Source organism: Helianthus annuus, chromosome 3 (genome assembly GCF_002127325.2).
Source record: "Helianthus annuus cultivar XRQ/B chromosome 3, HanXRQr2.0-SUNRISE, whole genome shotgun sequence".
NCBI lineage: Eukaryota > Viridiplantae > Streptophyta > Magnoliopsida > Asterales > Asteraceae > Helianthus > Helianthus annuus.
Window position 1 is genome coordinate 30,899,167 of NC_035435.2, and position 72,089 is coordinate 30,971,255.

The window sequence follows — 72,089 nt, forward strand, 5'->3', positions numbered from 1 at the left end:
AAAAGGACAAGTGATAGCTGACTTCCTAGTAGAAATGCCGGAGGATAAAGAAACGGAAGAAGTCGAAAAAGCTCCAGAGAAGCCTTGGTCCCTGTATAGTGATGGAGCTTCAAGGGCCGAGGGAGCAGGGGCAGGCCTAATTCTCACCGATCCAGATGGAACGAATATGACGTATGCGCTCCGGCTGGAGTTTAAAAGTTCAAACAACGAAGCCGAATACGAGGCCCTCTTAGCTGGCCTACGTTTAGCGCTAAAAGTCGGAGCAAGAAATGTCGTAGCCCATGTAGATTCGTTGCTCGTAGCAAACCAAGTAAACGGGGAATATGAAGCAAGAGAAGCCAACATGATCGAGTATCTCGAGCAAGTAAAGCAAGTTATGGCATCATTCGAGGCATGTAAAGTTGTACACGTTCCCCGTAGAAAAAACAAAAAGGCCGATGCATTGAGCAAGTTGGCGTCGGTATCATTTAGTCACCTAGCCAAAGAGGTGAGGGTGGAAGTCTTAACCGCACCTTCAATTGCAGTTCCGTAGGTTATGCAAGTAGAAGCTCCGTCGCAAACATGGATGACACCTATAATCAACTACTTGGTGCACGATGTTCTATTGGTTGACAAAGCAGAGGCAAGAAAGATCCAAATCAACTCTCTTCAGTACCAGATGCAAGAAGGAGGGTTATACCGAAATACTTTTCTCGGGCCTCTGCTAAAATGTCTCCACCCGGAGCAAGCCAGTTATATAACTAGGGAAATACACTATGGCATTTGCGGTATTCATGCCGGACCAAAGATGATCGTGACCAAGGTCAAAATTGCAGGGTATTACTGGCCCGGGATGCACGAGAGTGCAGTCAAGGAGCTCCAGCAATGTGATGAGTGCCAAAGGCACGCACCAATAAGCCTTCGGGCTAAGAACGAAATGATTCCAGTAACCGCTGCATGGCCCTTTCAAAAGTGGGGCATCGACATAGTCGGTCCTTTTCCACGATCGAGCGGAAGCGCCCAATACTTGCTAGTCGTAGTAGATTATTTCACCAAATGGGTGGAAGCTCGACCGTTTACAATCATCTCCGGCTACAATGTAACGAGATTCTTTTGGGAGCAAATCGTGTGCCGCTTCGGTCTTCCACTCTACATCGTAAGCGACAATGCAAAGCAATTCGCGGAGAACCCGTTTAAACGTTGGTGTGAAAACTTGAAGTCAATCAAATCTTTTCTTCGGTTGCCCACCACCAAGGGAACGAGCAAGTCGAGCAGATAAATCGAAGAATTGTTGATGGGATAAAGGGAAGGCTTGGTTACGAGGGCAAAGGTTGGGCGGATGAATTAACAAATGTGCTGTGGGCCCACCGAACGTTGCACAAGACCAATAACGGAGAAACACCGTTCAGTCTTACTTATGGCACAGAGGCCGTAATCTCCGCACAGATCGGATTACCGAACCAAAGGTGTAAAGCTTGGGAGGAAAATGAACGTGAGCTCCGATCCAATCTTGATCTGCTCGAAGAGCGTCGGAACATCGCAGCGATCAAAGAAGCCCAATACAAAAAGAAGATCGAGAAGTACTATAACGCCCGTGCTAAGCTTTACAAATTCAAGGTCGGAGACTACATACTCCGAAGCAATGACGCGAGCCGCATTGAAGTCCCGGGCAAGTTAACCCCAAAGTGGGAAGGACCGTACCGAGTCAAAGAAGCTAGTGAAACGGGCTCCTACATATTGGAAAAAATAGATGGAACCCCAGTCCCCAAGACATGGAATGGGGTGCACCTAAAGAAATGCTTCATGTAAACAGCCGGGTACGGCTAAAAAAGATCGCTGTTTCTTATGTTATTTTCAAATTCCTTATGTAAGTCGGGAGGGTAATACCCCGAACAAATTTCTGATTTCCTTGTAACCGGGAGGGTTTTCCCCGGATCTATGATTAAGTAATCAAATAAAGCGATCCGTACTTTTGTAAGTATAAAGCATAGCATCCGTGTAAGTTCGAACGATATCAAAAAATGTGCACAAACGGGCCTCGACCCATGCCTCGCGCCGATCGAGAAGGCTTAAATAGTTCCAAAAACAATAAAATCTATTAAGCAAACGGTCCGTCCCCAATTCGTTTCGACCGCTAAAATCTACTAAGCAAAGAAAGTCAACAAAAACTTCTTGCTAAAACTCAGTCACCTAAGTGAACCGAAAAAAAAACCTGGATGAACAGTGAAGTTTGGACGCAAACTAAGAACTAAGTAGCCAGGAATGAATATCTATTATCAAAAGTCATGATATCATGCAAAACATGTTAGTCGAATACTCCAAACAAAATAAATTGTGCAGATTACATGCCAAAAGAAAGAAAAATTTAAAATTGTACGGTTACAATGACGAGGTAAAAGTCAAAAGTTATACGATAAGAAAGATCGAATTTCAAGCTTCAAAGTCTTCCTTCATGATTGGGAGCTCGCTTTTTTGCTTAATGACGGACAGGGGTTTATCCACCAAGTCTGCAACCTTGTCAAGCATGGAGATGTGGAAATTGTCGAAGGCCTTTATGGCAGCTTCTAACACCTCCTTAGCCCCGTCATCATATCCATGAACCTCTTCAGCAGATCGAATCGAGTCATGGGCGACTTTAAAGCCTTGCTTAATGCCCTCGTTCACTCACACCGCGTTAACACTATTGACTAGGTCAGCCACGACCTTCTCCAATTCCGGGCTCTGATGCACTAGCTTGACCACCCACGCAATCCCCTCCGTCAAAAACCACTGTTTTGTTAACATAAGCTCCGACACCTGGGCGTATAACTCAACCATCTCACCATCACAGCATGTCAACATACCTTTTGCTTCGTCAATTGTTGTCGTGTGAGATTCGATCGCCCTGTCACGAGCCCTTTCAAGTTTTTCTTTTTCTACAAAAGATAAGATTTAATTAGAAAGAAAAAATACGGAACGGATAGAAAAATGCAAACGTACCCTCCATCAGACGATGATGGTCCGCCAAAAGCTGGTCATAAGATGTTTGCATCTCCTTCAGTTCAGCCGCATGTCGTTTCTCCGAATCAGATAGCTTTCTCTCCAAATCACCGAACTTCATCTTGAGAGTTTCCAAATCTTGGAGGGCTTTATCTTGAGCCTCGTAAGCAACCGCAGCCGAAGCTTGGGAAGATTTATTAACTTCTTTCGCCTCTGAAACTTGCTCTTTCAAGTGGTCGACTTGAGATCGGAGGGAAGCCAGTTCCTGTTTCGTTTTTGATCGGACATTATCTTCACTCTTCAAATTAGCAACTTCACGCTGAATCTTGTGACAAGACGACTCCGACTCGACCCAGCGCTTATACGTCTCCACCACTAGAGAGTTCGACTGAGTCTGATTCAGCATTAAGGCGTTCCCAAGCTCCGACCCGCTCATCTTCCGATAGTGAGAATGCTCAGCCGGGGTCCCCAAATGAAATAATGCCATCTTGGCTGAAAGAGCGTCCGCCATCCTATCCTTGTTCGCTAATGACCACTCCGGTACATATTTCTCCAACGCTCGAGCCGAGTCCATTTCTTCAGTGTTATACCATAAAGGGGAAGAAGAGGCACTGTCCCCGCCATCAATTGGCTTAGGGCTTGACCTTGACACGTTAGAAGCAACCCCCGTTGTAGGCTTACCCGAAGGAGAAGGTTCGGTCTTCTTAGGATCGGACATGCGGACATCTGTAACAACCCTGGTAGCCCCTCCTCCGAAGGATAACGGGCTTGATGGAATGTTTACCGGGTAGTCCCTTGGGGTACGACCCCCATGAAGATGGGCATCCAAATTTTCCAATACGCCTCCGGCAGTAGAGAACTCGGTAACTTGATCATCATCGTCGAGTGTGATAGTCTTGAATTCTGTTTTCTTCTTTTTCACCTACTTAAGTTTCGGGCCGGATTTAGACGGAGCAGCCCGCTTCCTTTTCAAGCTAACCTGAGGATGCTCCTCCTCGTCCTCTTCATCCTCATCTTCGTCGTCACCACCCCTTTTTACGCCTTCACCACGCACTCCTTCATCTCCAACAGAAAGATGGACTCCTTCATCTTCGATAACAAACTTAGAACCGAACCCTTTCGTCCCGATCGAATTGGTTTTCCTACCCTTAGCATCACCAACCACCACCACAGCTTGGCCCGGAACAGTATTCGCTATTTGCGCCGCAGGAGCCAAACCCGAACCTCCTTTACCGGCTGAACCTCCCTGATTATCCGGAGCCTCAGGTCCCCGAATCTGGTAAAGGTTCTCTTGCACAACGCTTTGGTACGGAGGATCACCCTTCGGCGTCCTAGTAGCTCGGATCTCAAACTCCTTGGGCTCAAAAGATTTTAGCCTCAAGGCTTCTTTCAAACCCATAGCTGCATAAAAACAAACAACAAATAATATCTATAGTCCGTCGCGATAGTGAAACTTGCAAAAAAAAAAGAAAAAAAAAAACGAAACAATCAAAATAAATTCGAGGAACACCGCACAACTAACCCTTGTTGTTCCACTTGAGGGTAGGATACCACTCTGGTTCGGCCCATATCGTGCTGATCCGCCCCATAACAAGGATGTGTTCCGGATACTTCTGTATGCGTTTGGCTTCTTTGACCAGGTTCGCATATAAATCTCTATTGTATTCGAAGTCTTCAGGAAGAGGAGCGAGAGCTTCAACTTCTTTAACCACCATGTCATAAACTCCGGAACGCACCGATCATCAACCAGCAAGAAGTGATCTTTCCAATCCTTAATACTTGTGGTAATCCACGTATAACAACAAGAGTTCTTGTCTCTAACCTCGAAGGTATACCAACTGCCGGACCGATTCAACCTGTAAAAAGCCCGGAACACATCCAAATCCGGGTCGGATCCCAATCCACGACAAGATAGCTCAAAGTGACACACCTTGGTAAGGCCGAAGGGGTTCATTTGAGTAAGGTGAACCTCGTGAAAAAAAAGCACTTCGATCAAAAACTTCGTCAGAGGAAGAGCGGGGTGCAATGAGGATAAATGGGCGGCACAAAAGGATAAATGGGCGTATCCTTTTCGGGGAGAGCGGGGTGCAATGAGGCAGGAATCGCGTATGTATCTATATACCACTCTAAACCATTTTTACTCAAAATATTAAAGCAACCGGACAAATTGCTTTTGTTCGACATTGTGACACCTCGGATCTTTCCGGATAACCTTTTGATGTAACAAACGTGTACGTAATCGACTAACAGTAAAAATGTATGAAAAACTATTTGTTATTATGTGTTATATGCCGATTTGCTTATGTGTATGTATATATATATGTATAAGTGTTATATATGTAAACCGAAACCTCGACCCGACTCGAGACCCAGAATGGTCTCGAGTGAACAAGTGACTTGGGCCGTTTGGGCCTTGTAACCGAGAACCCAACCCGGAAACCCTTAGCCCAACTCGGTACACTATATAAACCCAACCCCACCTCCCTTAGCCATTTTTACACACTCCCTTCTCACACTCTCATCTCTCACACAAAACCCTAAAGTTCTAGCAACCAAGACCACTCTTCTCATCCTTCTCCTTCTTCTCGGGTTCAACCAACATCAAGAACATACTCGGCTTTAGCTCGGAACCGCCAACCGGAAGCTCATTCATCGATCCATCATACCCGCACATCTTGAATCTATAACCGGACGTGGTGACCAACACACTTAACCAAGTAACGTATCATACCGAGCAACCCAAGGTGAGTTCACAACTTAAAAGCATGCGTCCCGGTGGTTTGGGACACGAGACTAAAACAACCCTATCCCCTTGTAAAGGGGATACCGTCTACACTCCTTCCCTAGTTATTGGGAAACAAACTTACTTTATCTTCCCTTGTATTGGGAAACCTTTTTAGTTAATTTATCCGTTTATACATGCCATGGGGAGCTACCCCAAAAGTTAGCGACTAAACTGTTTTTCCAATACCGAACACTAGGTAACCGTTTGCGTTTCCGCAGGATGCCCCGATGTCAATGTTCTATCATCATTGACGGATGCCTGAGTACATTAGTTCACGACCGATCCCATACCATGGCACGGTGTGAGGCTGGTAAAACCTAAATAGCGCTATCAACTAATAACCCGTTCGCCTGGCACCGGCGACTAATCGGTATTATGTAGTAGGGACTTGAGTGATAGAGTTGCGTTTAGTGCCGTTAGTTGCAATCCGTATAAACAGAAATTAACTAAAAAGGTTTCCCAATACAAGGGAAGATAAAGTAAGTTTGTTTCCCAATAACTAGGGAAGGAGTGTAGACGGTATCCCCTTTACAAGGGGATAGGGTTGTTTTAGTCTCGTGTCCCAAACCACCGGGACGCATGCTTTTAAGTTGTGAACTCACCTTGGGTTGCTCGGTATGATACGTTACTTGGTTAAGTGTGTTGGTCACCACGTCCGGTTATAGATTCAAGATGTGCGGGTATGATGGATCGATGAATGAGCTTCCGGTTGGCGGTTCCGAGCTAAAGCCGAGTATGTTCTTGATATTGGTTGAACCCGAGAAGAAGGAGAAGGATGAGAAGAGTGGTCTTGGTTGCTAGAACTTTAGGGTTTTGTGTGAGAGATGAGAGTGTGAGAAGGGAGTGTGTAAAAATGGCTAAGGGAGGTGGGGTTGGGTTTATATAGTGTACCGAGTTGGGCTAAGGGTTTCCGGGTTGGGTTCTCGGTTACAAGGCCCAAACGGCCCAAGTCACTTGTTCACTCGAGACCATTCTGGGTCTCGAGTCGGGTCGAGGTTTCGGTTTACATATATAACACTTATACATATATATATACATACACATAAGCAAATCGGCATATAACACATAATAACAAATAGTTTTTCATACATTTTTACTGTTAGTCGATTACGTACACGTTTGTTACATCAAAAGGTTATCCGGAAAGATCCGAGGTGTCACATTATCCCCAAGTTTTAGGAACTTTCGTCCCGAAAGTTAAGGCAGCCACTGTCAAGCTAGTGTAACTGAAAGCGTTTCAACGGGGTGTCACAGACATGCTGAAAAGACGGGTACTAACCTGCTCAGTGAATAAGTTTCGGCTCAAAGAAAAGAGTGAAGAAGATGATGAAGTAAAAGTGAAAATGAAAACTTATCTTTTCTCCTTTTTTATAGAGATATGAAACCGCCTCAAATCCGCCAATCAGGGTTTGACACGTCATGACAACTGACGCACATCAAGCGGGAAAATTAAAGTGACCGTCGGTCACCCAGCAATAGGTCACCGCTCCAAAAATTTAAAATTCAAAAAGCTCAACAAAACGACAAAGCAGGGATACAGGCCGCCAAAGTTACGCCGTTATAGTTGGAAGCTTTTACCTAAGAAACGCTACGAACTAGGGGGACTTGATGAGGATACGTCCTTGGTCGGATCGAAACATCGCCAAACCTAGAACCAAGCCATAATACATCAAGGTCGGATCGCACCCTACGCCATAAACGGAACGGACAAATGCACTGGTACGCCATAACTAACTGGGCCCCACGGACATAACCGTCATGACAGTGACTGGCCCGACCCTAACTAACTCGCCACGTCAGCATACCCAAAGACTATAAATACCATACTTAGACCTCCAAAACGGGTAACCCGCTACTTTCTCTCTCTAAACTCTCCTCTCTCTCTCCCTGACCTATTTCCTCCCCACAAATACTTATTCTCACGCCCGAGCTTGGTCACAGAGAGGCCCCCCTCCCTATGATGAGGCTAACGGTGTGTTTGTTTCCTTGTGATCTTGCAGGTTCTTGCTAGGTCGTCTGAAGCTCTAGCTCTAACCAGGTCAGACTGACTGGTTTTGAGTCTTCACTAATAGACTGATATGTTCACGTGAATGACTGAAACAAGATATTAAACAACTATCACATGCAATGGATCCCAACAATTGTCAAAGATTATGGCTTGCAGAGGATCGGATAGAATTTAAATGTGCAAGGTCTCGAACGGTGATCCGTTCGGATCGTGATCCGACGATTTGACCTCAACTAAAAAAACTTGCAGTGAATCGGATGGTTGAGTGTCGGATGATGATCTGATAGTTTACATCTCCAAGTGTCGGATAGTGATCCGACGATTGAACAAATGTCGTGGATCCGATGGTGATCCGATGATGTGCTATCCGACACTTTGACCTGTGAAACAAACAAATAAAATGTTTAGGATCGGATGGCAATCCGTTCGGATTGCCGTTCGACGATTTGCAAAACAATTGAAATGTGAAAGGATGAAGAGGATCGGATGGCAATCCGTACGGATTGCCACTCGACACTTAACACTTAACAAAGCTTGAAGTTAATGCACATGGATCGGATTGTGATCCTATCGATTGGCGGTTCGACGATTGGTATCACTTTGTAAATGGAACGAATTGTAAACAAACGCACAATCTTTCACGCAATGATATTTAAAAATTGATTACGAGACTATGGCCGACAACTATAGTTCACCACACAATCTAATTGGACCATCTGAATAGTGGAATCTGACATATAATTCTCATGCAACAATTAATTAGCTGCTATTTTGTGTGTTTAATCCGTGCAATCGAGCTCCTGCTCTGATACCACTTGTAGAATCGGTTTTTGACTCCCGAATGATTGCGAAACGATACGATACGTGTGACATGCGGAATCCATACACGAATGTGGACCGAACACAAGAATGTAATACAAACGTGATCCTATAGAATATACGACAAGTACAGGCACCACAAATCACCTTGAGCAATAGTTTCTCTCTCTACTTTCTCTCTCTAAGCACCAAGCTCCAAATCTCTCAAATGGCCAAAAGTTCTAAAATGAAACACTAATGCTCCTATTTATAGGCCAAGGCATAAGGGATTTCCCCTTGTTTACAAGTTTGCCACCTTGCCTTTTTCTCTACTTATAACACAATAAAATTACGTTTACTACTATTCTCTGCTACGAACTGGATTGACGGAGGCGATAGACATTACTGCACTAACATTGTACAAGAAACCATTGACTAGATAACCTAAATCAAGGAAAGATTAAAAACGGAAGGAGATCGCCAAAAGAGTTATGCCTACCATCGACGTAAGCCGTTAGAATTTCAAGTTGGAGAACATGTGTTATTGAAAGTTTCTCCATGGAAAGGAGTAGTCCGATTCGGTAAGAAAAGAAAATTAAGCCTAAGATATGTTGGACCATTTAAAGTTATCCAACGAATAGGACCAGTCGCCTATCAGTGACAACTACTAGAGGAATTGTCAGGCGTACATGATGTATTTCATGTATGTAACCTGTCACACCCTCAAAATCCACAAGCCGAGTATTACCGCGAGGCGTGTGACTGACTAGGATCAAACCACCAATCATACTGAACATTTAATCAAAGTAAAGTAAAGTAAAATAAAACCATAGCAAACCAAATGTTTAAAGTTCAACAAACCAAAATCCGAAACCAAATTTAAAAGTTACCGGAAGCGTAAATTTTAAAACCCATAAATAATTCAAAACATAAAGTTTAATGTAAGGAACCCCACAGTAGGTTCCTTGCCACAACGATCACTCCGCATGCAAGCCCCTGCCATGTACCTAATTGGTTGCAAGGAACAAGAGGTGTGGGTTTGGGCTTTAGGTTTCGAATAAGGGGACTTGGGGTGGGGGTTCAGGCCTATAAGTGGCACAAGAAGGGGAGGGGTGGGTTTGGGTTGGGTTTGCTAAGTGATGGTTTCGCAAGTTTCACGGAATAATTAATTGAAACGTTTCGTATCGCAAGACAATATTTTACAACGTTTCGATTCACAAAATAACGTATTCCAATATCTCAGTTTCAGCTTTCGGTTTCTCGTAATTCACCTTACACATTACGAAGTTTGGTCATTATTCAAGAAAATAATCAAAACAACACATTCAATTCACATAACTTACGTGTAATTACAAAGCAAAGCGAAACATAACAAGGATTTATATGAGTTGTCACATCATCCCCAAGTTGAAAGAAATTTCGTCCCGAAATTTAGCACATAGTCACTGGAGCAGCTAGTTATGTTGTGCGTTTTCCTGGGGGATCACATCACCCCCCGGTTGGTTTGGAATTTCGTCCTGAAATTCCGAAGTAGCTTCAGTATTGGACTCACCTTTCTTAAACAACTGGGGGTATATGTGTTTCATCTGGTCCCCTCGTTCTCAGGTGAACTCTAGGCCACAACGGGAGTTCCAACGAACTCAAACAATAGGTATCTTAGTTCATTTTAGAGTCTCGATTTCCCGATCCATAATTTCCACCGGTTCCTCGATGAAACTGTAGCTAGTCTTCGATAGTGAGTTCCTTGAAAGGAACAATGAGGGTCTCATCTGACAGACACTTCTTCAGATTCGACGCGTGAAAGACGTTGTGAACACCACTCCGTTGTGTCGATAACGAGTTATGGGCCAGTGATTTGGCTGCCGCCAGCTTCTACCCAACATAGAGGTGATCGGCATTTCCGCCCGTACAACGATTCGAACGGAGGAGCCTTGATGCTGGTGTGGTATCTATTGTTGTATGAAAACTCCACTAAAGGTAGATGCGTTCCTAGCCGTTACCAAAGTCGATCACACATGCTTGAAGCCTGTCTTCTAGAGTCTGGATGGTGCATTCAGTCTGCCCATCCATCTGAAGGTGATAGGCTGTGCTCATCTCTAGACGTGAGCCAAAGGATTTGTGCATCGCTTGCCACAAATCAGATGCAAAGCGTGGGTCTCGATCAAAAATGATGGAAGTTGGCACTCCGTGCCTGGTGACTACCTCTTTCAGATAGATGTCTGCGAGTGTAGAAAACTTGTCAGTTTTCTTGACTACCACAAAGTGTGCAGACTTGGTTAGTCGATCCACGATCACCCAGATGGTGTCGTTTCCTCCCTAAGATCTAGGTAAGCCAGTGATGAAATCCATGGAAATCTGCTCCCATTTCCATGTTGGGATCTCTGGTTGTTGGAGTAGTCGTGATGGCTTCTGGTATTCAACCTTAACCCTAGCATAGGTCAAGCATTTACTAACATATGTCGCTATGTTGGCTTTCATGTGGGGCCACCAATACAAAGCTTTCAGGTCCTGGTACATCTTGTCAGAACCAGGATGCACCAAGTAACGAGACTTGTGTGCATCGTCCATCATAAGCTCTCGTAGGTTTCCATAGGATGGAACCCAAATACGTTCCATGTAATAGTAAGTAACATCTTCCTTGCGTACGAGTTGGTTTTCCATGCCCCGCTTGGACTCATCTAAGAGGTTCTCTTCTTTCAATGCTTCAACCTGAGCGTTGCGGACCTGGGTAGGAAGATTAGTGGGAATAGTAAGCTGTAACGTATGTACATGCTTAGGTTTGGTTTCCTTCTGACCGAGGGCATCGGCCACCATGTTGGCCTTGCCTGGATGGTACTTGATTATGCGCTCGTAATCGTTGAGGAGTTATACCCATCGACGCTATCGCATGCTCATCTCCCTCAGACCCAAGATATGCTAGGGACTCTTGTGATCAGTGTAGATGGTGCATTTGGTACCGTACAAGTAATGTCTCCACATCTTGAGTGCAACCACTACTATTCCCAACTCCAAGTCATGGGTAGTGTAGTTCTTTTTGTGACCCTTGAGTTGGCGTGATGTGTAAGCAATGACTTTCTCACGTTGCATCAACACACAACTAAGTCCATGGACAGACGCGTCACACTAAACAACGAAATCATCTGTGCCTTCTGGTAACGAAAGAATGGGTGTACTTCAGAGTTTCACCTTCAACTGTTGAAACGCAGATTCCTAAACAATCTTTCGAGGTAGAGTTGCGAGGGTTTGTGCATACGATCAAGAAAAGCGGGCTTCGTAACATCAAAAGTCGTTCATTGGAAACTAAACATAAGGTTGTTTGTGTTGTAGAGGCTCCATGGTAAGGTGTAGATATCGTTCAAATTCCTACTAGTTCTTTGGGTAGTTTTTGATGTCGTCGAAGAAACAAGTGGTATACCCGTCAAGGTAGGCTAAATTCGGGTGCCGTGACTGAGAATCTATATCGGTCGCACCAAGTTCCATGGACAGTGCTTGTGATATTATCATATCTATGATATTTATGGCCCAATGCTCCTCGAGTAAAGTTCGTAAGGAGTAACTCGTCCAAGCGAGAGTTCACGAAGAATGTTGTTAGGATAAGGATCATAGGATTCGAGGAGTATATCATGAATGGACGTGGAAATATGCAAAAAGGGTAGTCACAGTCGGTAGTAAGCACGTAAGGATCCGTAGCAGGGGTTTACCTGATGTCGAGGGTATAAGTTAGTCGTACGCGAGTTGTACAGGGTTAAAATAAAGAACGCCGTTTGTCAAATAGAGATGTCACGTGGATATATCAATCATAACAAGTATTTACCATAGATGAATAGTTGTTGTACGAGTTTGTAGTGTTAAGGTTCACTGAAACTTCCGTCAAAGTTGTCGGGCTCGCCCGCATGCGAAGGAGAAATAATTCACCTTGATCCATGAAATTAGACGAGTTTGCGATTTATCTAGTCGGTAAGCAACCAAATTCGGAGGAGTTTCTGTAACAATTCTCATTAAAATCCATAATTAGGATGATAATTTGATAATAAGAAAACCCTAATTAAGACAGCCAAGTAATTCTGCACTAACCCTAAAATTTCCAGAACAATCGGAATTAGGATCAGGGCCCCTAAAACTCAGGGGGGATTAAACCCTATTGATAATTATCTTAAAAATGTGTTGTACAGATTGAATTTCGATTTTTAGATGATTCATGCAAGCTAGTCCCGTTTCCAGCTAGTCTACGTAATTAGACTGCACCCTTTACGGACCGTAAAGGGAAAAGCCATACGGTCCGTAAGCATGTCCAAAAATCACTATAAATAGCAGACATTGGCACTTGCCTTCTGTTGTTAATTCGACGCATAAATTCTGTGTAGACGTCAAGTTATAAGCAGAAACAGTTCAAAAACACACTTAGTATCGAATTGCTGCCGCAAAACAGGGTAATCACTCGATCGCTATTACGATTCATTTTCCGACTAATCAATATATCCAATGAATGTTTAAGTGCCGCCCACATCAGGGTGATACTTTGCCGTTCGTCGTTAAATCAATGGATGTTTAAGTATCGCACTTTGTCGTTCGTTGTGAGAATTTGATCTCGTGAGTTATCGTAACTGCTGTATTGATTACTAACCCGGTTTTGTGTGCATTATTATTAAATTAGGTTAACAAGGCTAAATCCATATTCTGCCCGTGTTAAATCTGCAATGTGAGTCATTCTCTTTTTATCAAATGTTTTACAATACTCCAAATTATTTTCAGAATTATAATTACAGTGATTAAGTTTATGTAATCACCAAATTACAGCCAGTATGTGGGGTATTGTGCACATTACTACTGTTTTAATCACATTAGGTGGGCGAACCTAAACTTAACTGATATACGTCATTCATTGGGGCAGCCAATGGTGATATGACCACAGTCACAGATACGGTCGAGTGACAAATACTGTAGGTAGTTGGTTGATATCTGAAACATATGTAAAAACTCTTAATACTGTAAATTATAATAAATGTGTCTTTTTCAGTAAACTGAATGATTCACTCAGTATTTCCCCGCTGACAAAACCTTTTTCAAACATGTTTCAGGTGATCTATTGTAATTCAGGAAAAGTGCTGGGAAGCAGTGCAGGCTTAAAGTAGTGGCTCATTATAAAATAAAGAAATATGTTTTGTAAAAATAAAGATTTCTCATTGAAACCATGTTATTGTAAATTACCGGGGTTTTATCCCAAGTTGTGAAATAAAATAATCAGGAAAAATTTTTAGCTTTAAAACGATCCTGACAATAATAAACTTACGCTGCTAAATAAAATCACATAATTAAATATCACAGGATTTCTGTCCCGCAGCTCCTGAAACGGGTCAAACCGGGTCGGGGGCCGTGACAGAAATGAGGTGGTATCAGAGCCACTGAGTTAAGCTAATTAAGTATTTAGAGATACTTAATTTTTTCCTGTTTACTATTATGTGATTATGTGTTTTATTAAACTGATTATTTGTTAGTTACAGTATGGGTAAGAAAAAGCTGCAAGATATCTATCTTAAATTAGATAGGTCAGTCTATGAAGAGGGAAGTTCATCTTCAAAACTCCCTACAATTCCTGAAGAAGGAATATTTGTGCGAAAAGCACAATATGAGAAACCGCTTTCTCCTAGAAAAAGGAGTATGATTATTAAGAAAAGTAAAGAGCAAATCCGAGAAAAGAGGATTAAAAAGGAAACCCAGGAATTACTTAATAAATCACCCTGGGAAGACAAGCTAGATGAGAAATGGGCAAATTTGTGTAGGATCGTTTACTGACCCGAACGAGTCGTTCAGAGGCTTTCTCCTGAGTTTCAGGTGTGGAATTACAAGAAACTAAGGTAGAAATAGCATGCAAATCACTTTAACTACTTGTTTATTGATCTGACAATCTTTTACAGTTCAAATCTCGCACCGGCAGCACTTCGGTACGATTTCAACACACACGTTACATCTGAATCGCTCAAATGACCTATTTATAGGCGTTTGGGTTCGCTTATAGGTCATGGTCCAATAAGCGAACCAGTCACTTGCCACTCGAGCGAACCCATACTTATGACACTCGAGCGGACCCATTATGTTGCCATATGAGCAGACCAGCTGACATGCCGTTCGAGAGGACCACCCATATGTCCATTCAAGCGGACCTATGCTAATGGGCCTATAATTGGACCTATCTATTACATGTTTTCTCGTTTTCCGTTCATTATACAATCAGTCCTATTCTAAGACTCGAACGAAGATGTAGTCGACAGACAACTGCACCAACAGACTCCCCCTTGAATGTTGACGGAATCTTCAGTGAGAGTCTTCAACATGACATTCTCGGATATTGCTCGGTCTTCTTCAGGAATTCTGCCTGGATCTTTCTTTGGCTATAACTATCATCAGACTCCCCCTATCATCAGACTCCCCCTATCATCATGCTAGGATCGCCGTCTGGGATTTGTTACCACCATTGAAATCATCTCCTGGCTTTATCTCTTCAAACTTCTTCTCAGGTTCTGATGATTTTCCTGGCTTTCCGTAGCAACAGGATCAGAAACCTGCACAACTCAAACAATCTATCACAAACAAACACAATTGTGATTCAACTTAATGAATCAACTAATCATTTGATACTTTTTACAATTAAAACTGATAAAATTTGAAACATTCCAATTTCTAATTCACATTAATGAAATTATCTTAAACATTTCAAACCATTAACCAACCTGTCTGTTCATCATGTATAGCCTTTGAGATTTTGAAAATCAGCTCTCCAACATCAGTTGTCGAAAATCTTTTTGTGTTTTTTTTTTCAAAATATGAAACGTAAATGCAAAGACAGAAATTTAAATGCAGAACAAACATATTTTTGTGAGATTGTGCAAGAGGATCAAATCAGTTTTTGAGACACATCACAAGCACCGTTAAGCTTCTAATCGTTTTAAGTTCTAAACGATTCACGTAGATTGACGATATAGTTGTCCTCTTAAATTTTCATACAATTTTCAATCTATTCAGGATACTATTTAAGTGTTTTATGAACTTGGTTCAATTCATGTGTCCCACCTCTTGAATATACTCCCGTATCCAGAATCCCAATATTCAGTCTTACAGGTATGAATACTACAATGATATCTGTACATAAATTAGGGGAAAAATGCGAGAACTGAGGGATCTTAGGTCAGAACTTCCGTTCAGCAGAGAGATATCAGCTTCGACTTAGCAGTGTGTCCCCTTTAGAGGATCTTTTCAGCTACAACAGATGATTATCAATTTTATTGTCTAATCAGCTGAGGGCTTTATGCTATGTTTCAAGCATTTTGGATAAAGTATTAGCCAAGGACTAGGTCAGAACTACCGTTCAGCAGAAGTCCCGGAATAATACCCCAGACATCATAGAGTATTAACACCTAGTATATCAGAATACGAGACCTTTCAAACGAGATTTCAGGGGTTACCTATATATCCAAGTAGTGTTCCCCACAAATTTCACAAGTTTGAAATTTTAGGTTTATATCCCGAATAAATCTACTAAATGTATAAAAACCTATCGTCACATCATCAGTGAGACCGTTTATCACATTTGGCATTACATTTCTTTAGCGTGCTGTGATAGTCCAACTGATTTACTATCATTTCCTCTTATTTCGCAACAAAACTCATTTTTACAATTTTTCAATGTTTTTGACATTTTCTAATTTTCTAATTTTTTTTAAAACTTTTTCTCCCCCTAAAATCAAAATATGTTTCAATTTTGATTTTCTGGGAAAATTTGAAACAAACTATACAAATTTGACAACTTGATGAGAATCACTTCAATTCTCCATCCACTTGGCATAAACAATCAGAACTCCCCCTCACAACAAACTATTTTCCCATTATGATTTCAAAACATTTAAGTTTGTTTTAATCAAAATGGTTTTTCCGGAAAATATAAGTTTGTTTACCAAACATTTTAGGTACGGGGTTACTTCATCATCTTGTTTTCTACACAAAAGTAGGAAAATCCAAGTACAAGTTAATGTCCTTGATTTACCATTTGCAGTCCAGAATCCTCTGTACCACTTGAAAAAAAAAACATATTTTTTTCTAATACCACTTGTAAGAAAAACACATACAAACCTTTTTACCGTTTGTATGATTGACATTACCGAATAGAATTAGAGAAAGATGCCGATTCATGACCCACGATACCATCTTGGGATCTCCGGCAAGTCAGGATTTTTCATTTAAACAGATTCACCCAAGCCTGACCAGCCTTGGGTGATTTCGAATTCTTATTCAACAATGGTGGAAAGTTTTTCTCATCAATTGTTAAACTAGAATTCTCGACCTTTACCTCAACACATGGCTCTTCTGGTTTTAACGAACCAGAATCATTGCCTGCAGATGGCTTCTCTGACTTTGATGAGTCAGATTCATCGCCTGAAGGTGGCTTGTCTGACTTTGGCACGTCAGATTCATTGCCGACCTTATCCTTCTTCTTCTCCTCTTTTGTCCCCAGATTTATATCTGATGAATTCTTTTTGCTTGTCTTTATAACTGAGAGAGTAGATTCATCAGAACTTTTATTCTTCTTGTCCCGTGAATCCGAGGACAAAATCTTTTCGAGATATTCTCTCGCTTTCTTTCTCTTTTTCCTCAGTCGATCTTTCTGCCCCTGAGAAAGCTTCACTTTTGTTTCTTGAACTTTAGGTTTTTTGACCTTCTGTTCTTTGACGTTTTGGCCCGAAGCTTTCAATTCTTTGGGCTTGACAACAACTGGTATTTTCTTTGCCATTTTCTGAGAATTAGCCCTCAATCTGTCATTCGATCTTCTTGGGCAATCTCTGGCAATGTGACCTTTGATGTTACAGTTAAAGCACCTCCTGGTCTCATACTTCCAATACTGGCAGTTAACAGCAATGTGTCCGTGATATCCGCAGCTGTAACACACTCTGTTATCGTACCAATCACCATTTTGAGTCCAAACGCTCAGATCAAAGCATTGTTTGGCTTGGTGATATTCTTTCCTCAAATTTTCTGGATTTGCCTTAGAAGCACTGTGGTCCGACCTGCACCACTTATTACCAACATTTTTTGAATTTACATTTTTTACTTTTTGTAATTTTTCATTTTGATTGGATGATCGATCTGATGAGCTTTTATTATCTTTTTGAACAATTTTCTCATTTTTAATTTTTTGTTTCTGTTCCGCTTTCTTCTTCAAAGGTGTTTGCTTCGAGCATTCACCCTTTTCAGTCGATTGCAGAACAGTTTTCTAAAACTTTTCCTTTTTATCAACAGATTTCTCATCACAATCTTTAACTTTGACTTTGTCAAAGTTTGTGACATTGTCACTTATTGGAACAAAATTGATTGGTTTTGGACAGGGAAAATTCAAATTGTCTGATTTAGTCACAAAACCTATCAATTTCTTCTCAAGTTCATCAATTTTGTTCCTCGAATTCTCAGCTTCACTTTCAAGCTGAGATATTCTCCCAAAATGAGACTTGATTGTTTTCTCATTATCATTCTTCAAATTTTCAAGGACAGATTTTTCATTCATCAAAACTTTTATCTGTTCCTGAAATTTTGATTCATTCGCTTTCAGATTCTTGTTTTCAAGCTTAATCCAGAAATCTAAATCTTCTGAAGATTTCTGTTTGCTTTCAAGCTGTTTTTCCAAATTTTTGATTTTCATTTGAGCACATTCACCTTCTTTTTCAAGTTCAATAATTTTCTGAAGATGGGAATTTATCATTTTCTGTTTTTCAATGTTATTTTTACTGAACCCATTTCTTCCATCTTCAAGAATTTTCATTTGCTCTTCAAATTCTTGATTTTTCAATGTTAAACTGTTAAAATCATTTAACAGTTTGTCATTTTCTGCTTTTAGGTTTTCACAATTTTCATGTAACCAAAGAATCTGGTTTTCAGCAGTGTGCTTCTCGTCTTTCAACTTTTTGACTTTAGATGCCAAACTTCCCATGTCTTTCATGAGTTTTTCATTATCAGTCTTGACGTTATCGCATTTTGAGCACATTATTTCATTCTTCACCGATTCTTCAGCTTTTGGAGCTTCTTCTTCCTTTGCTATGAATGTACCTGCACAAAAGATTTTAACAAAATCAAGAGGATTTCCATTATTATCAATATAACAACCTCGTTTGAAATCGTATTTCTGCACATATTTTGCCCTGACACATTTAGCAACCCTTTTGTGCATCTCTTCAATCACATCTGAACTCAGATCTATTACATTATCCTCCAAAACCTTGATCATTTCTTTCTTTTTCTTTCTGGTTTCAAGTTCATGGGCTTTAAGTTTGCTGATGAATTGATTTAGAGGCAGTTTTGAAAAATTTGAGTCCTCCCTTAAATTTCTCAAACATTCACCCTATTCAATCGGTAATGCATCTGCAAACTTCTCTAATTTCTCAGCATTTGACGGATATATCTCATGATCTTTCAAATAATTCAGTAAGACACCATATCGGTCTTTAAGATCTTCCAACGTTTCGTCTTTCAGACATACAAAATATTTAAACCCTTTTGCCCATCCATCTTTGCTCACTTTTCTATAACCCTCATCTAGAAATCTGTGATGCCAATCATTAAATCTTTCAAAATAATAATTCTCCTGTTCATCAAACACCATTGCCATTTTTCGCAAAAACCTGACACGTATTTGTTGACTGATAAGCGAACTAGGATGTCAGAAAAGCGGACCGGATTGTAACTCGGTCGAATAAGCGGACCAGATTGCAACTTGGACACAAAAGCGGACCGGACAAGTCAAATAAGCGAACCGTCCGAATGAGCGAACCGGATGAATTCCTTTGGAGCAGATCGAATAAGCGGACCGTTTGAATGAGCGAACCAAACGAGCGGATCACTAATCGTCTGAATAAGCGGACCACTATTCGACCGGATAAGCAGATCTCCTGGTTTGACCCGTTTTTCCTTCGAATTTCAACACCAAACTTTCCAGGGTTTGTCTCGATTCAATTGCGCACAATCTGTGAAAATTTTGACCAATTATTACCGTGAAATCTTCCCGAATCAATAAAAGAAGGTGTAGAAGTAAGAAAAAGTGACGAAATCCGGCTATTTTCTGCAGAGAACCTCCTCCTGAGCTCTGATACCAATTGTAGGATCGTTTGCTGACCCGAACGAGTCGTTCAGAGGCTTTCTCCTGAGTTTCAGGTGCGGAATTACAAGAAACTAAGGTAGAAATAGCACGCAAATCACTTTAACTACTTGTTTATTGATCTGACAATCTTTTACAGTTCAAATCTCGCACCGGCAGCACTTCGGTACGATTTCAACACACACGTTACATCTGAATCGCTCAAATGACCTATTTATAGGCGTTTGGGTTCGCTTATAGGACATGGTCCAATAAGCGAACCAGTCACTTGCCACTCGAGCGAACCCACACTTATGACACTCGAGCGGACCCATTATGTTGCCATATGAGCGGACCAGCTGACATGCCGTTCGAGAGGACCACCCATATGTCCATTCGAGCGGACCTATGCTAATGGGCCTATAATTGGACCTATCTATTACATGTTTTCTCGTTTTCCGTTCATTATACAATCAGTCCTATTCTAAGACTTGAACGAAGATGTAGTCGACAGATAACTGCACCAACAATTTGTATATGCTAGCTACAGTAGCAGAACATGCAAATCTTTAAAAACCCTAAGTCTAGTAATAGCACTTCCCATTAAATAAATAAATAAATCCGAGTGTGTTCTTTCCTGTATTTTGTACAAATAGTGTGCAATAAAACTTTGATGTTTATTTGTTAAACTTTGTTCCAAAGTTTTAACTTAGTATTTTGTGCATTTTGCATATATGCTACACAGCATGAATGAGATATCTGAAGCCTTTCAGAACCTCGATCTTTACCCAGTGAATGTAGAAGTTTCTCAAGATTTCACTGGATATTTTGCTGATGTGGAACAACCTGTAGAATTCAAGGCTCCACCCTTGACAAAGCCAAAACGAAAGAAAAGAAAGAATTATGTATGGGGTAGTCGTATCCGTAGGAAAAAGCCAGCTCCGAAACTTCCTAAAATAAACAACCATTTAGGAAAAGGAAAAGGAATTGTAATCAAAGAAAATTCCAAACAGCAAGAGATAGAAACTGAAGTCAAGAAAGATTCTAGGCAAATGGAAAAACAGTTTGAGGAATATTCTAAAGATATAGAAATGGAAGTAGGACAAGGTTCTAGACCAACACAGATAGAAATTGGAGAGAGCTCCAATCAAAACCAAGACCAGGGAATAACTTTTCAGGATGAAATAGATTTTCTATTGGCAAACTGTGAAACTATTCAGCCTGTCAATACGAATGTTTTTACCTATCCTGCTGAAAATCCACTTCCTATGAACTTTGAACCAGCAATTCCAGAACCAATAGTCCACTCCCAACCTGTAGAAATGGAGGAATGGTGGACAAATGATTGGCAATTTCAAAATACTGTCAACGACCCTTATTCCTTTTTTCCACAATTCGATCCAGAACCCCTACCTAATCCACCAATGAGTAACGAAAATATGGCGGAACTCCGTCATTTTGGTGAAGAATTAATGGATGCAGGAAATAGAATCAGGGAGATAGGGGGACAAATTGCCTGGAAATATGATGAAAGGGAAATGCGTTTTTAGAACGACAAGTGGTGAGAGATAGGAGGGTAGTAAAACTATAGTTGTGTAAATAGTGAAATCAGTCTGTAACATAACTCCGAATAAAACTTTGTAAAATATCTGTGTGTAGTGATGCATACTATAACGGATATAAAATGGAATCGAGAAATCGATAGTTTTGACTATATGTGTATTTTAAATTGTCTGATTGTTTATGTATGATTGCTATTTATCAAATACTAATAAAAATTATATATATATTATCAGATGGCAAATATTGGTAATGAACCGGTAAATGAGGTTAATCAGTCGGAGCAACATCTAGGGGATCAATATATGACTAGACAAGATATTGAAAATATTGTTGCTCAAGGGATAGCCAATGCTATTCCAGCATTCGTTGCTGCTGTAAAAAGTCCAATCGAACCGCAACATATCGTTCCTAGTAAACATACTTCTGAAGATAACTTCAGTAATAGTATAAATGGGGGCAATAATCATGATAATGAATCTCAGCACACGCCGCTCCCTAAGAAACAGAAAGCTGCAACACCTGGTTGCACTTTCAAAGAATTCCTTGCTTGTAAACCCACTGAATTTGCAGGCAATGAAGGGGCAACTGCATCACTGCGTTGGTTAGAGAAAACCGAAGCAGTAATTGCAATAAGTAAGTGTGCCAAAGATGATCAAGTCATGTACGCATCAAATTTGTTTAAAGAAGGAGCACTCGAATGGTGGAACACAGTGCTACAAGCTAAAGGAAGAAATAGGGCTTATGCTATGACTTGGGAGGAATTTAAGAGTCTTGTCGAAAGAAAATTCTGTCCCGAATATGAAAAGGAACAAATGGCAAATAAGTTCCTAACTCATCGGATGTTAGGTGTGGATTGTCGTGGTTATACTTCGACATTCTTCGAATATGCAAGAGTAGTACCTAACCTGGCTTCGCCAGAACCGGTACTCATTTCTCGCTATATTTGGGGATTAATTAGCGAAATTCGAAATATCGTTAAGGCTGCGAGACCTCGCACTATTGACGATACAGTAGAATTAGCTAACACCCTAACCGATGAACTGATACGCACAAGAGATGAAGACAGAAAGAAGGAATTAGCTCAGAAAATTACCCAAGGATTTAGGGTGGGTAATAATAGTAGCTTCAAGAAAAGAGGTGCAGGGCAATCTTCAGCACAACCATTCTGCAAAATTTGCAAAAAGAAACATTTTGGAAAATGTAATAAACTTTGCAATTTTTGCAAAATGATAGGACATCGTGAAGAAAACTGCAGAAAGAAATCCATAATTTGTTACAATTGTGGAGAAATCGGACATTTCAAAACAGAATGTCCTAAGTTAGTCAAACCAGTAGACAACAAAACCAAGGCGACTGAAGGAGCTACTAAGAAGAATGCCAGAGCATTCCAGCTAACCACTCAGGAATCAGAACTCATCCCGGATATGATAGCCGGTACGTTTTTAGTTCACAACATTTATGCAAAAGTATTGTTTGACTCTGGTGCAAACCAAAGTTTTATAAATACTTCATTCTGCCAAGCTCTTAAGTTACCCTTAACTACCATTAGGCAGATTTTTACAGTCGAAACCGCAGATGGGAATTCAGTAAAAATCAATCAGGTTTTGCAAAAAGTAGGAATAGAACTTGCAGGTCATAAATTTGCTGCAAACCTATTACCTATGAAATTAGCTGAATTTGATGTTGTGTTAGGAATGGATTGGTTAATAGCCAACCATGCTCAAATCATTTGTGATAAGAACTCTATAGAAATTCAATCACCTACTGGAGAAGTAATCATGATTACAGGAGATAAACCTCAAAAACCACTGAAGTTCATATCAGTAATGAAAGTTGCTAATTATGAACGAAAACAAGGAATAGTATATATGATTTCAGTAATCATTAGTACTAAAGGTAAGGAACTTAAGGAAATTCCTGTAGTCTCAGAATACCCAGATATATTCCCGAAAGATTTACCTGGGTTACCACCAGATAGGAAGGTAGAATTCAGAATTCATCTAATTCCAGGAACTACACAGATAGCCAAGGCACCCTATCGATTAGCTCCTACCGAAATGCTAGAATTGAAGAAGCAATTAGATGAATTACTAAGCAAAGGATTTAAACAACCTAGTTCATCCCCTTGGGGTGCACCAGTGTTGTTTATGAAAAAGAAAGATGGATCGATGAGAATGTGTATCGATTATAGAGAGTTAAATAAGGTTACAATTAAGAATCAATACCCATTACCTAGGATTGATGATCTTTTCGATCAATTGCAAGGCGCTAAGTACTTTTCTAAGATAGATTTGCGCTCCGGATATCATCAACTAAAGGTTCAAGAAGAAGACATACCTAAAACTACTTTTAGAACTAGGTATGGACACTATGAGTTTACAGTCATGCCCTTTGGGTTAACTAATGCACCTGCAGCATTCATGGACATGATGAACAGGATCTGTAAACCATATTTGGATAAATTTGTAATTGTTTTCATAGACGATATACTTATTTATTCAAAAAGTCAGGACGAACATTGTCAGCACTTGCATGCACTCTTAACTTTATTAAGAAAAGAAAAGTTGTACGCTAAATTCTCGAAGTGTGAATTTTGGCTACAAGAAGTGCAATTCTTAGGACACATGGTGAATCATGAAGGTATTCACGTAGATCCTGCTAAGATAGAAGCAATTACCAATTGGAAGGTTCCGCAAACTGCAATGGAAACTAGAAGTTTTATAGGTTTAGCCGGATATTATAGACGGTTTATTAAGGATTTTTCCAAGATAGCTGTACCATTAACTAAGCTAACTTGTAAAGCCATTAAGTTTGAATGGGGACCTAAACAAGAAGAAGCCTTCAGAATTTTAAAGCAGAAATTAACCAATGCACCAATCTTAGCCTTACCAGAAGGAACAGAAGATTTTGAAGTATATTGTGATGCTTCAAAATTAGGATACGGATGTGTGTTAATGCAACGCAAGAAGGTAATTGCGTATGCTTCCAGACAATTGAAAAAGCACGAGGAAAACTATACGACTCATGATTTAGAATTAGGGTCTATAGTTTTTGCCCTTAAGATATGGAGACATTATCTGTATGGAGGTAAGTTTACTATTTATACAGATAATAAAAGTTTAAGGTATATATTTGGGCAAAAAGAGTTAAATATGAGGCAAAGAAGATGGATGTAAATCCTGAGTGATTACGACTGTGATATTCAATATCACGAAGGAAAGGCAAACGTAGTTGCAGATGCCTTAAGTCGTAAGTACCATGAAAAGGAAAGGCGAGTCCGTGCTCTTAGAATAAATCTACAAGTAGATTTAATGGAACAATTGAAGGAAATTCAGGAAACGGCGATCAAGGACGATACCGAAGGAATGAAAGGTTACCTAAAAGAATTGGAACAAGGAAATGATGGAATTTGGAAATTCCACAAAAGCAGAATTTGGGTACCTAAACAGGGCAATTTAAGATTAAAGATTTTAGAGGAAGCTCATAAATCTAGGTATACTGTACATCCAGGAAACAATAAGATGTACCAAGATTTAAGAAAGAATTTCTGGTGGATAGGAATGAAAAAGGATATAGCCGAATACGTATCTAAGTGTCTAACTTGTTCACAAGTTAAAGCCAAACATCAGAAACCTTCAGGTCTACTACAACAGTTAGAAATGCCTGTATGGAAATGGGAACTTATAACAATGGACTTTGTTACTAAGTTACCCAAAACCAGAAAAGGTAACGATGCGATTTGGGTAATTGTGGATCAATTAACCAAATCTGCTCATTTTCTACCTATGAAAGAAACCTTTAGCATGGAAAGGTTAGCCAAGTTGTATGTGGATGAAATAATATCCTTTCATGGAGTCCCACTCTCCATTGTATCGGATAGAGATAGTCGTTTCACTTCCCGTTTCTGGACAAGCTTCCAAGAAGCAATGGGAACCCGACTCAATCTAAGTACTGCATATCATCCACAAACAAACGGACAAAGTAAAAGGACGATCCAAACTCTAGAAGACATGCTCCGCGCATGTGTAATTGACTTTGGTGGTAATTGGGATAACCATTTACCATTAATCGAATTCTCCTATAACAATAGTTATCATTCAAGCATCGAAGCCGCTCCATTCGAAGCACTGTATGGACGCAAGTGCAGAACTCCCGTATGTTGGGCAGAAATAGGAGAAAGTCAATTATCAGGTCCAGAAATCGTACAAGAAACCACTGACAAGATAACTCAAATCAAGGAAAGATTGAAAACAGCCAGAGATCGCCAGAAAAGCTATGCAGACAATCGCCGCAAGCCACTAGAATTCCAGATAGGAGATAAAGTACTTTTAAAAGTTTCTCCTTGGAAAGGAGTAGTACGATTCGGTAAGAAAGGAAAACTGAGTCCCAGATATGTTGGACCATTCCCAGTGATCCAACGAATAGGACCAGTAGCTTATCGCTTACAACTACCAGAAGAACTAGCTGGAGTACATGATGTATTTCATGTATCCAATCTCAAGAAATGTCTATCAGACGAATCCCTGGTAGTACCTCTTCAAGATGTGGAGGTAAATGAAAAGCTGAAATTTATAGAGAAACCCTTACAAATAGAAGACCGGAAGGTCAAGTTTCTCATACACAAGCGACTAGTGCAGGTGAAAGTCAAATGGAATTCAAAGAGAGGACCAAAATATACTTGGGAACTGGAGTCAGAAATGAAGCGGAAATACCCTCATCTATTTCAGTAAATCTCGAGGACGAGATTTTTCTTAAGGTGGGGAGGATGTAACAATTCTCATTAAAATCCATAATTAGGATGATAATTAGATAATAAGAAAACCCTAATTGAGACACCCAAGTAATTCTGCACTAACCCTAAAATTTCCAGAACAATCGGAATTAGGACCAGGGCCCTTAAAACTCAGGGGGGATTAAACCCTATTGATAATTATCTTAAAAATGTGTTGTACAGATTGAATTTCGATTTTTAGATGATTCATGCAAGCTAGTCCCGTTTCCAGCTAGTCTACGTAATTAGACTGCACCCTTTACGAACCGTAAAGGGAAAAGCCATACGGTCCGTAAGCCTGTCCAAAAATCACTATAAATAGCAGACATTGGCACTTGCCTTCTGTTGTTAATTCGACGCATAAATTCTGTGTAGACGTCAAGTTATAAGCAGAAACAGTTCAAAAACACACTTAGTATCGAATTGCTGCCGCAAAACAGGGTAATCACTCGATCGCTATTACGATTCATTTTCCGACTGATCAATATATCCAATGAATGTTTAAGTGCCGCCCACATCAGGGTGATACTTTGTCGTTCGTCGTTAAATCGATGGATGTTTAAGTATCGCACTTTGTCGTTCGTTGTGAGAATTTGATCTCGTGAGTTATCGTAACTGCTGTATTGATTACTAACCCGGTTTTGTGTGCATTATTATTAAATTAGGTTAACAAGGCTAAATCCATATTCTGCCCGTGTTAAATCTGCAATGTGAGTCATTCTCTTTTTATCAAATGTTTTACAATACTCCAAATTATTTTCAGAATTATAATTACAGTGATTAAGTTTATGTAATCACCAAATTACAGCCAGTATGTGGGGTATTGTGCACATTACTACTGTTTTAATCACATTAGGTGGGCGAACCTAAAATTAAGTGATATACGTCATTCATTGGGGCAGCCAATGGTGATATGACCACAGTCACAGATACGGTCGAGTGACAAATACTGTGGGTAGTTGGTTGATATCTGAAACATATGTAAAAACTCTTAATACTGTAAATTATAATAAATGTGTCATTTTCAGTAAACTGAATGATTCACTCAGTATTTCCCCGCTGACAAAACCTTTTTCAAACATGTTTCAGGTGATCTATTGTAATTCAGGAAAAGTGCTGGGAAGCAGTGCAGGCTTAAAGTAGTGGCTCATTATAAAATAAAGAAATATGTTTTGTAAAAATAAAGATTTCTCATTGAAACCATGTTATTGTAAATTACCGGGGTTTTATCCCGAGTTGTGAAATAAAATAATCAGGAAAAATTTTAGCTTTAAAACGATCCTGACAATAATAAACTTCCGCTGCTAAATAAAATCACATAATTAAATATCACGGGATTTCTGTCCCGCGGCTCCTGAAACGGGTCAAACCGGGTCGGGGGCCGTGACAGTTTCCTTAGGTCGTGTGAACGAATCTGAAATATACCTGTGTAGTCAAGAGGTTTCAAAGAAAGGAGGCGAAACATGTTCGAGAGGGTATGATCGTATCCACAACACATCACCATCCTCAGATTTCAAGATGTGATCACCAATGATCGAAGGTCAAGCCTTCCAAATTCTCTAACCTAGAGTGAGTTCGTATTAGTGTCTCGGCATGGAGAAGCGAGGACGTAGTGTCACTGTGGTAAAGGAATGATGGTTTTGTCTAAGTCAGTATTAGAAATTTGGGCATTGCATTAATCAAAAAGCATAGGTCGGTACAAAGGCTAGCGAAAATATTTCACATAAATAAGATAAACTATCGTACGATCAAAATGCGACTCTTGTAGTGTAAGGGGGAAAAGGGGTAAGGTAACAACTCAGCACGAGAAATATCTTTAAAGCAATAAGATAAAAGAAATCCGATCAAATTAAACCATAAAAGTGTCACACCCCGGCCGCGTATAACATGCAACCACGGCGGAAACGCCGGGGAGTGTTGGGACAGAATTAATTGTTTCATAACCATGGAAACCAAAGTTACATTTTATTTATTTAACAAGCGTAATACATTGTCTTAAACAGGAAAACAAAGAGTTCGTGACATAATTAAACTAGTCTATCTTCATTTTTAGTCTCTAAGGCACAGGTCCGCCCTAGTGTCATGATCATCATCCTATGGAACAGCTCCTGAAAACACATGTGAAAGTAGGTACGTCAGCATAAAAATGCCTGTGAGATACATAGGTTTTGTGAAAAATGGGATTCATGACTTGAGTTTAAAGAAACGTTTAATAACAGTCAGTCATGAACCTTGTAATTTGTTTTGTTTTGTAAATCGCTTGAAAAACGATAAGTTCAGATGATACGTATAAATAACGTGTAAGGTTAAATGTATAACCTAGTAAAATGAATTTGTATAAGATAAGTTGTTTGTAAAAATAATGTCTTGTGATGAAGATGTTATTTGTGTAAAACGAAATATGTCTAAACAGAAATGATTTAGATAACGCTACGATATATAATATTATACAAACATTTATATATAGGAAGTACCAGCGGCGTATCCACCATGTTTGCATCATATTACATACGCCACGTTACTCAAACCATTTACCCAAACCAACCTCCATGTAAGATGTTCATGTATAAATCAATTGTCAAGTGTTATTGTGTAAACCATATCGAAGAGTCCATGTTCAATGTTAACCACCAAATATGTATATCAATGTCAAAATGTTTATGTTTAATGTAGATCATGTAATGTGTACCCAAAATATATCATGTATGGTAAGCGAAATGTATCAACCTAACCATATGTAAAATGCACAAAACAAGGTATTAAAGTAAAACATGGTTTAAATCAACGTTATGTTTTGTGGAACAAATGCATGCTATACTGATACAAACATTTATGCGGTATTGTGAAATATGCATACATCCAAGCCTTGAGACTGTGGCGATAAACCCTTAAACAAATTAATGGTTTATCTAAGTTATGTATATCGAATTCGGTCATTCCTTTCATCCAAACTAAACTAGGATGTCCGGAACGGGAGTTGTCAATTCCTATGGTACCACTACCTACTAACGAATGGCGTAGCTAATGTTAATGAATGTATTGTTCCATGTTAAACAAACCAAATGTCATACCAAAATGTAGGCATGTGATGTAAATAATTGTACTAGGTATGCACACAATGGGCATAAATAGCAGGAAATGCAATGTGAAGCAATGTACTAAGTACACACACAATGGGCATACATAGCATGAAATGTAATGTAAAGCAATGTACTAAGTACGCACACAATGGGAATACATAGCATGAAATGTAATGTAAAGCAATGTACTAAGTACGCACACAATGGGCATACATAGCATGAAATGTAATGTAAAGCAATGTACTAAGTACGCACACAATGGGCATACATAGCATGAAATGTAATGTAAAGCAATGTACTAAGTACGCACACAATGGGCATACATAGCATGAAATGTAATGTAAAACAATGTACTAAGTACGCACACAATGGGCATACATAGCATGAAATGTAATGAAATCATTTACTATAATGTACTAACGAACATAGCAGGTATATGATGTGAAAACATGGAAAGCATGAAAGTAACAAGTAGGCACATGTGTTTCACCCCAAAACAGTTTGTAAAACAGTAAATGCGGGGTTCAATGTACTCACCTGAGATTGCTTTGAAGTCCTTGTGTAATAATCACACAATGCTAGAGATCACGGAATATCAAACGGCACCTAATGGGTAGCTATATTAATATACCGGACCTAAATCGGAAAGATCGGATAGTATGCGTGTTCGTAAACCAAACGAGTATGGAGACTCGTGTAATATGGTTTAACAAAGCCTTTATACTAAAATGAAACCTAACCTAAGTGCTTACGACCCATTACGACCCATTTAGGTAGCTTATGCTACCTTAACGCGTCGTTCGCGTAGAACGCGTTTGGAACGCCTAACATTGTGACCACAAGGTATAACCTCAGAAGGTTACAGCTATGGTCACCTAATGTGTTTGGTCGGATCTTAATGATCGACCAAATGGGTCGGGTTCGAAAGTATAAGCGATGGTTTAGATCGCTTACCTTACGACCCTATATAAGCACTATACTAAAAGTGACGAGCTAAGCATGTTAGGACATGCTTAACTAAGTTTAGAAAACAGGTTTGGCATCAAAACAAACGGCTTTGATGCTTACGAGTAGTTTGGTTACAAAATACGCAAAAATGTGCATTTTGGCTGAAACTACGACTCGTCACTGAGCCTAGATAACGTGGTAATCAGCAGGTATAGTCACTACGGACTATAACCATCGTGATCACGCTCACGTTATGAAGTTCCAACGAACTTTGTGTTGACCATAGGCTGGTCAACGCAGAAAGTCAAACAAAACGTTGACTTTCGGACTCGAAAAGTGAATAAAAGAACGAAAGAACACTTACGAAGGGTCCCCGAAAGCTAAACTTGATCCAGGAGCTCAGGTATGAAGCAATAGCAACAACTTAGAGCTCTTTGATCAGTTTTGTGGGTTTTAACACAAATGCGGGGGGGGGGGGGGGTATTTATAGGAAAAGTAAAACCGTTAGGATTGTTTCTTGAATATCGTGCCACGATCTTATGCGTACACTTGTCAAGATGTTGTGGTGGCTCAAAATGACCCTTAACTCCTGAGATTATGAAAGGGCCTTGCCCTTTGGGGTGTTTGAAAGGCCAAGTTTTGCCAGAAAACAAAGTTTCTGCATCTGTAGGGGCCACGCGGCCCGCGTCAGCATATAGACAAAACTCAGGCGGGCCGCCTGGGCATGTCTGAGCTGCATAAACTTTCAGAAGTGGCAGTTTTGGTCCCTGTTGCATGTTTAAGCCATTTCCGACACTTCTAAGGCCCGTAAAGCCAACTTTAAGGCCCTAAAATGATGCCTAAACATTGTGGACATGAAACATGCTCAAAAATATGTTGGATGTTGGTTCGTTTGGCCGTACGATCACGATGTTCTGTTAATTACGACGGAATGCGCATAAGCGCGAAAAACGATCCAAATGACGCGACGAATGGATTTTTCTCATGCCAAACACTAAGGCATAATATTAGGACGCTTACATATTTTTTTGGATGTCCGGATGTATTCAGAACGTAAATTATGCGCGAAAGTGCAAACTTGTGCACTTTTTGACACTTTTAGCCCCTGAATTATCCAAAAGTTTGTTTTAGCATACCAAACCCCTCAAAGCCTATTTCTAAGCTATGTAAAGGATATTTATTGTATTTAACTTATGGACATGTTCCGGAATGTTCGTTACAGTTCGAATTGGCATACTTTCGTAGTTTGTCAAGTTTAGTCCCTGTAAGCGAATTAACTTGTTTTTGCCATACCAGGGCCTTCAAAACTTATTTCTAAGTTATGTAAAGGTTATTTAAGGTATGTTGAGTATATGTTGATGTTCCGGAGTATTTGTCGCATTAAACTGAGTACGTTTACGCACCAGTTTGCGTATAATTCTTCAGAAAGCTATGTAGAGTTTAAAATCGAACAAAAGTCAAAACATGAAAAATGTAAAACACAACCAAACAGACATTGGGATCAAATAACATTGTTTTATTGATAATTGAACTGTTCATAATGATTACAAGCACAAATGTTACAGTCTCCCCTACTTGTGGAAATTTCGTCCCGAAATTTATTTAGAGGAAACTCGTGGGAAAAGATGCGGATATTTCGCCTTCATTTGATCTTCATGTTCCCAAGTAAAATCGGGTCCACGTTTAGATTCCCAGTGAACCTTGACCAAAGGAATGCACTTGCGTTTAAGCCACTTGACTTCACGTTCCATGATTTCTACCGGTTTCTCAACAAATTTCAGTGTTTTATCAACACGAATTTCATCAAGCGGTATGTAGAGGTTCTCATCAGCTAAACACCTCTTCAGATTGGACACGTGGAAGGTTGGGTGAACATTTCCATGTTCAGGAGGTAACTCAAGTCTGTAGGCTACCTTACCGATTCTTTCGACGATCTTGAATGGTCCAACGTATCTAGGTGCAAGTTTTCCTTTCTTTCCAAATCTGATCACACCTTTCCAAGGTGAGACCTTAAGTAATACACGATCACCGACTTGAAAATCCAAGGGCTTGCGTTTTAGGTCCGCGTAACTCTTTTGACGGCTTCTAGCTGTCTAAAGGTTATCACGAACTTTCTTTACCTTATCTGTTGTCTCTAAAATGAGGGCAGGTCCAGTAAGTTGAGCCTTGCCGATCTCATTCCAGCAGACTGGTGAACGACATTTTTGACCATAGAGAGCCTCGAAAGGAGCCATGTTGATGCTGGAGTGATAACTGTTGTTGTAGGAGAATTCAATCAACGGAAGATGTGAATCCCAACTACCACCAAAATTGATGACACAAGCACTAAGCATATCCTCCAGTGTCTGGATTGTTCTTTCAGATTGGCCATCCGTTTGTGGATGATAAGCTGTGCTCAGATTAAGTTGGGACCCCATAGCAGATTGCATGGTTCTCCAAAAATGAGAAGTGAAACGAGCATCTCTGTCAGAAATGATGTTCAAAGGAACACCATGTCTAGCTACAATTTCATCCATGTAGATTTGAGCAAGTTTGTCAGCCGAAAAATCCTCACGGATTGGCAAGAAATGCGCTGATTTGGTAAGACGATCAACGACTACCCAGATGGCATCGTGACCTTTCTTTGTGCGCGGGAGTTTAGTAATGAGATCCATGGTAATGTTTTCCCATTTCCAAACTGGGATCTCTGGTTGCTCCAATAAACCGGAAGGACGCTGATGTTCAGCCTTAACCTTAAGACAAGTAAGGCATTTTGATACATATAAGGCAATGTCTTTCTTCATACCAGGCCACCAATACTGAATACGAAGATCCTTATGCATCTTATCTGAGCCAGGATGAATAGAATAACGAGACTTATGGGCTTCATCCATAAGCAAGGTACGAAGGTTATCTTGGCTCGGGACCCACAAACGGTCCACGAAGTAATACGATCCATTGTCCTTCAATTCTAGAGCAGGTGTTATGTGATAAGGAAATTCCTTATCCATCAAGCCTTGTGAAACACAAGCTTGTTGAGCCTGAGAAATACGTGCTTGGATATCGGATTGAGCTTGAATAACAGATTGGCACGAACACAATGAAGCTTAGTACGTTCCTTGCGACTCAAAGCATCGGCTACGACATTTGCCTTACCAGGATGGTAGCGAATTTCGCAGTCATAGTCATTTAGGAGTTCAACCCAACGTCGTTGCCTCATGTTGAGCTCTTTCTGATTGAAGATATGCTGAAGACTTTTGTGGTCCGTAAAAACCACACATTTTGTACCGTACAAATAGTGTCTCCAGATCTTAAGAGCGAAGACAATTGCACCCAACTCAAGATCATGAGTGGTGTAGTTCTTCTCACAAATCTTCAACTGCCTTGATGCGTATGCTATGACTTTGTTTCTTTGCATCAGGACGCAGCCAAGACCTAATTTAGATGCGTCGCAATAAACGACGAAATCATCATTGCCCTCGGGTAAAGTTAGAACAGGCGCGTCGCAAAGTTTTTGTTTCAAAGTCAGAAACGCTTCCTCTTGCTTGAATCCCTAATCAAATGGCTTGTTCTTCTGAGTTAGAGCAGTTAGAGGAACTGCAATCTTCAAGAAGTTCTCAATGAAGCGGCGGTAATAACCCGCCAGACCAAGAAAAGAACGAACTTCAGTAGGAGTAGTAGGCGTATCCCAATCCTTGATCGCACTGATCTTGGAGGGATCCACATGAATACCTTGTTCGTTGACAATGTGTCCTAAGAATTGAACCTCTTTAAGCCAAAATTCACACTTGGAGAATTTGGCGAAAAGCTGCTCTTTCTTTAGGAGTTCCAACGTAAGACGAAGGTGTTGCTCATGATCAGCTCGCGTGTTAGAATATATTAAAATGTCATCGATGAAAACGATGATGAACTTATCCAAATAAGGTTTGCAGACCCTATTCATCAAGTCCATGAAAACAACAGGAGCATTAGTCAAACCGAATGGCATGACTGTGAACTCATAATGTCCATAACGAGTGCGGAACGCTGTCTTGGGAATGTCTTCTTCATGCACACGGAGTTGGTGATATCCAGATCGTAGATCAATATTTGAAAAATAAGAAGCGCGTTGCAATTGATCAAAGAGATCATCAATGCGAGGTAGGGGATATCGATTCTTGATGGTAAGCTTGTTAAGCTCACGATAATCGATACACATCCTAAAATATCCATCCTTCTTCTTGACAAAAAGAACGGGAGCACCCCAAGGTGAAAAGCTAGGACGGATAAAACCTTTGTCAGAGAGTTCCTGTAGCTGCTTAGACAACTCTTGCATCTCAGACGGTGCAAGACGGTATGGAGCTCTGGCAATGGGATTTGCACCAGGTACGAGATCAATACGGAACTCGACTTGGCGTGCTAGAGGTAGACCAGGTAACTCTTCAGGAAAAACTTCAGAATAATCTCGAACGACAGGAATATCTGAAATAGACTTACCCTTGCCTTTATCTGCTATAACATGTGCTAAGAAAGCCACATATTTCTTCCGTAGATACTTCCGTGCATTAAAACAAGACATGAGTTTGAGACCACCGGCAGGCTTCTCACCACGAACCTGTAGGATCTCGCCTGTCGACAGCGGCACACGAACAATCTTCTCAGAACAAACTATCTCTGCGCGATGCTTAGATAACCAATCCATACCCACTATAACGTCGAAGCTTCCAAGTTGCATTGGCGTGAGGTCAATAGGATAAATATGGTCGTTAAGGTTCAACTGGCAGTTGCGTAGAACAGAATTAAGAACAATGGGTTCACCACTGGCAACCTCTACTGTCAAAGGTTTACCTAGTTTCGTTCTAGACACGCGAAGCATTGGCTCAAAAGAAAATGACACAAAACTCTTGTCGGCACCCGAATAAAAAAGAACAGATGCAGGCTGATTATTAATAAAGAACGTACCGTTCACCACTTCATTGTCTGCTTGTGCCTCTTGAGCATTCATGTTGAAGACTCGCCCTCGAGCCTGGGCCTGATTCTGGTTTGAATTCTGGTTCTGGTTGGCTAGTCTTGGGCACCGGTTTCTGTAATGGGTCAGATCCCCACAGTTATAACAAGCACCTGGTGGGTATTGTGGTCGTGCAGCTTGACCCTGTTGCTGAGCAGGAGGCTGAGCAACTTGTTGAGCAGGGTTCTGAACTGCGCGATTTTGAGCAAACCGACGAACATCGGCAAGATGACCTGACTTCCCACAGTTAGTAGAGAAACGGCACTGATGTTGCGGCTGATGGTGACTGTTGCATCGATTGCACAAAGGTGCACTTCCTGAATAGGGCTTCTTTGCTGGAGGCTGTGCGGGTTGGTTGGGAGCTGCCTGGTTAGCTTGGGCAGTGACAGCATAGTTTTGGGAAGCCTTACGCTTCTTTGCCCTTTTTGATGAACCAGAATCCTTTCCATTCTTGTTTTGACCTTTCTTGCTATCTTCCTTTTCAGACGACTGTTTCTTGCCCTTGTCACCCTTCCTGTGTAATTTATTCTTTCGAATCTGCGACTCAGTCAATGTCGCTGATAACTCGATCGCCTGACGGAGTGTGGTAGGGTTACTACCAGTAATGATGTTTTGTACCGAGTCAAGAAGGCCGTCGATGTACCTTTCGATGGCCTTGTCGAGTGGGGCGACCATAGTCGGGCAAAGCAGAATCAACTCCTAAAACCTATCAGTATATGCCCTGTGCTCGCCACTATCTTGCTTCAAATCATCAAACTCTTTCTCCAACGCTCATTGCTCATGACGAGGGCAAAACTCCCTCATCATGAGAGCTCTAAGATCAGCCCATGTCTGTGCTAGAGCAACTTCTGCACCACGGTCTCTCATTACCCCATTCTACCATGTAAGAGCCCTCTTTTGAAACACGCTCGAAGAAAACTCGACCTTCCGATTATCCGGACACTGAACGTGGCGAAAAGTATTCTCAATGCTCTCGAACCATTGAAGAAGCCCAGTTGCTCCCTCAGAACCACTAAACTTGAGTGGTTTAGCCGAGTTAAAATTCTTGAAGTTGCATGTACCATTGTTGTTGTTGTTGGCTTGGTTCCATTGAGCAAAGAAATTTGGGAATTGAGCAGCCATCTGCTGTGCAATAATCTCTGCCAGCTCGGCAGTTGCTATCTGGTGTTCGCGTCGAGGAGGCATTCTAAAAGAGGAAAACATGAAAGGAAACGAGTGAGATGATTGGATGAAGAGAACGAGATGAAACAGAATCAACAAAAGCAAAGATGGTGGTTACGCATCGCAAAGCAAACAAGCGACACGAAATGTCTAGTCAAAGTAAGTGGGTCAAAAATAATGTATCGCGAAGACATGTTCGCCTATAAGTGAACACTCACCCCAAGAGTTCCCAGGTAAGAGTGACTGGTCCGATTATGTGGATTTGTATGAACACTCTAGCCTTAGACAGAAAACCTGGGGTACAGGCATTCACTCTTGCAGTTTGCACGTGTTCACACTATTAAAACCCAAAACTTCGACGAGATTTTGAAATTTCAAAGGGTTCAAAACCATATAACAGAGGGTTCAAAGCCTAGTAATCAATCATCTTAGAACAGGCGATTAATTTTCAAAGCGGATTCGGAATCGGAATCCTCGTTGTGGTTATCACCTAAGGATAGGTGAAGTGCATGTTTTAAAATCTAAACACAAGATAACTTTGTGTTAGGGTCCTAGAAAGTTATAGTCTAGGTCAAAGCATTACTAATAACCTAATTCCCTATAACCAATGGCTCTGATACCAACTCTTCTGTCACACCCCGGCCGCGTATAACATGCAACTGCGGCGGAAACGCTAGGGAGTGTTGGGACAGAATTAATTGTTTCATAACCATGGAAACCAAAGTTACATTTTATTTATTTAACAAGCATAATACATTGTCTTAAATAGGAAAACAAAGAGTTCGTGACATAATTAAACTAGTCTATCTTCATTTTTAGTCTCTAAGGCACAGGTCCGCCCTAGTGTCATGATCATCATCCTATGGAACAGCTCCTGAAAACACATGTGAAAGTAGGTACGTCAGCATAAAAATGCCTGTGAGATACATAGGTTTTGTGAAAAATGGGATTCATGACTTGAGTTTAAAGAAACGTTTAATAACAGTCAGTCATGAACCATGTAATTTGTTTTGTTTTGTAAATCGCATGAAAAACGATAAGTTCAGATGATACGTATAAATAACGTGTAAGGTTAAATGTATAACCTAGTAAAATGAATTTGTATAAGATAAGTTGTTTGTAAAAATAATGTCTTGTGATGAAGAAGTTATTTGTGTAAAACGAAATATGTCTAAACAGAAATGATTTAGATAACGCTACGATATGTAATATTACACAAACATTTATATATAGGAAGTACCAGCGGCGTATCCACCATGTTTGCATCATATTACATATGCCACGTTACTCAAACCATTTACCCAAACCAACCACCATGTAAGATGTTCATGTATAAATCAATTGTCAAGTGTTATTGTGTAAACCATATCGAAGAGTCCATGTTCAATGTTAACCACCAAATATGTATATCAATATCAAAATGTTTATGTTTAATGTAGATCATGTAATGTGTACCCAAAATATATCATGTATGGTAAGCAAAATGTATCAACCTAACCATATGTAAAATGCACAAAACGAGGTATTGAAGTAAAACATGGTTTAAATCAACGTTATGTTTTGTGGAACAAATGCATGCTATACTGATACAAACATTTATGCGGTATTGTGAAATATGCATACATCCAAGCCTTGAGACTGTGGCGATAAACCCTTAAACAAATTAATGGTTTATCTAAGTTATGTATATCGAATTCGGTCATTCCTTTCATCCAAACCAAACTAGGATGTCCGGAACGGGAGTTGTCTATTCCTATGGTACCACTACCTACTAACGAATGGCGTAGCTAATGTTAATGAATGTATTGTTCCATGTTAAACAAACCAAATGTCATACCAAAATGTAGACATGTGATGTATACAATTGTACTAAGTATGCACACAATGGGCATAAATAGCAGGAAATGCAATGTGAAGCAATGTACTAAGTACGCACACGATGGGCATGCATAGTATGAAATGTAATGTAAAGCAATGTACTAAGTACGCACACAATGGGCATACGTAGCATGAAATGTAATGTAAAGCAATGTACTAAGAACGCACACAATGGGCATACGTAGCATGAAATGTAATGTAAAGCAATGTACTAAGTACGCACACAATGGGCATACATAGCATGAAATGTAATGTAAAGCAATGTACTAAGTACGCACACAATGGGCATATATAGCATGATATGTAATGTAAAACAATGTACTAAGTATGCACACAATGGGCATACATAGCATGAAATGTAATGAAATCATGTACTATAATGTACTAACGAACATAGCAGGTATATGATGTGAAAACATGGAAAGCATGAAAGTAACAAGTAGGCACATGTGTTTCACCCCAAAACAGTTTGGAAAACAGTAAATGCGGGGTTCAATGTACTCACCTGAGATTGCTTTGAAGTCCTTGTGTAATAATCACACAATGCTAGAGATCACGGAATATCAAACGGCACCTAATAGGTAGCTATATTAATATACCGGACCTAAATCGGAAAGATCGGATAGTATGCGGGTTCGTAAACCAAACGAGTTTGGAGACTCGTGTAATATGGTTTAACAAAGCCTTTATACTAAAATGAAACCTAACCTAAGTGCTTACGACCCAATACGACCCGTTTAGGTAGCTTATGCTACCTTAACGCGTCGTTCGCGTAGAACGCGTTTGGAACGCCTAACATTGTGACCACAAGGTATAACCTCAGAAGGTTACAGCTATGGTTACCTAATGTGTTTGGTCGGATTCCAATGATCGACCAAATGGGTCGGGTTCGAAAGTATAAGCGATGGTTTAGATCGCTTACCTTACGACCCTATATAAGCACTATACTAAAAGTGACGAGCTAAGCATGTTAGAACATGCTTAACTAAGTTTAGAAAACAGGTTTGGCATCAAAACAAACGGCTTTGATGCTTACGAGTAGTTTGGTTACAAAATACACAAAAATGTGCATTTTGGCCGAAACTACGACTCGTCACTGAGCCTAGATAACGTGGTAATCAGCAGGTATAGTCACTACGGACTATAACCATCGTGATCACGCTCACGTTATGAAGTTCCAACGAACTTCGTGTTGACCATAGGCTGGTCAACGCAGAAAGTCAAACACAACCTTGACTTTCGGACTCGAAAAGCGAATAAAAGAACGAAAGAACACTTACGAAGGGTCCCCGAAAGCTAAACTTGATCCAGGAGCTCAGGTATGAAGCAATAGCAACAACTTAGAGCTCTTTGATCAGTTTTGTGGGTTTTAACACAAATGGGGGGGTATTTATAGGAAAAGTAAAACCATTAGGATCGTTTCTTGAATATCGTGCCACGATCTTATTCGTAAGATGTTGTGGTGGCTCAAAATGACCCTTAACTCCTGAGATTGTGAAAGGGCCTTGCCCTTTGGGGTGTTTGAAAGGCCAAGTTTTGCAAGAAAACAAAGTTTCTGCATCTGTAGGGGCCACGCGGCCCGCGTCAGCATATAGACAAAACTCAGGCGGGCCGCCTGGGCATCTCTGATCTACACAAACTTTCAGAAGTGGCAGTTTTGGTCCCTGTTGCATGTTTAAGCCATTTCCGACACTTCTAAGGCCCGTAAAGCCAACTTTAAGGCCCTAAAATGATGCCTAAACATTGTGGACATGAAACATGCTCAAAAATATGTTGGATGTTGGTTCGTTTGGCCGTACGATCGCGATGTTCGGTTAATTACGACGGAATGCGCATAAGCGCGAAAAACGATCCAAATGACGCGACGAATGGATTTTTCTCATGCCAAACACTAAGGCATAATATTAGGATGCTTACATAATTTTTTGGATGTCCGGATGTATTCAGAACGTAAGTTATGCGTGAAAGTGCAAACTTATGCACTTTTTGACACTTTTAGCCCCTGAATGATCCAAAAGTTTGTTTTAGCATACCAAACCCCTCAAAGCCTATTTCTAAGCTATGTAAAGGATATTTATGGTATGTTTAACTTATGGACATGTTCCGGAATGTTCGTTACAGTTCGAATTAGCATACTTTCGTAGTTTGTCAAGTTTAGTCCCTGTAAGCGAATTAACTTGTTTTTGCCATACCAGGGCCTTCAAAACTTATTTCTAAGTTATGTAAAGGTTATTTAAGGTATGTTGAGTATATGTTGATGTTCCGGAGTATTTGTTGCATTAAAATGAGTACGTTTACGCACCAGTTTGCGTGTAATTCTCCAGAAAGCGATGTAGAGTTTAAAATCGAACAAAAGTCAAAACATGAAAAATGTAAAACACAACCAAACAGACATTGGGATCAAATAACATTGTTTTATTGATAATTGAACTGTTCATAATGATTACAAGCACAAATGTTACAAAAAGTCACTACAACGCATATTCGCAAAGTTTTTAATCATCACGATTGTTTATACGAAACAAAAGAAAGAAAATATTGGATAAACAAGTGGAAGACGGGTCAGTCGTCCACGTCTCCATCCCCAAGGTCATCACCATCGTCATCATCTTTGTCACTATCCGGGACCTCTTCCAGCTCTTCTTCCTCCTTTTCTAGCTCTTCCTCCGGAACCTCTTCCGGTTCTTCATCTGACTCCTCCTTCGTCTCGGGGGGTGCCGGGGCTGGGGCTGGCTCGGGTGCAGGTGCATGTGGCACTTGCTCTTGGGCCTCTTCCAACTGATGGACCCTCCAATGCAGCATATTAATCCTATTACCATGCGAGTCAAGCCTTTCCCTATCTACCCGAGTGTCTCCTATTATAAAACCTTGTACCTCGCGCCCCTTCAAGGCTTCTTCCTTCAAATCAACCGTTCTCCAAAAGAGAACCTGTATCTGCTCTCCTTGAGATCCTACCTGCCCTTCAAGGGTAGCAACTCGTTTCTGTAGTGACTGATTCTGTTCCATTAGGATCTAGTTTTGCTCTACCAACATCTGGTTATAATCCCTAAGAGCCTTTATCACAGCAGACTCGGTTTGGGCGCTGATCTGATTAACTGGCAGTGCATGCGTAGGTCGGGAGGACGACTCCCCGCCCTGCACGAGTCTCTTTCGATAAGCCGCTCGCGTCTCCACTTGACGCGGGGGTGAGTGAGTAGCAGCGGGTGCCTTCCCTGGCGCCCGGGGCTGGTCGGATGATGTGGATGACGTAGAGATGCCTGTCGAGTTAGTGACGTAACACACGTTAAATAAAAGAATACACATTTACGGAACACTAAAAGAAGACGTCGACACAAGAGTGTGGGAAGAAGAAAGAAAAATATGACAGAAAAGCGTAAATGCATAAGGTTTCATGCAAGCAGTTGTGTGTCAAAGAGAGCACATTAGGGCTAATAAGGGCAACATACTACTATGTTAACTAAGCATACCATGAGCAACGCTCCATGCAAACGTATACTAACAAATGGGCTAATTAAACATAAATCATACCATCTAAAGTGTTGAGCCTTGCACGTGGAGCGAAGTGTCGTTGTGGATCGTTGAGCACTAAATAGGTTATAGTCTGGTTTTTGTCAAAAAAGATTTTTCCCTTTTGAAAACCAAGTTCACTATAACCAATGGCTCTGATACCAATCTGTCACACCCTCAAAATCTACAAGCAAAGTATTACCACGAGGCGTGTGACTGACCAGGATCAAACCACCAATCATACTGAACATTCAATCAAAGTAAAGTAAAGTAAAATAAAACCATAGCAAACCAAATGCTTAAACTTCACCAAACCAAAATCCAAAACCAAATTTAAAAGTTATCGGAAGCGTAAATTTTAAAACCCATAAATAATTCAAAACATAAAATTTAATGTTAGGAACCCCACAGTAGGTTCCTTGCACAACGATCACTCCGCATGCAAGCCCCTGCCATGTACCTAATGACCTGCAAAGCATGTGGTAACGTGTCAACAAAAGGTTGGCGGGTTCACAGTTGGCTGTCTGTTTTAATGTTGTTCCAAGAACCATAAGTTGTTTCCAAAAACCAAAAGTTGTTAATTTCCTTGTTCCCATAACCATATACCATGGGGGCTACCCCATGTGGTAAACCATTAGACCCGTTACCATATCGACTACTGACTTAAGTCATGTTTGAGTGCCCTGCATCAATGTCTATCATCATTGACTAAGTGCCCTAGTACATTAGTCCACTCCCGTCCTCTGCGGCACGGTGTGAGGCTTGTCAGACCTTATAGCGCTGTTTAACTAATGACCCGTTCGCCAATCGCCCGGCGATTAAGTCGATATAAAAATGAGGGACTTCATGATAGAGTTGTTGTCTAGTAAGTTTAAGGTTGTTGTCCTACCCAAGGAGGACGGAGGTACGTATTCTACAGAAGGAGAATACGCAGATTATATCCCACCTGAGGGGGATAGTTGTTATTTAACCTATTCCCAAACCACCGGGAATCCCATGCTTTGAAAAAAGTGTGAACTCACCTTTGGTTGCTCGGTTGGACTCTTAAAAATAGCTAACAGTCAGGGTTGGTCAATCATGTCCTAGTATGATTACAGTTTAGTCCATTAGTGGTTTCAAATAGAGTACAAAGTTCCTACATGCATCTACCACATAACATGCACTCACTTTGAAAGTTCACACCCATACATACATTTCACCTATAACTACTCAAGAGCAAGCACACGATACTTCACATAACGTTTTCGTTGACATATAACAAGTTGGATCATTATCAGATAACATAACCGACATTTAGACACGCAAATCACTACTTATATTTTTTCAGCTTTAATATCCAAAACTGGTCTATTTTTCGGGTATTTTAATATAATAGTTAACTTGTTTAAAAAATTTCCAAAATTTTATAGAATGTTCTAAACGGTCCACATATCGTTGTGTAAAAATCTCAGGACTCAATTCGTTAACAATTATTTTATAAAAATCATTTACCGGGCTGAACTCAGATTCGTCACTTTCTGACTGTAATCCACGGAAAATTCATTTAAAATTCATCGTAAGTCCGATTGACGAAGTTCCAGTTGGAGAATTACAACGAATTCCAGATTTCAAGTTATGAAGAAAAATATAACACACATTTTCTGCAGAAAAACGCAGCTTTTGCTGCTGTACAAAACGGACCTTTAAAAATAGAAAATGACCTCAAAAAAATATAATTCCAGCGCCATTTGAAGCGTTTTTCAAAAACGTATAATTTTGACTTTAGAAAATCAATTTTTCGATTTATAACCGTCCGTTTACAGCCACCTGAAGTTGGTTGTTTTCGTCAATCAGCATGCTGTTTTACATTTAAACGACACCAAAACGCATGTAAACGACCCCGACTCTTCCTAATAAAAAATCACAGTAGGTTAATCATCGATTATCACCTAACCGTATCAATAATCACAAAACCCTAGGTATAAGACATCATGATTTTCACCAAAAACGCAGCCATTGATCATGTATGCATGCATATCATCAATGAATTCACACAATCGCATAAATAACCGAAACAAATCATGCAACAACAAAACCCTAGCATAACAACTAAAAATCACAACCATCTTTATACCAATTTACACCATGAATCATAATCTAAATCAAGAATACTAACATCGGAGCAAGAGAAGGGATTACGAGGAAGAAGGAGGTAAATCAAGAAGCTGAACAAGAGTAGGGTTTGCGCACAGGGGGGGTCTCCTGGTCGACACACACAAGGGGTATTAGGGTTTTTGATTTCTAATTTCTTGATCCATGCATACGTATATATTAGAACACAAGGGAAATTGGGCTTAATGGGTTTCAAGGAACAAGAGGTGTGGGTTTGGGCTTTAGGTTTCGAATAAGGGGACTTGGGGTGGGGGTTCGGGCCTATAAGTGGCGCAAGAAAGGGAGGGGTGGGTTTGCTAAGTGACAGTTTTGCAAGTTTCACGGAATAATTAATTGAAACGTTTCGTATCGCAAGACAATATGTTACAACGCTTCGATTCACAAAATAACGTATTCCAATATCTCAGTTTCAGGTTTCGGTTTCCCGTATTTCACCTTACACATTACCAAGTTCGGTAATTATTCAAGAAAATAATCAAACAACACATTCAATTCACATAACTTACGTGTAATTACAAAGCAAAGCAAAGCGAAACGTAAAAAGGATTTATACGAGTTGTCACATCATCCCCAAGTTGAAAGAAATTTCGTCCAGAAATTTAGCACATAGTCACTGGAGAAGCTTGTTGTGTTGTGCGTTTTCCTGGGGTCACATAATCTTAAGAAGTGTTTAGCTGATGAATCACTGGTAGTACCTGTTCAGGACATAGTGGTAAACAAAAAATTAAAGTTCGTTGAAAAAGCTCTGCAAATAGAAGATAGAAAGATTAAGAATCTTAAACATAAGAGGTTAATTCTGGTCAAAGTAAAATGAGATTCAAAACGAGGACCAGAATATACATGGGAATTAGAATCAGAAATGAAACGAAAATATCCTTACTTGTTCCCGTAAATCTCGAGGACGATATTTAAAACAAGGTGGGGAGGATTTAACAACCTCTAGAATTTCAATTACCCACTCCTAAAATGCATGTTAAGGAACCCCGAGGGAAACCCCGAACTCCTACGGTGCGACCCGAATTGAAAAACAGACGAAAGTAGTAACAAGGACCCCCGGAGACTCATGCGGAGATCCCCTAAATCTCCCGCAACGCGCGGCAAGTGATCTAAACGCGTGTGACTTCAATTTTATGAGTGTCCAGCCTATAAACATAACAAGGCTACCCTAGGCTAGGTGGGTGTCTCCCGTGACACGCGGAATGAACCCAGGAGGATGGCATGACGCGCGGGGCCGGTCCAATTTGGGTATAAATCCCTCAGTCTGGGACAGGGTTAGTTTGCTCATTTCGATCGAATTTTTCATTCGATATACTTCTCGAATCTCCGTTTCTCTCAATTAAAGCCTAAAAATCCTGAAACTCTGCTTCGATATTAGGGTAATAACTCTATCACTGACACGGTACTATATCCAATCGATTGAAACCGATCCAACAGATGTTTAAGTGCTGCCGGTACCTGGCTATACTTTGTCATTTGTTGTAGGTTTTGATCTTGTGATTATCGTTAAAGTTTCATTGATTTAATACACTAATACATGTGCATTGTGTGTTTAATTAGGTATACTAAAGCTTTAAACCAGTAGGCAAAAGCTATCAACCAAAACCTGCAAAGTGAGTCATTCTTTCTTTTTATCAAAATGCTTTCAAAACCCTATTTTGTTTCCAATTTGTTATTATAGTGATTAAGATTTTGTATTCTTCAATTACTACCGGTATGCGGGGTTTTGTATACACTACTTAATAAGCTTCACTAGTTGAGAGAATGATCAACAGTGAACCATAGTCACAGATCCGAGGTACGGGTCAGGGGCTGTGACATCCTCTGTTCTACGGTCTGAATCAAGGCTTGGTCATATTCCTTCATCCTATGTTCTACGGTTTGATTTCGAGTCGTCATTTTGAAGAAACTTTTCAAAATCAACGATGAATTTGAACCAAATTCGATGAAATTGACCGAACAATGGCCAGTTTGAACTAAAACAAAAAGAAAATTGAAATGAATTGGATGAAATTGATCAAACAATTGATCAATCTCAGGCTATTTACCGGTCGTACACACGTTATATTATACAACAAAAAATCACGCACGTTATACAACAAAAATCACGCACATTATATATACCGGTCGTATGCATCGTACGTTAAACCAAATTATATTTTACACTTTTCATATATATATATATATATATTGAAATTTGAATATAAATTGTAAACAAAAAATAAAACCAAAGAGAATATACATAATGAGAATTTGTAAAAATAAAGTTTGTAGCTAAATTTGTTGCAAAAACTTTACAAAATAAGTAGCAAAATTCTTATAAAATTTGTAGCAAAAAGTTAATAAATTTATATCAAAATCCGTAACTAAATTACATATGGGAAGCAAGAATCGTAGCAAAACTTTAGCAAAACTGTAGCAAAAAAACTTCGTAGCTAATAATCCGTAGCAAACTTGGTAGCTAAAATTCCATAGCTAAAAATCCATTGAGAAATTCCGTAGTAAATATTTTCATAGCAAATTTGTTGCTAAAGTAGCGACGTCCTTTTTTGTAGCTAAACTCGTCGAAAAGATGATTTCCATATCAAAAAATCGTAGCAAATAATTTAGCGACGAGACTTGTAGCTACGAACCCTATTCGTAACAAGTCCGTAGCAAAATTTGTGTTTGCTACGAATTTGATCGTAGCAATTACCTATTTTTGTAGTAGTGTGAAGCGAACCATTCATATTTTCATATATTTTTACCCTTTTATACCTTCAGTTTCTGTATTTCATATTTATACCTCCATTGTATGCATTTATACCTTCATTTCATGTACTTATACATCCATTTCATGTATTCATACCTAAATTTCATGAATTTCTAATCAAAAGTTTTAGCACAAGTTTCATTTTGGCTATTAATCCAAATTAAAGGAATAAAACCAAAAACCGACAATCTAACTTAATAAAACAAACCGATTAACTGAAAATAGATTGTCTAATAAAATACACTAATCGATGACCTCAATTTCGGTTGAAGATAATAATCTAACCAACCGAAAAATGCGCACTGTGGCAATGTCTATGCTTCCCGCCGCATCACACGCTCGCATGTCGGTTATTAACCAAAATCGGTTATCAGTGAGCAATAACTAAACCGTTAACCTTAACCAAACCGAAAATAAATGAAATGAAACCGAAATCAACAAAAAACTGAAAACTGAATCAACCAAAAACGAGTTATCAATTTTTTTTGTACTATTGTTTAACCAAAATTAGCTGAACCGAACCTAATCAATCATATGTTCATATATTTCTAGTTTTTATATCTCCAATTCATATACTTTATATTTTATATTTCCATTTCATATATTTATACTTTCATTTCAAATATTTATACCTTAATTTCATATATTTCTAAGAAAAGTTTTAGCACAACTTTGATTGTTGCTATTAACTGAAATTTAATGAATAAAAAAAAAACCCGTCAATCTAACCGAATAAACAGAAGTGATTACCCTATTATTTGGCTTTTGATGTATATCTATCACAATAATTCTATAATAAATATTATATGAAAAAAAAAACTAAAAAAAACGAATATTGCAATACGATGTATCGCTTCCGCCGCATCACGCGGACACCTGCTAGTAAATCAATAAGTCATTTCCAAACTTAATTCTTATATAAAATTATAATGGATTCATAATTTTATAAACAAATAGTTTGTACCAGGTCAATGTAAAAAAGTCAGTGGTGGTTTTAGAAAATTTTATTGGTAATCATATGCTCACTCAATTCTTGTGTTACTTTTCGTAGATCTTTTCATCACGAATGAATTTTTTATTTATGTAGACCGAATCTATACGTGGATGTATCTATTTACGTGTGATTTTAGTTATAACATCACGTCACGTAATTTGTATTTTGACATTGTAGGAGGATATTAATTAAATACTAAAGTAATAGCTAATTCCATATTTTTTATTTGTATGGGGCCAAATATAATTAGGGAATGTAATAAAATAAGTGTGAGCCTTGCATCCTTGAATAGACCTATGGTTCTTCTCGTGGCCTTCTTAACATCAATTCGTGCCCTCACTTTACCAATAATAAAATGGTGTGTTTCTCTGAAAATTTTATACGAAGCCGAACATGAACCAAACCCGAAAACCGTGTCAAACGTATGAATCCAAACACGCCACAAATATCCGTAGCTTCACGAATGTGACCTACAGAACCTGGTTTTTTTTCACATATTAATATTTTATAATTTAATTTTTACAACAAAAAATGCAAATGTATATAAAACAATTACATTTTAGTTATAAAATCTTATGATTGTTTCTCTTTTAAGTTATAACTAGATTGTTTCCCACATACACGTTGCGGCGAAGAACTAACCTGTTTTTGAAAGAAAAGATAACTAACAATAGCCAAAAACCTGGTGATATATATTACATATGCTAAAACCATGAACCTTGTTGATTCCCATTATTAAATAGCTACAGTATTAAATAACATAAGAACATGAATTCATCAAAATTATAGGTGTATCTTTTTACACAACAATCATGCTCAATCAAAACATCATGAATGTCCATTTGAATTGATATCCTGATTCAATCAATTGGTACCAGTTTGATCGATTAAAAGTTGGTACCGATTCGCGTTCTTGCGTACGTAAATTCTTACTTCCTCGTTGAAGTGTACGTACACCTTGGCCTCATACTGAAGCTGTGGGTGAATGGTCTTGAAAAGATTCCTGGCAATAGAAACACTTAAAGCCACACACAATAGCGAAAGTATTACATATGTAAGACTAAATTACGTCAAGTTAATAATATCTGTTTAAATTAAAATGCATATTTTTTAGCTATTGTTTAGCATATTAGTGACATAAAATTGACATATTTTCTAACTCAGAAAGACACCACATCAGTTGTCAATCCTTTCTTTATACGCAACACAATGCTAATAGAATTTGCAGTAAAAAAATTCGTTAACATGAATGTTCATTGTAATTAACTATTGATTTGGTCTTAATTTGTATTTTCTGGTAATTGATTTAACGTAGTAGCTGCAAAAGAAGCGCATAATTGGTAGAAAATAGATCGCTAAAGATAATGAATATTTAAAACAAGCCACTGTAACTTTCATTGTCCGAATTGTTAATCATTAACCCAGTTTACTAAAATCACCAAAACTTTAAAATTAGTCTAAAATAAGTGTAAAACCAAATATGATACGTGATCGGTAGCGGTGGATTCTTGGCCAGCTTAAGTGGCGGGCACACGGCAATAAAGACCAACTGAAATGAACCACCATTATAAATTCAGTAAACAGTAGGTTAATTCGACAATAGGTCAAGCTAAAACGAATTGAATGGCTTCGATCCTGGAAGACGAATCCATTAAAAAAATTCTTGAAGAGCAAATTACAACTAACAAGGTTCACATGCCTGTGACAAACTATAACTTAAGCTACATTATATCGTGTGTACTTGCTTTCTTGAAACCTTTTTCCCGAAAGTATTTTTATACATTTTTTTTAAATATAACTTTAGTCTTATTTATGCACTCATTAACAGTTGGTCAGACGAAAAGTAACAAATCTCTACTTTTTGATTAATTCACCCATGGAGGCTTGGATCCACAACATCAAGACACTAAACAAAAAGATAAAAATTCTAAGCAATTTGCTTTAGTTTAGAACCCATGAAGAGCTACTTTGAACTGGAAGCTACCATTAATTCATACACACGTTTATACCAAACAAAAAACAATTGAATCAGACATATTTTTTAAGGAATCAAATTCAACATAAACTCTTAGTCAATGATCCTTCATTTACTTTTGTCATTGCAGAGACACCTGTAGGTTTGAAACCCAAATGGAAAAGGCAAAAAAAAAAAAAAAAAGAAGCTTACCCTGTTGTTAAATGAAACAAACTGTGCTTCAGGCATCAAGTCAAAATCACATAAACAAAAGCGGAAGTAACAAACATTCGAGATGCATTCGGTTCATGACGTGGCTTGTTCTTCATTCGGTGCCTCGAAGCAAAACTTTACCTACCATGGAATTCCATACGAACGATTAGTAATTAAGTTATTGAACTAAATTGTAAAAAACATCAAACAAAACATTTTTTTTTTTTGGTTCAGGTGCCCCACGCGTCGTGGACGGGCACACCAACTCCCTCGCGTTACCTTAGTCGATATTTTGCCAATTTTTCGCAAATTTCCATCTAAACTCAACCCAATTTCAATTTTTCTTTACATGAAGTTTTTCCCTTATATTCATAAGTCCGAATACACTACCCGGACCTGGATTCTTTAAGTTTTCACCTTTCTTACTTGGTTTGGTGTTTATTACCCAAACCGACCGTTAGGAGGCTTTACGCATCTAGACTCGTGCCTCCCATTTTCTTATTGAAGCTTTCTTCATTTCTTCCAACCATTTTCTTCACTATGGTTAGTTTTCTTGGATAACACCTTATCATTCACTTATTCCTAACCAAGTCGACCAATTATATTTAGCTCAAATCTTTCACACCCTTTTTATCAAGGTTTGTTATTATTTCCCAACCATAATCAAAAGCATGGTTGACATATTGGAATAATACATTGGCTTCTACAACCCCACAGGTTGTTTATACCTTGATTTTACATGTCCGACACTTAGTTTATAACTTATAGACCACAAACGACCCGTTTGGTTTGCCACTCGTGATTCTCAAGAAGCACGAGTGACTACCATTTTTCTCATCAATTTTTTTCTATGGCCCATGACCACGTTTATTCCAGTTAGGCAATACCTCCGCTTTTATAATCCCGCGGGTCATTACTTCAGTTTTACATGCCATTTGATACGGTTTTGTTTAAAAACACTTTTCTTCTGTAGGATTGTTGTACGACCTAAACGAGTCGGTCAGAAGAGTTCTCGATCAAAACGAGAGGCGGAAACAGACGTTTGATGTTGAATCAGCTTGATTTGCATGTAGAAGTAGTTTAATTGTCGTTTGTATTGTTTTGACAAAGTTACAGATCGATCTGACACTTCGGCAGAGCTTCGCTACCGGAATTGCAAAGTTACAAATGAAAGCCTAATATCACCTATTTATAGGATTTCCATTCCCCTGAAACTGACATGTCCATTTCGTGGGGAATGGCCATTTCGTGTGAACTGGACTTCCTACTCTAAAACCCTATTTTCTCGTTCTACGTGACTTGATCTTTCAATTCTAATACAAGACTCGATACAAGATGAAGTCGACAGACATATGCACCAACATCTTCCATTAAATCCTAAAAGGTATCCTTAAATCAATTCTCTCTGGTATGTCATTTAACATTTCCAACAACAATGTAGTATTGTAAAAATGTAACAGTATAGCTACGTACTTTAGAAATCACCCTTGACGGGCTTCTTTCCCTGCTCGGCTTCCCGAAGCTTCACTTGACTTACCTAAATTTAACCCAAGTGATTATTAGAACACATTCTTACTTATAGTCATTTTTTCAAGGATCACTTTCAATATTCTTAATGATTTTACCAAGGTTTTCATAATTTAAAAGCAATTAGTTCTCATTTAGACATAATATCAAACACTTGGTGTGAATTATCTACATGTTATCATATAAGCTTAATATGCCTACATAATCACCACATCATTCACAACCAAAAATCCCATACATGTTATGGCATTAAATTAACACAAACTTCAATTCATCAATGCAAGTTATCAATTAATTATAATAGAATGGGGTTTTCACATCTTTGACAAATATTGTTTGACCTACAAAAGAACAGATGATATTTAAAAGCCAAAACATAACCAAAAGATCAAGAAATAAACAGTTGACGAAGCATTCTCCTCCCAAAGATAGTGAATCTTGAACACCTAGATCAGAACATCTGTTGAAGACTAGCTATCCATTGTTTGAAGCCTTAGAACTGCTGTTAATGAAGAAGCAAAGTCTGTTCATGGCCAAAGCTTTGCTGAAGACAAAGATCTGCTCATGAAGACAAAACATCTGTTGTGGCCAAATAGATGTTTGGAACAAAGAAACAGAGGTTGAAAAACAAATGTTTCCTAATGTAACAATATTAGCTTATTAATATTGTTTAGCTTAGTTAGATCAGAGGTTTGATTCCCACAGATGTTTGCAACATCTGTCGAATCTTTTCTGTTAGGAATAGATGTCACTATTAGGGTGATGTCAACCAATCACAAACAGACCTTTGTACATAATATAATAAAATCTCACCTATTAGAGATCTATCTATCACTTCACACACATTCTCTTTTGTACGAATGGATTTGTGACTGAACAGGCTAAGGGGGATATTGTAGAATCATTACACTGTAAATTGTAATCTTTTGATTCAATGAAAAACGATTATTGATAATATCCTCCTATTTGTGTGTTTGCATTCATTTGTCTTTCAGTTTATAAACTGTTTATTCTTATATATGCTTGAAAACCACAAATATCAAACTCATCCTAACAGTTAGCATCATAGCTTGGTCACGTTCACAATCAGTTTAACATTCACAAATCAACTCACAGAGATCAAATTTGTTCGTAGCTCAGAGTTGAAAAGTGTTAAATTCAAAAAGTATTTTTCACATACTTTGTTTTTCTTCAAAAGAACAAAAGAGAATATCTTCGGTTACAATTGTAAACCATCAATGCTTGATAGCTCAGATCGTAATTGGCAACGTTGGATGGTACACTTACTTGCTCAACAGAACATAAGGTGTTGAAATTTTGTAATATTCGGACCACATATTCCAATTGTACCAAGTACCAAAAACCCTAATGGTCAGGAGCCAAAGAAACCGGAAGATTAGTCTATGCTAGATTATCAAAAAAGTTAGATAGAATCCAAAGCATTTAACATTGTTGCAAAGGCTCTACCAGAGGAGATCTATGTTGAGCTATTACATTGTAATAGTGCAAAAGAGTTATGGGATGAGTTAAAAGAAAAATTCAGTAAAACTAAAACTGAGAAAATTGTTTAAAACAACCGTGAAACTCTTAATATACAAAATGTTGAGAGTGCATCTAACATACTACAAACAACAGTTTGTGAAGGGATAGATGCAAAAGTTGTAAAAAACAATGACCCTTGGAACTCAACCGATTATGAGAATGCCTTTGAATGTGCCTTACTGACTACCAAAGTTGAAGCTTTTTCTAGGTTTAGATGGACTTATTTTTTACACTCTAAAGATGAGACTGTCGGTATCCTAAAGGATTTTGTCATAAAAGTTGAAAAAATATGATTTGCCTGTGAAGAGCTTTAGGAGTGATAATTGGACAAACTTTAGAAACCAAGAGCTTGATGAATTCTGTGCATCAAAAGTAATAGTGAGACAATTCAGTATTCCTAGAACACTGGAACAAAATGAGGTTGTTGAAAGAAAAAAAAACAGAACCCTAATTGAGGCTGCTAGAACTATGCTTGCAAATTCTGGCCTTCCATTATCCTTTTGGGCAGAGGCTGTGAATATTGCATGCTTTCTTCAAAATAGAGTCTTAATAAATTTTAGGCATCAAAAATAAAATCTTTGGTTGTTTATGCTTTATTTTGAAAATAAAAGATTGAATTTCAAAATTTGTAGCCAAGGTTGACTATGGATATTTCTTTGGATTTTCTTCTACAAATAAGGCATATAAGGTGTTCAACACAAGGACCATGACTATAGATGAAACTATGAATGTAAAATTCAATGAAATTTCTTCTATACAAATCCCTAAGAATCCAACATAACTTTTTGACCTTGATAAATTCAAATTTGATAAAGTTACTGCAAAAGTTGGTGAAACCTTTGTGGGTGAACTTTGTGTTAAGGTTACAGACAAGAAGAAGGAATAGACTATGATGAAACCTTTGTGTCACACCCCAACCGATGGCAGACACATCGGAGTGAGACGAAGACATGATTGCTCGAGACATCATAACTTCCAAATTGTGACAATAGTTAAGTAATTCAAATTTCATTGGTACTAAAATGGAAAGTACATTGTTTTGGAATGAAAAATACAACATAATGCATAAAAGCGAAACAACATGAAACAAAGCATAAACTAAAGTTTTAGGGGTGTATTTAGTCCACCCTAAATATCATTTCTTCTTTCGTCATCAACTAGTTTCCTGCAACATGTATTAAAATAAAATCAACAAAAGTTGGTGAGTATACAAGTTTGAATATATAGCATACTACTGTCTAAAATGTTTATTAACATATTAGCACCTGTTAACTATAAGTCAAACCAAAGTATACCACAATCGTGTGTATCCTTTTCGTCGAGATGACAAGGCCATAAAAAAGTCTTCTTAACAATACCACAAGAATACGTGCAGTGCGTTAATCCTATAGTACTACAAGCAAAGTTAATGAACATATCGAACAGAAATTTGAACATAGCATGCAATAACAAGAATATAACAAGTATCATTTGTTTAACGGAGAGAGTGTTTATATGAATAAGTTTTATCATGAATACGCGATCTGTATAGTGTGTACATGTTGCACCCATAGTGAGTAAAATGGTAAATGAGATCGATTATATTCACAGTTTGCAAACTAAATTCCACGAACACGAGCTGACGCATCTTGAGGCTAGAACACCAAAATTACCCTAAGAGCGAAATGAAGGTGTGTGAGTTGCGGTTTTTGGTTTAACGAATTAGATTCGGAAGTTAAAGGTTAACATAATATGAATGTAAATCAAAGTACCATGAGAATGGTCATGCAAGGAGGTAGGATGAATTCCATCCATTTAACATCATTATATGATTTACCAAAGCACAAAATCATCAACTTTTTTGATGATTTCGGCCGGTCACGAATATGGAAATATAAGACTTAAACCTACTAAATCTACAAACAACCAAGTGAGCTACCTAGACGCGTACATCCCAAACAAAGAAAGTGTTTGGGGATGTGATGTAGCCTTTTTCCTTTGTTGGAAATTATTCGAGATTGAGTGGTATGAATGTATGAAATCAACAAGTGAGGTTGTCGAACAAAGTTGGAGAGCCAAAGCTTCCATGGATGAATGGTTTCAACACTTGTAGACTGTTTGAAACCTTGCCAAAATAGAAAGTATATAAGGTGTTTAAACCTCTAAACTTATAATAATCGACCATATTCAAGCTCCATAATCATAGGTTTGGTTAGAAGCAAGGTTGGTGCAAGATTGTACAAGTTAAATATGTCTGAAGAATGTGTACATAAAGTATTTATCATAATAGAATTTTTGTACCACTTTGGACCTCAAATATGGTGAGGTTCCACCTTCATTTGCCATGGCAAACTTATGGAAACCTCCTAGAGGTTATCCAAGCAGTTTGAAAGAAGGAAAGAAAAAGAAAAGTGAGTGAAACCTCACTTAGAACACTAAGGGTTTTCTGCCCAAAATGGAGAAATTCTTGAGAGAGTTAGAGAGATTGAGAGTGGATTTGGTGTTTGTGAAGTGTTTAGGAGTGTATGGAGGCTCTTATTTACAATGGGGTTGATTAGGGTTAGAGGTAAATGAGTTTAGAGGTGATTAGATGTGAAAAAGGTGGCAAAAATGGACCAACCCGGGAGCTGGCTGCAATCTACTACAGATTGCCCTCTCCTGCGTGTCACCGGGGAAGTCATAGATTCTCCCGCATTGCGCCTGGGAGTCTAGTCTGAAAATGTTTATTTTTGGCCCCTGAACTTTGTATTTATGTTATTTTGTGTCATATACTTGTATTTTAGTCCGTTTTTAGGTAATCAAAGTGTACCAAAGTATCGTATAAATATCATGCCACATATGAATGATGATTAAAGCGTATGATATGTCTAGGTTGTACGTAAACGTGTATCAAAAGTGTGATTGCTTATCAATATGAGTATAACAAGTATAAGTATAAAAATGAATTTCCATTATGATCAAAGCCTCAGAATACAAGATTGGAATTCAAATACAAATACAAGATGAATACAAGTTCCTAAAAATAGAAAGGTGAATACAACTTCCTAAATAAGTAAAGTACAAAAATGCGAAGCATTACACTTTGCTCCTATAACAAGGTTGGAAGCAATAAGACTCTTCTTGGCCTTAGTTTGAGACTCCATGTAACATTTGTGCTCTTGTAAACACTGTACGATGTAGAACAATATCAAATATCAATGAAACAATGTGTTTTGATATCAATATTTGTTTATTTATGTTTGACAATTTCACGTTTTAATTCTTGTTCGATTTCAAGCTCTAAATCACTTTCTAGATAGTTATACGCAAACTGTTACGTAAACGTAATCAGTTTAACGCGACATACACTCCGGAATAGTGACATAAGCTTAACATACCTTAAATAACCTTTACATAACTTAGAAATAAGTTTTGAAGGGTTTGGTATGGCAAAAACAAGGTTATTCGATCACATGGACTATTTGCGACAACCTGCAAAAGACTGCCAATTCGCATAGCAACGTACACTTGGGCCAATTCCACCACCTCCTTTTTAAACCACTGTTGACCATAACACAATGGCAACAGAGGTTTCACCAGAAAATTCCCATTTCTGCCCTCACCACAAAATTCCATTATTCCATACACTTGGAATAACCTGTTCCTCAAATCACATCCACTAGAACAAGTTATAGGAGACATCAATGCAGGAGTGCTAACAAGAAGCCAAACCTCAAATGTCTACCTTTTTGTTGGTTTTCTATCACTAATCCAACCTATGAAATACTAAGAGGCATTAAAAGACAACAGTTGGGTAGAGGCCATGCAGGAAGAGCTCCTTCAGTTTAAAAGACAACAAGTATGGGAACATGTTCCATTACCAAATGATATAAGTCCAATTTCTACAAAATGGGTCTTCAAAATTAAAACTGATAAAAGGGGAATTGTTATAACAAAAAAAAAAACAGGCTTTTGGTTCAAGGTTACAGACAAGAAGAAGGAATAGATTATGATGAAACCTTTGTGTCACACCCCAACCGATGGCGGAAACATCGGAGTGAGACGAAGACATGATTGCTCGAGACATCATAACTTGCAAATTGTGACAATAGTTAAGTAATTCAAATTTCATTGATACTAAAATGGAAAGTACGTTGTTTTGGAATGAAAAATACAACATAATGCATAAAAGCGAAACAACATGAAACAAAGCATAAATTAAAGTTTTAGGTGTGTATTTAGTCCACCCTAAATATCATTTCTTCCTTCGTCGTCAACTAGTTTCCTGCAACATGTATTAAAATAAAATCAATAAAGGTTGGTGATTAAACAAGTTTGAATACATAGCATACTACTGTCTAAAAGTTGTCTCATATCCCACATGATAACTTGCATAAAATGTTTACTAACATATGAGCACGTGTTAACTATAAGTCAAACCAAACTATACGGCAATCATGTGTATCCTTTGTATCCTTTTCGTCGATATGACAAGGCCATAAAATAGTCTTCTTAACAATACCACAAGAATACGTGCAGTGCGTTAATCCTATAGTACTACAAGCAAAGTTAATGAACATATCGAACAGAAATTTGAACATAGCATGTAATAACAAGAATATAACAAGTATCATGTGTTTAACGGATAGAGTGTTTATGTGAATAAGTTTTATCATGAATACGCGATTTGTAGATTGTGTACATATTGCACCCATAGTGTGTAAAATGGTAAATGAGATCGATTATATTCACGGTTTGCGAAGTAAATTCCACGAATGTGAGCTGACGCATCTTGAGGCTAGAACACTAAAGTTACCCTAAGAGCGAAATGAAGGTGTGTGAGTTGCAGTTTTTGGTTTAACGAATTAGATTCAGAAGTTAAATGTTAACATACTATGAATGTAAATCAAAGTACCATGAGAATGGTCATGCAAAGAGGAAGGATGAATTCCATCCATTTAACCTCATTATATGATTCACCAAAGCACAAAATCATCAACTTTTTTGATGATTTCGGCCGGTCTCGAAAATGGAAATATAAGACTTAAACCTACTAAATCTACAAACAACCAAGTGAGCTACCTAGACGCGTACATCCCAAACAAGGAATAGGGACGTGATGTAGCCTTGTCCCTTTGTTGGAAATTATTCAAGATTGAGTGGTATGAGTGTAAGAAATCAACAAGTGAGTTTGTGGAACAAAGTTGGAGAGCCAAAGCTTCCATGGTTGAATGGTTTCAACACCTGTAGACTGTTTGAAACCTTGCCAAAATAGAAAGTATAAAAGGTGTTTAAACCTCTAAACTTATAATAATCGACCATACTCAAGCTCCATAATCATAGGTTTGGTTAAAAGCAAGGTTGGTGCAAGATTGTACAAGTTAAACATGTCTGAAGAATGTGTACGTAAAGTATTTATCAAAATAGAATTTTTGTACCACTTTGGACCTCAAATGTGGTGAGGTTCCACCTTAGTTTGCCATGGCAAACTTGTGGAAACCTCCTTGAAGTTATCCAAGTAGTTTGAAAGAAGGAAAGAAAAAGAAAAGTGAGTGAAAACTCACTTAGAACACTAAGAGTTTTCAGCCAAAATGGAGAAATTCTTGAGAGATTTAGAGAGTTTGAGAGTGGATTTGGTGTTTGTAAAGTATTTAGGAGTGTATGGAGGCTCTTATTTACAATGGGGTTGATTAGGGTTAGAGTTAAAGGAGTTAGGAGTTGATTGGAGGTGAAAAAGGTGGCAAAAATGGACCAACCCGCGAGCTGGCTGCAATCTGCTACGGATTGCCATCTTCTGCATGTCACCGGGGAAGTCCTAGATTCTCCCGCATTGCGCCTGAGAATCCAGGCTGAAAATGTTTATTTTTGGCCCCAGAACTTTGTATTTATGTTATTTTTTGGCGTGTGCTTGTATTTTAGTCCATTTTTAGGTAATCAAAGTGTATCAAAGTATCGTATAAATATCGTGCAACGTATGAATGATGATTAAAGAGTATAATAGGTCTAGGTTGTATGTAAATGTGTATCAAAAGAGTGATTGTGTATCAATAGGAGTATAACAAGAATAAGTATAAAAATGAATTTCAATTATGATCAAAGCCTCGGAATACAATATTGGAATTCAAATACAAATACAAGATGAATACAAGTTCCTAAAAATAGAAAGGTGAATAAAACTTCTTGAATAAGGAAAGTACAAAAATGCGAAGCGGTACACTTTGCTCCTATAGCAAGGTTGGAAGCAACAAGACTCTTCTTGGCCTTAGTTTCATTCGAACTGCACTACTTGGTGGGCCATGACAGATTCTTCTGTCTGGGTCGCGGGCCGCGGCAGACAGGGCTGGGCAGAAACCAGTTTTCTTCAAAACAGCCTGCTGCACTTGATATTAATCCTTGGTTCTTATTATTATGGGCTAATTGTGTGTTCAACAAGTCCCCTAATCAGGTCCTCACAAGTGTATGGTGTAGATTATTCCTTGATTACCACACAAAACACTTGGCAAGATCACATTCATCCTAGAATACTATAAATACTCATGATCATCTTCATTCCAATTTGCTCATTTCCTTTCTCTTTCACCCTAGCTCTGAATTGAGGCTACCACACTTGTTGGAGGCCTCATACCTTAGCATTCTTAGTCATTTTTCCATCCTAGAGCACTTGTAAGTGTTCTTCCTTGGCTTGTTTATTTATTTCAAGCCAAAAGTCAAACAATGTTTGACTTTCGGCTTTGACCATGAATGGGTGAAGACAAAGTTCATTCGAACTTTGCAACGTGAGCGTAATCACGATGGTTATAGTCCCTTGCGACTATACCTACTATTACCATGTTGACTAGTCTAAGTGGCGAGTCAAAGTTTCGGTCAAAATGCGTGATTATGTGCATTTTGCGACGAATCTATTTTTGGGTATCAAAACTGTCACACCCTCAAATTACCACCTCGGGAGTGTCCCTGAAAGGCATTTGACGGACTGACAATGAGCCACTAATTACATTGAATCTACAAGTCTCGAAATAAAATTCCCAATTTAATTATAAAAATCTCAACAAGAGTTTATACGAAAAACCACTAAGTTCAGCGGAAGCGTTATCAAAACTATAATTTAAATATTCTTAAAGTAAATGTACGAAAAACCAATATTCCAATAAGTGTATCCAATCAGCCCAATCCATGACCACTCAAACCGCTCCAAACAACAAGTTCCACATCCAAGAAATCTAACGACCTGCGAGCATGCAACAAGTGTATCAGACAAAGCTGGCGAGTCCACAGTTTAAGAAAACGTTTGTTACCAGTTGAATGTAAAACAGTTCAATATCCAATGCAAGTAATATTGTTAATATCTCAATTCCGAACAAGACGGCTCCTGAAGTACATGACTGCCCTCCCCACGTACTCCTATCCAGTACTGGGCCACGACTGGGTCATTAGTTCACATCCGTCCTATCCAGGAGCGGTGTGAGGGTGCCAAACCTAAGTAGCGCTACCAACTAATACCCGTTACCCTCCAGGTAACATAATAAGGGACTTACAAAAATGATAGGTGAGAATATTAACCAATATACCCGTTTTTACCCAAAAGACTTATCCCTCCACGGGATACCCACTGACTGTCCCCAACCACTGGGACGCATGCTCGAACGTAGTGAACTCACCTTAGATTGCTCGGTATGTTATGTTATATTACCCGTTCCAAGTTGGCCAACCATACCCTACCGTGGTTACCAAAGATAGTCAGTTTCATGTACACAAAATCACATATTCGTCATGCACGTTTCACAAGTTGCATACAAGCAAACATACATCGTTATGCAAGTCGTAACAAGGAGTCATTCAACAATCCTCATCATTATATAACAAGTATTTAAGTCATATGCAAGTTCATGTTTCACAAATCGTAAAACAGTTAGGTTTCGTACAATCATTCATGTATTCAGTTTAACATAACATTAGTTTATTCCATAATCATAATTATCACAATATGAACTCGTTACACGGTCGTTAACCAAAGTCGGCGTCCTAAGCCCAATGTCTAGTTGAGTCGAGTAGTACACGCGTACTAACTAGGCAGCCCTAAGTCACTGTCATCACTAATTAACATCGTTACATAAACATCCCTATCATGCAACCCAAATACCCATGTTTGTTCACGGTCCAACATCATCGTACATCACGTTTACAATAACTGTTCGAGGTCGCGTATTAACACATCATCCACATATCTTTTGTTCACGTTACACAAATAACATTTCAGTTAACACATAGCCATACATACCCAAATCATCAATACACAATTTATCAGTAGTTCTCGTGTGTGCTACATATACAGTATTTCTGTCAAACACGTAACTCCTCACTAACATATTTTATGAACATACTACAAACAATTCTAATGTGCATCCGATATAATAACACTCGGAGTGCCGATATGTCGGACCGGCCCAATGTAACAAAAGGTTGGCCCGGGTTCAGTTGAGTTCGCAAGCAGCCCAGCTAAGAAGACCTTTGGCCCATTGAGCAACCAAGCCCAGTTGAAACATCCTAACCTATGCGGCCTAAGCTCACATGATCAACCAGCTTTATACTCGGCAGCTTTAAAGTTTGTGAGGTCCAATTACATACTTTAGATTGGTATTTAGTCAAACCTTGATTGTATAAATTTGAATGGCATGTGGTACAACACTGTTGACGGCAATAAAACATCCAAATCATGTGAAATACAAATCAATGAATCTAGTAAACTTAAGTCATAATTGTTTGCCCACCAATTTCCATCGGTCCACTTATATGAAGTTGTGATATTTGTTGTTGGTCATCATTCCATGTGATTTCTATTTAGTGGCCCAATAAATCATAGTTGCATATTTTTTTGACTGACCAAATAATAATCTTGAGGCACAATATTTGATATCATGCGAATCTGAATTACTTGTTCATTTATCAATATAATCGAACCCTCACATGATATCCTTGATCACCAACTATCAGTATAGATTTGTATTATTATTAGTTATTCAATATCATCCTAATGATTAGCCAGATTCTGTTCAGTTTACAATGAGACCCTAACTTATGTCCTAATGTCATGCAACTAACAACCATTCACATGATCATAGCACCAAAATTCAATCATATAATAATAATGCCTAGATCCTCGATACTTTAACCATACATGCACCCCACAATTTAATAATTGACATTATAAAAAAAAACATAATTAATTAAGATATGAAACATACCACATGGGTACCCATCGCCAACTTGACCACTACTGCCGCCAAAATTGTCAAAATTGAGAAGAGAATGATTGTTTTGAGTTGTGCCTCTTTTTGGGAAAATAACCAACGAAAAGTCTATATCCAAACCCTAATATGTATATATGCGTTCAAGAGAATTAAGTGGGCTGATCCCATACTAATTTCGTTACAGGTATGGGCTTCAAAGGAGTTGGGCCGAGGAGAGTCAAACTATACAAGTGGTGGGTTGGGCTCAGGTGATGCGGCCTGACCACCAATGCTGGCCGGTGTGAATTGGGAGTGGTGCGAAGGTTTAAAGTGTTATAGTGTGTGTGTGGCCCAATACATGTGTGGTTCCTATAAGTAAACCCAGACACTTAAATTAACCCAACTACACACTAGTTAAATCCAAGTACACTTACACTTGACAAGTATATGACACAAAATGTTTTAACAATTTATTATAGCGAAAACGTGGAAAGAGAGGATTAGGGAAAGTTAGGATCACGAAACTAAATGACATTAACCTTGAAAGTTCGAGTTGTCACATCATCCCCAACTTGAAAGAAATTTCGTCCCGAAATTTAACTAGTAATCCGAAACAACAAGATGTTACGTTAATTCAAAGCGACTGTGAATTTTCCGCGGGTACCACATCATCCCCAACTTGAAAGGGAATTACGTCCCGAAATTCACCAGTGAACTCTGGTCCACGTCTTGAGTTCCAACGAACTCTCACAATTGGAATTCGACTGTGCTTACAAACCTTGACTTCCCGATCCATAATTTCTATTGGTTCCTCATCGGACTGCAATTTGCCATCGATCTTTAGTTCTTGAAACGGTACTACAAGTGTTTCATCGGACAACCACTCCTTCAACTGCGAAACATGGAAAACGTCATGAATGTTACCCAACTCAGCAGGTAACTCGAGCTTGTATGCCATTCCATCAATCCGTTCCAAAACTTTGAATGGCCCAACATAGCGCGGGTTAAGCTTGCCACGCTTCCCAAAGTGTACCGCACCCTCCTAGGGTGAGACTTCCAATATGACACGCTCACATGCAGCGAACTCCCAGTGTTTCCTAAGTTATCGGGTTTCCCGGCGATCACGCGTTGCGGCTATACTATACGATTCCCAATCTAAACAATCCACCCAGAGATTCCGAGTACCAGTCCTGAACCTGTGATTAGGTTGTCACCTACCTGAGTCCAACAAGAAGATTGACATTATCATCCATGCAATGCCTCAAACAGAGCTGTCTGAATACTAGAGTGATAACTGCTACCATAGAACTCCGCCAAAGGTATGTGTCCTTCCAATATATACTAAGTCGATCACACACGTGCTCGCAGCATGTCTTCAAGTGACAGGGGGGTTCGTTTACTCTGGCCATTTGTCCTACGGTGGTAAGCAATGCTCATGTCTAGACGTGAGCCACGGGTGTTGTGCATTGCCTATCATATATCTGGTGTAAATCAATACCAGAGGTAACAGGAGTTGGTACCCCGTGCCTACAAACCGTCTCTCTCAGGGGAATATTCACAAGTTGCGAAAACTCATCAGTTTCCATGGTAGTATGCTCTCATTACCAAATGGGCGTTTCTGGTTGCTGACAAAAACCAGGAGGTTCTTGATATTCCACCTTGACTTTCGCACAAGTCAAACATCGTTTACCTACATTGCTATATGGACCTTCACGTCCGATTGCAAGTACTAGGTTTATAGATCCTAATATCTCCCATCAAAAATTCGGACGACTAGAACCATGGCTCCATCTTAACCCTAAGAACCATGGCTTGCACCGCAGGTTATGACTCGTGCAACTTTTCCTGTAAGTCCATTACGTAAACCGCCACCTTCTCGTGCCGCATTGGCGTGTAACTGGGTCTCTGCTTCGAATCATCATGATATACCACTAGATCAGCCATACCCTCAGGTAAAGACGATGCTCAGTACATTGTAGTGTTGGGTTTTAAAGGCTGAAAAGACGTTCTCTTGTTTGTCTCCCACGAATACACAACACCTTACTGTGCTAAAGAGATTGAAGCTGCGAAATCCCCGAAAATCCTGTGATGAATCTACTATAGTATCTTGCGAAACCAAGGATTTGCCGTATCTCCAAAGGGATTCTTTGGTGTCGACCAATTTCTAACAGAGTGGATATTAGCGAGATCCTTGTGTATTCCCACTTTGCTGATTATATGTCCAAAAGGTACCTCTCGAACCCCGAAATTACATTTAACAAGACTTCGCACGTAGTGGCTCCTCCCACAGAAGCGCTGAGATATGATACATATGCCACCCATGGCGTTCCATTCTCCTGGTCAGGATTCAGAAATTTGTCAACAAATGCGGTCGATTCATGTGATTCCCTGAGGCTGCTGGTGTTAGTCAACTCAATGGTCATGGTGTATAACCTTGGAATAGCTGCATTACCTTCGACATGCAATTCTAAGGGCAGTCTCCCCTTAGATTTCCATCTGGCAATATCTCGTTCACTAGCAAATCTTCGAATGGGAGCTTGTTCCTCGCAACTGGTCGACGGGTTGTCAATACGTGGTCGAGGCAAACGGTTCTTGACTGTCACCTTGTTGAGTTCTCGATAATCAGTACGTATACGAAAAGGCTTATCTTTTCTGGTATAACTGAGGTTCCCCAAAGCGAAAAACTAGATCCGATGAAACTCAAGTCCAAAAATTCCTGAAGTTGATTAGGCAGTTCCTGCAACCTTCCTGGTGTACGACAATAAGATATACTAGTAACAAGGGCTACTTCTAACATGATATCGATCTGATATTCCACCTGACGATGTGAAGGTAAACCTGACAGTTCTTCTGGTAGTACTTAGGGAGAAATTACGAACAATTAGTGGATCCTCGATCCTCATCTCCTTAGCCTTGACATCAGTAACGAGTGCTATCATTGCGTGGTAATCCTTCCGTAGTCACTCCTGGCTTTTCTTGCTGAAATGACGCTAACCGTTGTGCCACTCTGGCGTGTTAGAATGATAACAATCCTCCACGAAGGAGAGGGATACGTAGAATTGTCCCCTCACAGGGTACATCTATTAAGATTAACAGAAGAAAGGTCGATGTCGAACACTTATCCCACCAGGTTGTGTTGCATCCCAATGATCATATGAGGTTTCCATTATCTTGCCATCAGCCTATACCACAACAGGTTCAAATTTTTAGGAGCATCGGGGTCAAACGGAACAGAGCCAAAACGGATTGCTACTCATACTAGCTACCATGTCGTTAAAGTCCTAAAGTCGCCCACGCTAATTCTAAACGCCCCTTCCAAGAGCATCATTTCTGGTGTTGCTGTTTTCATTACTAGGATTCAAAGTATTGTCGTTGTTCCTTTGATCGTTGTCCTCTTAACTTAACCACGACCAATCCATGTTGTAGGCATCTTTATATCCTTACTGTAGGCTAGGGTTACGAATACCTTGTTGTCGCTATGACTGCTTCCCTCAGTGTCGTTGCTCGAAATGAAGCCCTACAATTTTTCACCATCGTAGCCCATCTTTTCACATTCTGAGCCACGTCCTAAAGCACTACTCACTGTGCTGGCAGTTACGCTTACCACACTAAGGTCAATTATCATCACTTATGCCTCGTTTGATTCGTAAGAGTTGACTCCCACAATTCGCTAACTAGAGTTACGAACTTGATTGAAATCAATCCGCTGACGTTCGTTGCCAGTAATCAGGGCCGTCAAAGTACTGGGCTCGGTAAGGTACTACGTTCAACCTCCTACCCATCGATGTTGCAGACGGTTCAAGTAATACGCAGTATGCTGCGGGAGTGTTGCAGAAGTGACCACACTTCGGAATCTAAGGCGTCAATACGTTAAATTCCAGCAAGCGAAGAAAGGTGAGAAAGGTATCGATCAATCATTCGACGCTGCGACATCCAACACATAGATGTTTGTATAAGCACCTAACATTCAACACGGTTCGCTGAGTTCAGGTGGGTGTTTAGGTAACACTCGATTGCATCGAGATTCGAAGGGATCCAAAGATGAATGAAAGTTCACGTTCGAGTAGGGGACAATCACTGCTATGACCCTTATAGGTTGGTTATGTTTCACATTGATCAAATAACGGAACGGAACCCCTTTTTCACTTGCTAAGCCTCACCGGGACTCGCATGCACCCCACATTATTATTATGTGTGCACCCACAATAATATTGTGATTTGCATGCTCATCTCAGCTCCTCTTAACTCATGTCAAATGGTTCCACAAACTCGAGTAGCAAACAAAGAGCATCACGAAGCGTAACTCATGAAGGTTTAGGGAAATACCACCCTATTAGTCACATAACACATGCACGTAATACATGAATTTATAGTGTTGTGCTAAACGTGTATTCACATGCAATATCATATGTAAGTGTTCACTAGTTATGCAGTACAATGAGCAAACGAGAGACGAACCTTGAAGTCTGGAGCTGAGTGTCATGGTCGATTTCGGATCAGTTCGGTCATAGTCTGGTTTTATAAAAACGTTTTAAAACCAAGTTCACTATAACCAGTGGCTCTGATACCAAACTGTCACACCCTCAAATTACCACCTCGGGAGTGTCCCTGAAAGGCGTGTGACGGACTGACAATGAGCCACTAATTACATTGAATCTACAAGTCTCGAAATAAAATTCCCAATTTAATTATACAAATCTCAACAAGAGTTTATACGAAAAACCACTAAGTTCAGCGGAAGCGTTATCAAAACTATAATTTAAATATTCTTAAAGTAAATATACGAAAAACCAATATTCCAATAAGTGTATCCAATCAGCCCAATCCATGACCACTCAAACCGCTCCAAACAACAAGTTCCATATCCAAGAAATCTAACGACCTGCGAGCATGCAACAAGTGTATCAGACAAAGCTGGCGAGTCCACAGTTTAAGAAAACGTTTGTTACCAGTTGAATGTAAAACAGTTCAATATCCAATGCAAGTAATATTGTTAATATCTCAATTCCGAACAAGACGGCTCCTGAAGTACATGACTGCCCTCCCCACGTACTCCTATCCAGTACTGGGCCACGACTGGGTCATTAGTTCACATCCGTCCTATCCAGGAGCGGTGTGAGGGTGCCAAACCTAAGTAGCACTACCAACTAATACCCGTTACCCTCCAGGTAACATAATAAGGGACTTACAAAAATGATAGGTGAGAATATTAACCAATATACCCGTTTTTACCCAAAAGACTTATCCCTCCACGGGATACCCACTGACTGTCCCCAACCACTGGGACGCATGCTCGAATGTAGTGAACTCACCTTAGATTGCTCTGTATGTTATGTTATATTACCCGTTCCAAGTTGGCCAACCATACCCTACCGTGGTTACCAAAGATAGTCAGTTTCATGTACACAAAATCACATATTCGTCATGCACGTTTCACAAGTTGCATACAAGCAAACATACATCGTTATGCAAGTCGTAACAAGGAGTCATTCAACAATCCTCATCATTATATAACAAGTATTTAAGTCATATGCAAGTTCATGTTTCACAAATCGTACAACAGTTAGGTTTCGTACAATCATTCATGTATTCAGTTTAACATAACATTAGTTTATTCCATAATCATAATTATCACAATATGAACTCGTTACACGGTCGTTAACCAAAGTCGGCGTCCTAAGCCAAATGTCTAGTTGAGTCGAGTAGTACACGCGTACTAACTAGGCAGCCCTAAGTCACTGTCATCACTAATTAACATCTTTACATAAACATCCCTATCATGCAACCCAAATACCCATGTTTGTTCACGGTCCAACATCATCGTACATCACGTTTACAATAACTGTTCGAGGTCGCGTATTAACACATCATCCACATATCTTTTGTTCACGTTACACAAATAACATTTCAGTTAACACATAGCCATACGTACCCAAATCATCAATACACAATTTATCAGTAGTTCTCGTGTGTGCTACATATACAGTATTTCTGTCAAACACGTAACTCCTCACTAACATATTTTATGAACATACTACAAACAATTCTAATGTGCATCCGATATAATAACACTCGGAGTGCCGATATGTCGGACCGGCCCAATGTAACAAAAGGTTGGCCCGGGTTCAGTTGAGTTCGCAAGCAGCCCAGCTAAGAAGACCTTTGGCCCATTGAGCAACCAAGCCCAGTTGAAACATCCTAACCTATGCGGCCTAAGCTCACATGATCAACCAGCTTTATACTCAGCAGCTTTAAAGTTTGTGAGGTCCAATTACATACTTTAGATTGGTATTTAGTCAAACCTTGATTGTATAAATTTGAATGGCATGTGGTACAACACTGTTGACGGCAATAAAACATCCAAATCATGTGAAATACAAATCAATGAATCTAGTAAACTTAAGTCATAATTGTTTGCCCACCAATTTCCATCGGTCCACTTATATGAAGTTGTGATATTTGTTGTTGGTCATCATTCCATGTGATTTCTATTTAGTGGCCCAATAAATCATAGTTGTATATTTTTTTGACTGACCGAATAATAATCTTGAGGCACAATATTTGATATCATGCGAATCTGAATTACTTGTTCATTTATCAATATAATTGAACCCTCACATGATATCCTTGATCACCAACTATCAGTATAGATTTGTATTATTATTAGTTATTCAATATCATCCTAATGATTAGCCAGATTCTGTTCAGTTTACAATGAGACCCTAACTTATGTCCTAATGTCATGCAACTAACAACCATTCACATGACCATAGCACCAAAATTCAATCATATAATAATAATGCCTAGATCCTCGATACTTTAACCATACATGCACCCCACAATTTAATAATTGACATTATAAAAAAAAACATAATTAATTAAGATATGAAACATACCACATGGGTACCCATCGCCAACTTGACCACTACTGCCGCCAAAATTATCAAAATTGAGAAGAGAATGATTGTTTTTGAGTTGTGCCTCTTTTTGGGAAAATAACCAACGAAAAGTCTATATCCAAACCCTAATATGTATATATGCGTTCAAGAGAATTAAGTGGGCTGATCCCATACTAATTTCGTTACAGGTATGGGCTTCAAAGGAGTTGGGCCGAGGAGAGTCAAACTATACAAGTGGTGGGTTGGGCTCAGGTGATGCGGCCTGACCACCAATGCTGGCCGGTGTGAATTGGGAGTGGTGCGAAGGTTTAAAGTGTTATAGTGTGTGTGTGGCCCAATACATGTGTGGTTCCTATAAGTAAACCCAGACACTTAAATTAACCCAACTACACACTAGTTAAATCCAAGTACACTTACACTTGACAAGTATATGACACAAAATGTTTTAACAATTTATTATAGCGAAAACGTGGAAAGAGAGGATTAGGGAAAGTTAGGATCACGAAACTAAATGACATTAACCTTGAAAGTTCGAGTTGTCACAAAAACACTTTGTTTTGATACCAAATTAGTTTTCTAACTTAGTTAAACATGTTTTAACACGTTTAACTCGTCACTTCTAGTTTAGTGCTTGTTTAGGGTCGTAAGTCAAGTGGTTTCGACAACCGCTTAGACTTTTGAACCCAACCCGTTTGGTCGATCATTAGGATCCAACCAAACATATTTTGTAATCATAGTTGTATAGGGAATAACCTTCCGAGGTTATACGTTATGGTCACTTTGTTTGATTAGTTGTATGATAGGTAGTTTATGTGCCTTAGGAAAAAGACCAAAATGCCCTTTTTGCGCATAATTCCAATTTAAGCATATGTAACCTAAATTTTGACAATTAAACTGATTATGCAACATTATTAAAGATGTCTAGGCACATAAGACTTATCATAGGACTAGTTAGGACATCCGAACGCGCAGTTGCGCAAATGACGCATTAAAGTATCGTAAACTTCCTTAACGGGTCATAACGGGTCAAAAGCGCTTAGGATAGGTTTCAAATCAGAATGTAGCCTTTATTAAACCATATCATATGAATTGCAACACTCATTTGGTTTACAAGACCTCATTCTACCCAGTTTCCCGATTTAGGTCTCGATTTATTAACATAGTGATTCCATACTAGGTACCACTTGATTCCTTGATTTCCCGAGCTTTGTTAGTTCACTTAATCGAGGATATCTTGCAATCTCAAGTGAGTACATAGACTCCCCTCTTTTACTGCTTTCAATTGTTTTGGGGTGATTCATATGTGCTAAAACGATTTCAAGTTTTCAAAAACAAGTACTATGGTTTGTATTAAACACAATGATTGCAATAATGTGAACGAACTTGTTGGTGTACATAACACGAATGACATTCATTAGCTTTGACTGAGCCGACCAGTAGTATGTTATGGTACCATAGGGTCTGACAAATCCCGTTATCGGACTATGACTATGGATTTGGGGGTAATGTGGGTAACGACAGAACCTGTTATTTTAGCAAACCCTATGGTGGTTTGTTAGTCGATTAACCAACTTGTTTTAGTTGGTTAATCATATTACAACTTGTTCACAAACATATAAACAACTTGTTTTAGTTGGTTAATCATATTACAATACCAAACACTTTTCGATACAAGGTTTTCAATTATCGACTCTAGTAGTATTACGAGGTATTGCAATATGTACACAAGCCATGAATTTGACACACTCACAAAACCTATGTACTCGCCGGCATTTTTATGCTGACTTTATTTTCGTATATGTTTCAGGTGTTGTTGTTTGACGATTATGATGATCATGATGCAAAACATAGGATTGGACGAGGGCCTTAGTGACATAAAATATGCAAGACAATATGTTTGAACTCGTTTATTTTATTTCAAGACAATGTTAAACAAATTACTAATTCAATAAAACATAACTTCAATCCATGTGTTGTGAAACAATGATTCTGTTACGACACTCCCCGACGTTTCCGCCATGATTTTGTTGTTCTAACGCAGTCAGGGTTTGACACTCCAACATCCAGTTGTTCGTCGTACAAGTTATCCTTATTGATGGATGAGCATTGTGCCTCAATCAAAGTGTATCAAGAATCTTCTTGGCCTTAGTTTTGAATGTCATTTTGGATTTAGAAGCAACAGATACTCTTTTCATAAGTTTTTCGACTAAGGGCATCAGCGACGACATTCGCTTTACTGGGGTGATAGCGAATACGACAATCATAGTCATTGAGCAACTCCACCCATCGTCTTTAACGCATGTTGAGTTCTTTTTGCTTAAAGATATGTTGAAGGCTCTTATGGTCGGTGAAGACCACACACTTGGTACCATAAAGGTAGTGTTGCCAAATCTTTAACGGAAAGAAAACAGCACCAAGTTCAAGGTTGTGGGTAGTGTAGTTCTTCTCGTGTGTTTTGAGTTGTCTTGATGCGTAAGCGATAACCTTGTCTTGTTTCATAAGAACATAGCCGAGACCTTGGTTAGAAGCATCACAATAGACAATGAAGTCATTGTTACCATTGGGAAGAGTGAGGATAGGAGCATTGCAAAGCAAGTCCTTGAGAGTTTGAAAAGACTCTTCTTGTTCGGGACCCTAAACAAAAGGTTTATCTTTTTTAGTCAACGAAGTGAGCAAAACATCGATTTTGGAGAAGTTGGAGATGAATAGGCGGTATTAACCGGCCAATCCAAGGAATGAATGAATTTAGGATGGGGTCTTTGGTGTAACCCAATTCTTGACGGCTTCAATTTTGGCGGGGTCAACATGGATGCCTTTCTCATTCACAATATGACTGAGAAATTGAACTTCCTTTATCCAAAATTCACACTTGTAGAATTTGTCATATAGATGTTAAGTACGTAGGTGTTCTAGGATTAAACGTAGATGTCACTCGTGTTCCGCTTCAGTTTTTGAATAAATGAGAATGTCGTCTATGAATATGATCACAAAGTGGTCCAGGTATAGCTTACACACATGGTTCATCAAATCTACGAAGACCGTGGGTGTGTTGGTCAAACCAAAAGGCATGACCACGAATTCGTAGTGATCGTATGTAGTACAAAATGCGGCGTTTGGAATGTCCTCTTTGAGGACTCGAAGTTGGTGAAAACCGGAACGAAGATCGATTTTGGACAAGCACGTTGCGCCTTGGGGTTCATCGAAGAGATCGTCGATGTGAGGAATGGGATAACGGTTGTTGAGGGTGAGTTTATTAAGTTCACGGTGATCAATACACATTCGAAATGATCCATCTTTCTTTTTGACGAAGAGAACTAGAGCGACCGAAGGAGAAGTGCT